The sequence below is a fragment of the Coregonus lavaretus genome (assembly GCF_964263955.1).
Source record: "Coregonus lavaretus genome assembly, chromosome: 9".
Classification (NCBI taxonomy): Eukaryota; Metazoa; Chordata; class Actinopteri; order Salmoniformes; family Salmonidae; genus Coregonus; species Coregonus lavaretus.
In genome coordinates this window covers 26,453,307-26,525,395 of record NC_139996.1, presented here as the reverse complement: position 1 = coordinate 26,525,395, position 72,089 = coordinate 26,453,307, and the positions used below count along the sequence as shown (strand labels likewise).

At 41.4% G+C, this 72,089-nt stretch overlaps 2 protein-coding genes across 5 annotated transcripts in view; both read left to right on the top strand.

Annotated features, from left to right (window-relative positions):
- LOC311135310 (uncharacterized protein) overlaps nt 1-21,393 on the top strand; it is a gene marked incomplete at both ends in the record, with an annotated part of 29,737 nt that extends 8,344 nt beyond the window's left edge. Inside the window, 14 exons of the mRNA XM_084169259.1 lie at nt 15,792-15,994; nt 16,139-16,195; nt 16,295-16,387; nt 16,577-16,663; nt 16,778-16,888; nt 17,333-17,503; nt 17,599-17,689; nt 18,269-18,375; nt 18,948-19,148; nt 19,244-19,375; nt 19,474-19,552; nt 19,735-19,928; nt 20,048-20,068; nt 20,239-21,393. Of these exons, the coding sequence (XP_084025385.1) occupies nt 15,792-15,994; nt 16,139-16,195; nt 16,295-16,387; nt 16,577-16,663; nt 16,778-16,888; nt 17,333-17,503; nt 17,599-17,689; nt 18,269-18,375; nt 18,948-19,148; nt 19,244-19,375; nt 19,474-19,552; nt 19,735-19,928; nt 20,048-20,068; nt 20,239-21,393 (2,702 nt within the window). The remainder of the gene's footprint in view (nt 1-15,791; nt 15,995-16,138; nt 16,196-16,294; nt 16,388-16,576; nt 16,664-16,777; nt 16,889-17,332; nt 17,504-17,598; nt 17,690-18,268; nt 18,376-18,947; nt 19,149-19,243; nt 19,376-19,473; nt 19,553-19,734; nt 19,929-20,047; nt 20,069-20,238) is intronic.
- A 22,218-nt stretch (nt 21,394-43,611) lies between these two features.
- LOC311134935 (CD9 antigen-like) lies at nt 43,612-66,594 on the top strand. Of its 4 annotated transcripts, none has more exons than XR_014613725.1 (9): nt 43,759-44,080; nt 63,780-63,882; nt 64,014-64,111; nt 64,517-64,591; nt 64,712-64,813; nt 64,945-65,034; nt 65,132-65,215; nt 65,364-65,589; nt 65,686-66,594. XR_014613725.1 is itself a non-coding variant. In XM_084168700.1 (8 exons), the coding sequence occupies exons 1-8, from the start codon at nt 44,012-44,014 to the stop codon at nt 65,427-65,429; spliced, it is 687 nt and encodes a 228-aa protein (XP_084024826.1). In that variant the 5' UTR covers nt 43,612-44,011; the 3' UTR covers nt 65,430-66,594. The 4 variants fall into 4 exon arrangements, 2 of the variants coding, with proteins under 2 accessions (XP_084024826.1, XP_084024827.1); XR_014613726.1 differs by lacking the exon at nt 43,759-44,080 and adding an exon at nt 44,928-45,142 and having other exon boundaries at nt 65,686-66,593; XM_084168700.1 differs by having other exon boundaries at nt 43,612-44,080; nt 65,364-66,594.
- The last annotated feature ends 5,495 nt before the right edge of the window (nt 66,595-72,089 follow it).

Below are 72,089 nucleotides of genomic sequence, written 5' to 3'. Positions count from 1 at the left end.
GGAGTCCCATAGGGAGGCGCACAATTGGCCCAGCGTCGTCCGGGTTTGGCTGGTGTAGGCCGTCATTGTAAAAAAGAATTCGTTCTTAACTGACTTGCCTAGTTAAATAAAGGTTAAATAAAAATCAGAAAATCATATTGTATGATTTTTAAGTAATTAATTTGCATTTTATTGCATGACATACGTATTTGATACATCAGAAAAGCAGAACTTAATATTTGGTACAGAAACCTTTGTTTGCAATTACAGAGATAATACGTTTCCTGTAGGTCTTGACCAGGTTTGCACACACTGCAGCAGGGATTTTGGCCCACTCCTCCATACAGACCTTCTCCAGATCCTTCAGGTTTCAGGGCTGTCGCTGGGCAATACGGACTTTCAGCTCCCTCCAAAGATTTTCTATTGGGTTCAGGTCTGGAGACTGGCTAGGCCACTCCAGGACCTTGAGATGCTTCTTACGGAGCCACTTCTGAGTTGCCCTGGCTGTGTGTTTCGGGTCATTGTCATGCTGGAAGACCCAGCCACGACTCATCTTCAATGCTCTTACTGAGGGAAGGAGGTTGTTGGTCAAGATCTCACGATACATGGCCCCATCCATCCTCCCCTCAATACGGTGCAGTCGTCCTGTCCCCTTTGCAGAAAAGCATCCCCAAAGAATGATGTTTCCACCTCCATGCTTCACGGTTGGGATGGTGTTCTTGGGGTTGTACTCATTCTTCTTCTTCCTCCAAACACAGCGAGTGGAGTTTAGACCAAAAAGCTCTATTTTTTCTCATCAGACCACATGACCTTCTCCCATTCCTCCTCTGGATCATCCAGATGGTCATTGGCAAACTTCAGACGGGCCTGGACATGCGCTGGCTTGAGCAGGGGGACCTTGCGTGCGCTGCAGGATTTTAATCCATGATGGCATAGTATGTTACTAATGGTTTTCTTTGAGACTGTGGTCCCAGCTCTCTTCAGGTCATTGACCAGGTCCTGCCGTGTAGTTCTGGGCTGATCCCTCACCTTCCTCATGATCATTGATGCCCCACGAGGTGAGATCTTGCATGGAGCCCCAGACCGAGGGTGATTGACCGTCATCTTGAACTTCTTCCATTTTCTAATAATTGCGCCAACAGTTGTTGCCTTCTCACCAAGCTGCTTGCCTATTGTCCTGTAGCCCATCCCAGCCTTGTGCAGGTCTACAATTTTATCCCTGATGTCCTTACACAGCTCTCTAGTCTTGGCCATTGTGGAGAGGTTGGAGTCTGTTTGATTGAGTGTGTGGACAGGTGTCTTTTATACAGGTAACGAGTTCAAACAGGTGCAGTTAATACAGGTAATGAGTGGAGAACAGGAGGGTTCTTAAAGAAAAACTAACAGGTCTGTGAGAGGTGGAATTCTTACTGGTTGGTAGGTGATCAAATACTTATGTCATGCAATAAAATGCAAATGAATTACTTAAAAATCATACAATGTGATTTTCTGGATTTTTGTTTTAGATTCCGTCTCTCACAGTTGAAGTGTACCTATGATAAAAATTACAGACCTCTACATGCTTTGTAAGTAGGAAAACCTGCAAAATTGGCAGTGTATCAAATACTTGTTCTCCCCACTGTATATGACTATTGCCAAATTATAAACTTCTTCATAATTATCCGTATTATAAATGACCCTCAACTCGGTATAATAAATTACCTTAAATTCCTCATCCCATGCCTCTTGGCTTTCCAGTATGGGTGATCAATTCAAACTAGAAAGTCAGGACAGAGTTCAGAGGTCATTCAAACCCTTAAAAGAAGTGTTCCATTCTATAGTATAAACTAATCATTAACAACAGTCAAAACATTTCATAAATGTTTTTTATCCCAAGTGTACAGTAAATCCTCATTACATTTCTTCTTAAAAGAAATCACGTGTTTACCCAAAACTCACACATAAAACAAAACTTCAGAAAGTTCCCTGTGTGTGTTCCTTTTAGACGTACCATATTTGACCCGTTAAAATAAAAATAAAAGCCTATATAACGATTTTAATAGGTTAGTTGTGTGTGGTTATTTGAAAAACCATATTGGGAAACATAAAACAAAAATAGCCAGGCCTTATATAATTTGGTAGCTACATGGCGGAGACTGAATCAAGCTAGTCGTCTTGACTTCTTTCTTATCTCATTCTCGTTGGCACCAAAAGTTTAAAAAAGTGTTGATAGGGGACAGAATGCGGTCAGACCATCATATAATAGGCATATACATTACTCTTACTGAATTTCCACTTGGGCGAGGATATTGGAAATGTAATCAAAGCCTATTGGATGATAATTTATTTATAATTAGAACAAAGGAATTTATAACTGACTTTTTCCAACATAACATAGGTACAGCAAATCCCCTTATTGTATGGGACACCTTTAAATGTGCCTTTAGAGGCCATGCAATTCAGTACTCATCTCGAAAACAAAAGCAATTTAGGTCAAAAGAGTTTATACTAACAAAGGAAATAGAAAGTCTAACAGAACAGATAGATGGCAATAAAAACTGTAACATAGAGGCTCAGAATAAATTAGAGAAAAAACAAAAAGAAATGGAGAAACTTATTCAAGAAAGATCAAGTGTAATATATTATAAAAATAAAGCAAACTGGATGGAATATTGGGGAAAATGCACAAAATTCTTTTTTAATCTTCAACATAGGAATGCTACCAAAAATAACTTAATGAAACTAGTTACAATTGACGGAGTCACCCATGATTCGCCAAATGATATTTTGAAGGAGGAAACAAAGTACTTTAAGCATATGTTTTCTTTTCAGTCGCCTCCATCTCCTCTAACTGAAGCTAATTGTAGAGATTTTTTTTCTATTGATAATGTCAAATTAACAGCCATACAGAAAGACTCATGTGAAGGTGAAATTACAGAGGAGGAACTTCTGGATGCAATTAAAGACTTTAATTCTGGGAAAACTCCAGGGTTGGATGGCATACCAGTCGAGGTATACCAAACCTTTTTTGATATACTAAGAGGACCGTGATTAGCATGTTTTAACCACTCCTATGTACAGTGGGGGAAAAAAGTATTTAGTCAGCCACCAATTGTGAAAGTTCTCCCACTTAAAAATATGAGAGAGGCCTGTAATTTTCATCATAGGTACACGTCAACTATGACAGACTAATTGAGAATTTTTTTCTCCAGAAAATCACATTGTAGGATTTTTTATGAATTTATTTGCAAATTATGGTGGAAAATAAGTATTTGGTCACCTACAAACAAGCAAGATTTCTGGCTCTCACAGACCTGTAACTTCTTCTTTAAGAGGCTCCTCTGTCCTCCACTCGTTACCTGTATTAATGGCACCTGTTTGAACTTGTTATCAGTATAAAAGACACCTGTCCACAACCTCAAACAGTCACACTCCAAACTCCACTATGGCCAAGACCAAAGAGCTGTCAAAGGACACCAGAAACAAAAGTGTAGACCTGCACCAGGTTGGGAAGACTGAATCTGCAATAGGTAAGCAGCTTGGTTTGATTAAATCAACTGTGGGAGCAATTATTAGGAAATGGAAGACATACAAGACCATTCGATCTGGGGCTCCACGCAAGATCTCACCCCGTGGGGTCAAAATGATCACAAGAACGGTGAGCAAAAATCCCAGAACCACACGGGGGGACCTAGTGAATGACCTGCAGAGAGCTGGGACCAAAGTAACAAAGCCTACCATCAGTAACACACTACGCCGCCAGGGACTCAAATCCTGCAGTGCCAGACGTGTGCCCCTGCTTAAGCCAGTACATGTCCAGGCCCGTCTGAAGTTTGCTAGAGTGCATTTGGATGATCCAGAAGAGGATTGGGAGAATGTCATGGAAACATCATGCTTTGGGACTGTTTTTCTGCAAAGGGACCAGGACGACTGATCCGTGTAAAGGAAAGAATGAATGGGGCCATATATCGTGAGATTTTGAGTGAAAACCTCCTTCCATCAGCAAGGGCATTGAAGATGAAACGTGGCTGGGTCTTTCAGCATGACAATGATCCCAAACACACCGCCCGGGCAACGAAGGAGTGGCTTCGTAAGAAGCATTTCAAGGTCCTGGAGTGGCCTAGCCAGTCTCCAGATCTCAACCCCATAGAAAATCTTTGGAGGGAGTTGAAAGTCCGTGTTGCCCAGTGACAGCCCCAAAACATCACTGCTCTAGAGGAGATCTGCATGGAGGAATGGGCCAAAATACCAGCAACAGTGTGTGAAAACCTTGTGAAGACTTACAGAAAACGTTTGACCTGTGTCATTGCCAACAAAGGGTATATAACAAAGTATTGAGAAACGTTTGTTATTGACCAAATACTTATTTTCCACCATAATTTGCAAATAAATTCATTAAAAATCCTACAATGTGATTTTCTGGAAAAAAAAATCTCATTTTGTCTGTCATAGTTGACGTGTACCTATGATGAAAATTACAGGCCTCTCTCATCTTTTTAAGTGGGAGAACTTGCACAATTGGTGGCTGACTAAATACTTTTTTTCCCCACTGTAAATGGTAGATTATCTGACACTCAAGAAGAAGGTCTGATCTCATTATTACTGAAACAGGATACAAGTGGAAAATATAAAGATCCAGTCCATTTACAAAATTGGAGGCCCCTTACACTTCAGTGTTGTGATGCAAAAATTCTAGCAAAATGTATAGCACATAGAATTAAAAAGGTATTGTCGGATATTATTCATTCTAATCAGACAGGTTTTTTACATGGAAGATACATTGGAGATAATATAAGGCAAGTATTGGAAACAATAGAACAGGCCTGCTATTCATAGCAGACTTCGAAAAGGCATTTGATGAAGTACGACTGGGGTTTATATATAAATGCCTGGAGCATTTCAATTTTGGAGAATCTCTTATAAAATGGGTCAAAATCATGTATAGTAACCCTAGGTGTAAAATAGTAAATAATGGCTATTTCTCAGAAAGTTTTAAACTGTCAAGAGGAGTGAAACAAGGTTGTTCACTATCGGCATATCTATTTATTGTGGCCATCGAGATGTTAGCTATTAAAATCAGATCCAATAATAATATCAGAGGATTAGAAATCCAGGGCTTAAAAACAAAGGTGTCATTGTACGCTGATGATTCATGTTTTCTTTTAAATCCACAACTAGAATCCCTCCACAGCCTCATAGAGGATCTAGATACATTTTCTAACCTCTCTGGATTACAACCAAATTATGACAAATGTACTATATTACGTATTGGATCAATAAAAAATACAATTTTTACATTACCATGTAGTTCACCAATAAAATGGTCTGATGCTGATGTGGATATACTCGGAATACATATCCCAAAGGAAATAAATGATCTCACTTCAATACATTTTAATAGAAAGTTAGCAAAAATAGATAAGATCTTACTACCATGGAAAGGAAAATACCTGTCAATTTGTGGAAAAATCACCCTGATTAACTCTTTAGTATTATCCCAGTTTACCTATTTGCTTATGGTCTTGCCTACGCCTAGTGAACAGTTTTTTAAATTATATGAGAAAAAAATATTCAATTTTATTTGGAACGGCAAGCTAGACAAAATTAAAAGGGCATATTTATATAATAAATATGAATTTGGAGGACAGAAATTATTAAATATTAAAGCATTAGACCTATCACTAAAAGCTTCAGTCATACAAAAGTTCTACTTAAATCCGAACTGGTTCTCAAGCAAATTAGTAAGATTGTCTCACCCAATGTTCAAGAAAGGCCTTTTCCCCTTTATTCAGATTACAACAACTCATTTTCAGTTATTTGAAAAGGAAATCATCTCCCAAATATCACTATTTCTAAAACAAGCCATAGAAAGTTGGTTGCAATTTCAATTTAATCCTCCAGAAACGACAGAACAAATAATGCAACAAATATTGTGGTTAAATTCAAATATACGAATTGACAAACATAATTTTTTAACAGAATGTTTAAAAAAGGTATAATCTTCGTAAATGATATCATTGGTAGGACTGGTGGAGTTATGTCGCACATGCAGCTAACAAAAACATATGGAAATGTCTGCTCTACCCAAAATTACAACCAAATAATTGCAGCCTTACCGCAAAAGTGGAAGAGGAAAGTGGAAGGGGGAGAAAGTAAGGAACTTGTCTGTCGGCCTTGCATTAAAGAACATAATTGGTTAAGGAAAACTGTGATAAATTAAAAAGTATATCAGTTTCACTTAAGGACCAAAGGATTGACAGCCGTCCCATATAGATTGCAAAATAGTTGGGAAGAGATTTTTGACGTACCGATCCCATGGCATAGTGTTTATGAACTGACACGCAAAACGACACCGGATTCAAAAATTTGAATCTTTCAATTTAAATTATTATATTAAAACAATTCTACCAATAGAATGTTATTTATATGGGGGATACAATCTTCCCAGCTCTGCAGATTTTGCTGTGAAGAGACAGAATCATTAGATCATTTGTTTTGGTTCTGTCCATTGGTAGCTTGTTTTTGGACACAGGTCCAGGAATGGCTAAAGGATTGTAATATTTACCTGGAGCTAACCTTGCAGATAGCATTACTGGGTGATCTGAAAAGTCATAGTCAATCGATCAATAATATAATAATACTGTTTATTTTTATTTTTAATTCACAATCTGTAGAAGCAATGAGAATAGAAAGGTTCAGAACTTTTGTTAAACATCACAGTACGGTTGAAATATATATGGCAAATAGATATCCTATATGGATGGTGTTAAGAGATAGATGGGAGGTATTGAATGGAGTTGAAGGATGGGACTAATAACAAATAACAACAAATAATAACAAAGATAGCTAATAATGTAAGCGTACTGTGTCCATAATAAATACAGTGGGGTAAACAAGTATTTAGTCAGCCACCAACTGTGCAAGTTCTCCCACTTAAAAATATGAGAGAGGCCTGTAATTTTCATCATAGGTACACGTCAACTATGATAGACAAAATGAGATTTTTTTTCCCAGAAAATCACAGTGTAGGATTTGTAATGAATTTATTTGCAAATTATGGTGGAAAAAAAAGTATTTGGTCAATAACAAAAGTTTCTCAATACTTTGTTATATACCCTTTGTTGGCAATGACACAGGTCAAACGTTTTCTGTAAGTCTTCACAAGGTTTTCACACACTGTTGCTGGTATTTTGGCCCATTCCTCCATGCAGATCTCCTCTAGAGCAGTGATGTTTTGGGGCTGTCGCTGGGCAACACGGACTTTCAACTCCCTCCAAAGATTTTCTATGGGGTTGAGATCTGGAGACTGGCTAGGCCACTCCAGGACCTTGAAATGCTTCTTACGAAGCCACTCCTTCGTTGCCCGGGCGGTGTGTTTGGGATCATTGTCATGCTGAAAGACCCAGCCACGTTTCATCTTCAATGCCCTTGCTGATGGAAGGAGGTTTTCACTCAAAATCTCACGATACATGGCCCCATTCATTCTTTCCTTTACACGGATCAGTCATCCTGGTCCCTTTGCAGAAAAACAGCCCCAAAGCATGATGTTTCCACCCCCATGCTTCACAGTAGGTATGGTGTTCTTTGGATGCAACTCAGCATTCTTTGTCCTCCAAACACGACGAGTTGAGTTTTTACCAAAAAGTTATATTTTGGTTTCATCTGACCATATGACATTCTCCCAATCCTCTTCTGGATCATCCAAATGCACTCTAGCAAACTTCAGACGGGCCTGGACATGTACTGGCTTAAGCAGGGGGACACGTCTGGCACTGCAGGATTTGGTTCCCTGGCGGCGTAGTGTGTTACTGATGGTAGGCTTTGTTACTTTGGTCCCAGCTCTCTGCAGGTCATTCACTAGGTCCCCCCGTGTGGTTCTGGGATTTTTGCTCACCGTTCTTGTAATCATTTTGACCCCACGGGGTGAGATCTTGCGTGGAGCCCCAGATCGAGGGAGATTATCAGTGGTCTTGTATGTCTTCCATTTCCTAATAATTGCTCCCACAGTTGATTTCTTCAAACCAAGCTGCTTACCTATTGCAGATTCAGTCTTCCCAGCCTGGTGCAGGTCTACAATTTTGTTTCTGGTGTCCTTTGACAGCTCTTTGGTCTTGGCCATAGTGGAGTTTGGAGTGTGACTGTTTGAGGTTGTGGACAGGTGTCTTTTATACTGATAACAAGTTCAAACAGGTGCCATTAATACAGGTAACGAGTGGAGGACAGAGGAGCCTCTTAAAGAAGAAGTTACAGGTCTGTGAGAGCCAGAAATCTTGCTTGTTTGTAGGTGACCAAATACTTATTTTCCACCATAATTTGCAAATAAATTCATTAAAAATCCTACAATGTGATTTTCTGGATTTTTTTCTTCTCAATTTGTCTGTCATAGTTGACGTGTACCTATGATGAAAATTACAGGCCTCTCTCATCTTTTTAAAAGGGAGAACTTGCACAATTGGTGGCTGACTAAATACTTTTTTCCCCACTGTATATAGGTTGTATGTTGGGAGCTTTTGGGAAAGAGGACAGTTAGAAAGATATGGCATATAGAAGCAAACCGGATGGACATCATGAAAATGATCGGAGAGGTTGAGAGTAGAAGAAGTTCAGGAGCAAAAACAAACAAACCAAAAAAATATAATAGAATTATTGTAAAATTGACTGTGTCCATAAGGGGTAGATAGTAAGTATAGGCCGGAAGTAGAGGCCTGGGCATTGTTGTTCACTAATTTACTCCAAGTAGGGAAAGGATGGCGGGGTTGAAAAGTAATAAAGGGGAGTATATACAGTGGGGAGAACAAGTATTTGATACACTGCCGATTTTGCATGTTTTCCTACTTACAAAGCAGGTAGAGGTCTGTAATTTTTATCATAGGTACACTTCAACTTTATCATAGGTACACTTCAAAATCCAGAAAATCACATTGTATGATTTTTAAGTAATTAATTTGCATTTTATTGCATGACATAAGTATTTGATACATCAGAAAAGCAGAACTTAATATTTGGTACAGAAACCTTTGTTTGCGATTACAGAGATCATACGTTTCCTGTAGGTCTTGACCAGGTTTGCACACACTGCAGCAGTGATTTTGGCCCACTCCTCCATACAGACCTTCTCCAGATCCTTCAGGTTTCGGGGCTGTCGCTGGGCAATTTGGACTTTCAGCTCCCTCCAAAGATTGTCTATTGGGTTCAGGTCTGGAGACTGGCTAGGCCACTCCAGGACATTGAGATGCTTCTTACGGAGCCACTCCTTAGTTGCCCTGGCTGTGTGTTTCGGGTCATTGTCATACTGGAAGACCCAGCCATGACCCATCTTTAATGCTCTTACTGAGGGAAGGAGGTTGTTGGCCAAGATCTCGCGATACATGGCCCCATCCATCCTCCCCTCAATACGGTGCAGTCGTCCTGTCCCCTTTGCAGAAAAGCATCCCCAAAGAATGATGTTTCCACCTCCATGCTTCACGGTTGGGATGGTGTTCTTGGGGTTGTACTCATCCTTCTTCTTCCTCCAAACACGGCGAGTGGAGTTTAGACCAAAAAGCTCTATTTTTGTCTCATCAGACCACATGACCTTCTCCCATTCCTCCTCTGGATCATCCAGATGGTCATTGGCAAACTTCAGACGGGCCTGGACATGCGCTGGCTTGAGCAGGGGGACCTTGTGTGCGCTGCAGGATTTTAATCCATGACGGCGTAGTGTGTTACTAATGGTTTTCTTTGAGACTGTGGTCCCAGCTCTCTTCAGGTCATTGACCAGGTCCTGCCGTGTAGTTCTGGGCTGATCCCTCACCTTCCTCGTGATCATTGATGCCCCACGAGGTGAGATCTTGCATGGAGGCCCATCCCGAGGGTGATTGACCGTCATCTTGAACTTCTTCCATTTTCTAATAATTGCACCAACAGTTGCCTTCTCACCAAGCTGCTTGCCTATTGTCCTGTAACCCATCCCAGCCTTGTGCAGGTCTACATTTGTATCCCTGATGTCCTTACACAGCTCTCTGGTCTTGGCCATTGTGGAGAGGTTGGAGTCTGTTTGATTGAGTGTGTGGACAGGTGTCTTTAATAACGAGTAACGAGTTCAAACAAGTGCAGTTAATACAGGTAATGAGTGGAGAACAGGAGGGCTTCTTAAAGAAAAACTAACAGGTATGTGAGAGCCGGAATTCTTACTGGTTGGTAGGTGATCAAATACTTATGTCATGCAATAAAATGCAAATTAATTAGTTAAAAATCATACAATGTGATTTTCTGGATTTTTGTTTTAGATTTTGTCTCTCACAGTTGAAGTGTACCTATGATAAAAATGACAGACCTCTACATGCTTTGTAAGTAGGAAAACCTGCAAAATCGGCAGTGTATCAAATACTTGTTCTCCCCACTGTATATAAAAAACATGGGGGATTGGAAGTGATGCAGACAATTACATTGATAGAAGTTACAATCTATCTGCAATATTAAGATGATCCATCCTCCCCCCCCCAAAAAAAAATAATAATAAAACATTCAATTATAATCAGAGATCCCAAAATATTAATTTCACACAATACATTTTTTAAAATGTTTGTCATTTTAGCAGACGCTCTTATCCAGAGCGACTTACAGTTAGTGAGTGCATACATTTTCATACTGGACATGATGCAGATATACCCTGTCCTACCTCACATCAATAATCGTTTGTTTCAATCTAATTCCTCATAACTACTCCAGAAGATTACATAAAATCTCTCAAAAGATGAAAACCACTCAAGGTTCTTTGAGTTTACAATGAGTATTTTTAATGATTACTCTTTATACCTCATTCCTTTTAAGTCTCACAATGATTATCACCTCCAAAATCAGCTTCATTTTATCCCATATCAAATCATCATGGTATCGTTACTGGATGATTTACCCCTTAGATTGTTCCTGTCACCCCTCTAAACGTAATATTTGAGACATTCACAAATATAATCACTTACTACGCGTAAAGAATCAATTATATTGCAAGCGTCTATTAAAGAGTTGTTTGAGACGTGATCTCCTACATCTTCCTTAACATAACACGTTTCATTGAGTTGACTACATCTTCTAATATAAACCTATAACCCCTTTTTGGTAATGTAATCATCTCCACTTGTTGCATTGATATATATTTAAAAAAAAACATTGTTTAATAACTTCAGAACTTACAAAAAATGTTTACTACTCCATCATCCTAACAGTAAAAACTACCTCCCATTGTTCAACGTACCAGAAACAGATTATCGTTTTTAGAATGAATTAACCGTCTACATAACTCACTGGTGTTTAAACATAATAATTACAAATTGTCAAAGAACGTTTCCTATTCACCTATTTAGATATCGGCTCCACATTACACTCTGCGTCCTTTACATCCCGCTATTAACCAGCAAGCATGACTCTCTTTCACCCGCTGTCTTTCCATCTAACGGTACTTTAGCAGGACACAAATTATTTTTTAGTTATAGTCAAAACACATAAAACCTCTATTCACAGAGATGCCACTTTATTTACTATGTTATCCTATCCGCCATGGTTTGGTAAGACAATCTCTTTCGTATAATCTTATCAATTCAACCAGTGATTCAGGTCAACAGCATCAATGTAACAGTTTTGCTTCCTTCCCTACATGGGCTTGAACCAGGGACCCTCTGCACACATTAACAACAGTCACCCTCGAAGCACCATTACTCGTCATTCAACAAAAGGCGTGACCTTGCAGAGCAAGTCAAACAACTTCTTCAAGGTCGCAGAGCAAGTTACGTCACCAATCTCAACGCATATATTGAATTTATATCCATATTATCAATATCCAATTTATTGCTAGACATTACGCCACCATTCTCAATCGTTTAATCTAGCAAACCCTTAGGCAATGCAAAAAATTACCTCGAAATCGTCTCGCTATTCCTGTTAAATAATGGTCATTCAATTTGAACCAAGCACGCTGATAGATCTTCCATTCGACATCACCAAAAATAAATACTTTGTAGTATCTGTCTAAGCAACACATACCAACAGTAGAATTACACTCAGAAACCCAGATTTTACTCTATGCCATTGAAATGACAAAGAAATCCCACAAATAGCCCAATTACACTGGCTTATCTTCTCACCATCCGATACAAAACGAAATTCCTTCACTACATCACCTTACCTCCACAATGATAATTAGTTTAATAGAAACCCCAAATTGGCTTTGTACTATGTTATAAGTTACGTCTATAAATTCCAGTCCTTATGGGCAGTTCATTTCTTAACCCTTATCTCTATCAAATGATCCATCACCGGAACAAACTCAGAAAACCTTTATTTATTATTTCCCACCCCTGATGTATGTCTACATTTGGGTGAGCAAGTTAATACATACATATTACTCTAATTACCTCTCTAGTAATCGATTACCCACATAAACTTCATCCTATTTTCACATCTTCACATACTCCATATAGAACTTTAGAAACACCTAGGTACTCACATCAAACAATCCCTTTGTGTTTTGTTTAACGATCCTCACTCAACACAAATCAACTTCTTCAAACATACTCCCAGCGGAACCAAAAAAACCCAGACTGTAGTTTCAAGGACACTGATCTTCCTGTCATTGGACCCTCACCAGTTCTCTAACCTTCAGGAAACCCCTTCAAAGTCAAGCCTCTCATTAAAACATATACTTCTCCACTACACTCTAACATAACCCACGTTCTCCATACCACTCCTTGATATCTTATGATGGGCATTGATGTATGGAACCACAATATAATGTTATATCAAAGCTTATTATCCAAACTTATATCAACCTATCATACACATTCATATAATTTATTATGCACCCTTTCAGATTAAAATTACTTTCTGCTCTTTGTTCATAAAATAGCCTATGTTGTTCCATATACCTCGATGCCATCTGGTTAACAAAAATGGTTGCATCGAGTTTACTTAAAAGGTCTCTTCCCATCAACGCCATAGTAGTTGCAGCGCTTACTATAAATGAATGTTGATAATTCATATCCTCCAAATCAATTTGTAATGGGAGAGATATATGATCAATTTGCGTAGTTCCATTAATTCCGATAGACTGGACTTTCTGATTACTTAAAGGACACCTTCAATCTTGTTGCCTTAAAAATTGAATTATTTCACCAGATACACATAAACTTAACTGTGGTATTTCTAATGGGCTATCCAAAATATGCAATTATGGTGCATTGATCATGTATTTAACCTCCTCCCTGCCTATCGGTGTTGTATGTCATTATCCCCATAATAGATTACCCGGCTTCTCCTCTCTAGGTTTATTCTGGGAATTAGGGTGCGGTTGGGCAGGAGTCCAATTTCCCTCTCTCTATCTCCATCGATTATTAGCGTTCCCCTGCTTCAATGAAAAATTCCAAAATTGTATTTGCTAATCTGTTGTTTAAATCTGAGTTTTGTTTGATTATTGTAAATATAATTTTCATAAGGTAGATTATGTTGCTCCATTGCCAAATTATGTAATGTCCTAACTGATTTTTCCTCCTTCCTAATTATATTTACCAGCCATTGTGCACTCATTAAATCCCATGCTTTATACACCTCTTTCATATAATCTAAATCCCATTTCGGGTTGCTTATGGCTGTATTATCACTTATATACTTTCGCTCTACTTGTAATTTATCCCTTTTAAAACTACCATCTTGAGGATAGTCATTATCTGTCCATGCTGATAAATCACTAAGATATAGTTCCACATAGAAAAATCCTAATTTACTTAACATCCATTTGCACATTGTCTGATTTTCACTACTTTTAAAAGAGACTTGTTCTAAATGCGGATTTGCCTGTAATAATTTCGTCATTTCCTTTCTCTCTCTTCGAGATTTACTCTTAATGGTGACTGTTTTTCCAGATACCGGTCTACTAAGCTGGCCATCCATTACTTTTATTAGTTCATGCAATATTAGTAATCAAATACTTGAATCAAATCCCCAACTTGATCTTTATCAAAATTTCGTTTGCCTATTTTGTCATTGGTGCCATGATTCAACATTATCGCTCTGAGCATTTCACAAAGAAGTTATTCTCTCCTTACCAAGCTATTCAAACCTAATGATGATGCAACACATCAGATAACTTATTTTATGATGATGCAACACATCAGAGATTTTATGATGATACGACACATCAGAGAACTGATTTCATAATGATACAACACATCAGAAATCCTATTTTATGATGACACAACACATCAGAGATCCTATTTTATGATGATACAACACATCAGAGATCCTATTTTATGATGATACAACACATCAGAGATCCTATTTTATGATGATACAACACATCAGAGGTCCTTAACCTATCTCTTCAAGTCCTACACCCACTCCTTTATTCTCTTTTGTATTTGTACTCTTTACTCTTAACACACCCAATTTGATCATTCTCCTTACAGCTATTTACGTACTCGAATACAACTAATCTGTTCCCTTAAAAAAATATTTGAATTTTAAACATTTGTTACAGCTCAGTTTTACCACAGATAAGCAGAATTTGACATAATCCCCCCCAAAATAAGTCTGCTTACCTGTTAGTTCGGCTGTAAACTGCATCCTGTTCGTTCAGATGCCAATCTGTTATGATGAGTTTCTGATATCGAGAAGTTCAGGATGCAAGAGAATATGGGACACAGATGGAGATTTGATTCAGTCATTATTTAATGGTTACAATAATAGATTCAATGACAGGCGGTACGGATGTAGCCTCTTGCCATATGAATGACTTCCATAGAAAATCTCTCCGTTTATATAATGCTCTCCGAGCTGCTTCTTGATATTATCTGCCAACCATCATTGAGTGTCACTCATCTACCACAATAGCATCCCCATACTTGGTATTGTATGTCACCCCAGCCAGGCCATTCCATCACGTACACCTTCTAAGATTATCACAAGTGGCCCCCAATCTATCTTGGCACGCAGACCTTCTGTCCCTCACCAGTGACCTCTATAACACATGGCGTGTCCTTGTCCTCTCTCCTACAGAGACACTTATCCCCCTCACTAACTTTAAGCATCAGTTGTCAGAGCAGCTTACCGATCACTGCACCTGTACACAGCCCATCTGTAATTAGCCCACCCAACTACCTCATCCCCATATTGTTATTTACATTGTTATTTATTTTGCTCATTTGCACCCCAGTATCTCTATTTGCACATCATCTTCTGCACATCTATCGCTCCAGTGTTAATACTAAATTGTAATTATTTTGCACTATGGCCTATTTATTGCCTTACATCCATAACTTACTACATTTGCACACACTGTATAGAGATTTTCTATTGTGTTATTGACTGTACGTTTTGTTTATTCCATATGTAACTCTGTGTTTTTATCGCACTGCTTTGCTTTATCTTGGCCAGGTCGCAGTTGTAAATGAGAACTTGTTCTCAACTGGCTTACCTGGTTAAAGAAAGGTGAAATAAAATAAAAAATACATGCAGTTTAGGAGTTTACAAACATTAAGAATATTGTCTCAAAAGTAATTATAACACCTGGTTTCAAAAAACAAATAAAGCAACACCTCACGGCACAACGCCTCTCCCTCATATGACCTACTTGTTGTGTGTATGTACTGACATGTATATGTAACTGATAGATGCGCACACACACACACACACACACACACACACACACACACACACACACACACTACATGTTAATGTTTTTAAATGTATGTAAATTGTAAAGTATTTTGTCTGTAATGTATTTTTTGTTATGTGTCGGACCACAGTAAGACTAGCTGTTTGTCTGATTGGCTAGTCTGCTAATCATAGGCTTGTCTGATTGTCAGGGAACCCATGTCTGGAGGGCCAGGATGTGTTTTCCACGGTCAAAGAGAACAGCATGACAGGAGAACTCATCGCTGAGCTCAACACAGAGCTGACAGCCAATGATGTTGTCTGGAGCCTCACTGGGGAGGACGCTGATTGGTTCTTCCTAGAAAGGCGGAGCATCAGACTCAATGCCCCATTGGACAGAGTTCTGGACCGGGAGGTAAAAACGATAGCACAACTTCGTCACAATGATTACAGGGTTCTGTCTTGGTTTAGTTGACTCAAACAACAACAAACAACACAGTCATGTGCAGATATGAAGCATTATATATATATTGTGTGTGTGTGTCTGTGTGTGTCTCAGATGCAGGGCCCAGTCCTTATGGCAGCGTTGACCTGCTATGAGGAGGACGCTGTGCAGGTAGAGACTGTACATTTCTGAAAATATATTTGTCCTTTGTACCAAAGTGATTTTACCATGGATCCAAAACTTCTAAATGTGTGTGTGTGTGTGTTTCAGAGTGAGTACAGGATCATGGTGGAGATTCTGAATGAGAATGATAACACTCCTGATTTTGTGGAGAGCACCATACAGCCTCACAGCATCAGTGAGGTAAGTAGCCTACACTACATACATACTCACACACACAGACACACACACACACACACACACACACACACACACACACACAGACACACACACACACACACACACACACACACACTGTCACACACACACACTCTCACACACACACACTCTCACACAAACTGAAGCCGATTATTGCATGATGTCCATGTCTAGCTGGCGGAGGTGAATACAGTGGTGTTTACAGTCCAGGCCACAGATGCAGATGACGACACCATAATGTACTCCATCGACCAGACCTCGGTACTGTATCAATAAAGTTTTATACATAAATAAATACCAGATTTTCTTACTGTATCAATAAAGTTCTGCATTGAAATTAGTGTGTACAGTATTTGTGTGGGGTCTCTGTTCCAGCCTGATGCTGCCTACTTCAGAGTGGATCTCCCTAACAGTGGAGAGGTGATACTGGCCAAGCCTCTGGACTACGAGACCAAAACACAACTGAAGATCACCATATATGCTTCGGTACACTAAATACACCTAGCCTACAGTTACTGAAAGAACTTGGCTGCGCCTACCATCTGCTTGATATATTTAAGCAATAAGGCCCGAGGGGGTGTGGTATATGGCCAATATACCACGGCTAAGGGCTGTTCTTATGCACGACGCAACGCGGAGTGCTAGCACACAGCCCTTAGCCGTGGTATATTGGCCATATATCACAAACCCCTGAGGTGCCTTATTGCTATTATAAACTGATTACCAACATAATTGGTATATTGTCTGATATACCACGGCTTTCAGCCAATCAGTATTCAGGTCTCGAACCACCCAGTTTATAATTTAACCAATCAGATTGCATGACTGGAACTAATATCTCAGTCTGATATACAGTCTGTGTGTGTGTGTGTGTGTGTGTGTGTGTGTGTGTGTGTGTGTGTGTGTGTGTGTGTGTGTGTGTGTGTGTAGGAGATGAACACTGTGGAGAAGTTCAACACCAGTGCCATCCTGACCGTGAATATCTTGGATGGAGATGACCAGTACCCACAATTCCTGCCGTGCACGCCCCTCTCTAGCGACCAATCGAATCGTGTCTGCACCAACCCCGTCTACACGGTTAACATCACAGAAGGCGAACAGGTTAGTGACCAGGGTTAGGGTTAGGTGTTGGTGGTAGGTGTTAGGGGTTAGTGGTTAGGGACTGACGTATTGTGTTAATGTCATCTCTGTTATAGGACGTTCTTCTGGACTTCTCTCCCGGGCCGATCAATGCTGTGGATGGAGACAGAGGCCTCAGCTCACCTCTCAGCTATAGCATCCTGTCAGGTACAACACACACACACTCACACAAACCACCATTGTTTAGCTTTACAATGAAATGCAACGTAGTATTAGGAGTTGATAATCACTGAAAGTATAGTTTACCAAGCTACCAATTACTTCACACTGGAAGAAGTTAAGCTACACTAAAGCTACTCTAAAGAAAAATATAGTTTACTTAACTAAAGTTACTTTGAAAAGTAGTTCACTACATCCAAACTACTTGATGAAAAATTATCATCTGTAATGTCACAGACTACAAATTGCAAGGACAGATCACTTTGGGGTCATATGTTAACAGAATGTGCAATTTAGCCTATTAAACACAAAAATTATGTTGGAAGTAAGAATTAGGCAGGTCTGATGCCGAAAATGAATGGAAATGATTGCCAACTTCACCCAAATGTAATTCCAGTAGTTAGTTACGCTGCTACATGGCAAAAAATGTAATTAAGTACTGAAAACACTACCTAGATTTGAATTTAGTTCAACTACCACCAAGCTACTGCAAAATGTAGTTATATTACTAGTTGAACTACATGTAGTTCACTACTCACCAACACTGTTGATAATATATGTTGTCAGGGGCTGATAATGGGCGTTTCGTGATGGATGAGCTGACAGGGGAGGTGCGTCTGATGAAAGGAGTAGAGAACAGACTACAGACACCAACACTACGCCTACGGGTCATGGTGAGACACACAGGCACACACATGTAAGGGTTGGGGTGAGGTGTGACCCAGGTGCGGTGCAGGATATACAGTAGGCAGAGATGGTGAAACAAGGATCTTTACTGGTGGTCCCGAAGCCAAAATACAAAATAACGAGCTTATCACGACAAAAGAAAGGCGGAGCAAATAAGTCTCCAAAAACCGTCTGACAGCCAAAATACGAAATACTACCTAAGACTGAAACAAATAACGAAACTGGAAGAACACTTTTCAAGTACCTGTACATAGATCTCTGATTAGACACTGAGTAGTACTGCTGGACATAGAGAAACTAGCAGAGAAAACTGAGCAAGGGAACACAGGGAAGTGAGGGCATAAATACACAGGTGAACCGATAGACACAGGTGACACCAATAGGATGATGATTAGTCCCGACTGTGAGTGAGGAGGTGCCTAAGGTTGTCAGAGGATGACACCTAGTGGGTCGCTCCGGAACTGCGACCCCCTCCTGTAACACACACACGCACACTTATGCAGACATAAACATGACTACAGAGACTCTTAATAACTGAAATCTCTCTCCCCCTCCTCAGGCGTACCAGAGGAATGACCCTAGGAAGTACTCAGTTGCCACGGTGGTGGTCCGTGTTGTGGCTGTCAACCGCTTTCCTCCCCAGTTTGGTCGGGCCGAATACCGTGGCTTTGTCACCGAAGGCAACAGCCCTGCCTCACTGGTCAACACATACGGAAACATTGTGCTGCTGCTACAGATACAGGACAGGGACTTCTCTGATGTATGCACACACACACACACATGCTCATACACACAGCTAGACTATGCATAGTGTATTATTCTGTAACTTCAACTCTCTCTTCTCTCAATTGGTAGGGGATCAATCCCAAGATGCACTACTCCCTGAGGTCCTCGTCCAATCACACACAGTTCTACCACATCACACAGGAGGGGCTTCTGATCGCCAGGACCAATCAGCTACGGCCATCACAGAAACACCGTCTGAAGGTGGGCTTTGATTGGACATAACAGTATACCAGAGAACAACGTAATGATGGACAAGCTGCATTGGTGAAGCTGATGATGATGATGATGATATCCTGCAGGTAGTGGCTGTGGATCTGGAGTCAGGTGACATGGCCACGGCTCTCATAAAGGTGGAGGTGCTGTATGAAGGACAAATAGGTAACACAGACACACACACACACACACACAAAATCAGAATCTGTGTGGTCGAACTTGCTCTACAGTTCATCATCATCAGTGTGTGTGTGTGTGTGTGTGTGTGTGTGTGTGTGTGTGTGTGTGTGTGTGTGTGTGTGTGTGTGTGTGTGTGTGTGTGTGTGTGTGTGCATATGTGTGTGCAGTCCCTCAGGGCCCATTGGGGAATGGGCGTCTCCATGGTAGCTGTGCAGTAGGCAAGGCTATGGGTGTGGTCATCCTGGGGCTGACTCTGTTAGGCTGTGCTCTGTATGCACTGCAGCATGTCCTCCGGACATACAGAGGACTGAAGGACCCAGAGGACAGGGGCTGTATAGCCCAGGGGAAACACCCCAATGTGGTGAGATACACTGACACTTCACCCTAACCCCTTTTAACTTTTAACCTCAAACATTTAGACATTCTGGTCCTGTGCTCTGACCCGTGTGTCTCTCTGTCTCCTCTCCCCTGCTGGTCTAGAGATTACAATGGTTCCAACTGGTGAGTCTCTACTCTTCTCAGTTGCGTGTGTGTGTGTGTGTGTGTGTGTGTGTGTGACCTTTCCAACTGGTGAGTTGTTAATAGATACAGGAGCAAGTAAGCTAACATCACATAGTGTAGCAGTGAGACAGTCAGTCAGCCATTTTGATGTGCGTGTCTTTTCTCCCCAGGTGAGTCACAGTAGCTCCATGCCGGTCCTGGATGAGGTGAAGTTAAAAAAGGAGGGTCTGAGCACCTCCACAAAGCTACTGGGCAGTCAGAGCATCTACACCCCTGCAGACTCTGACCCTTCTCCACTCAACGCTTTACCCATAGCTACACCCTCAACGACCTACATCCAGCCTAGACTACCCAGCTCCACTCCTACAGACCCTAATCATGGCCCTGCTTCACACAACTCCACCCATACACCTGCTACAACCATCACACCTGAACTACTCAAGACATCCACTCAACTCCTGGGCTATTCCAGCTCTAGCACCACCCCACACCCCTCACCTACACCTACCCATGATCAGATAGACTCACCTTTACCTACGCACCCCTCCCCTATTGCAGAAGCAATAGGTATACCCACTCAGGTAGAAGAGACACCTAAAGACACACCCCCTTCTACCTCACCTACCCAACAGCAGGTACACACACCTTTACCTCCTCCCACTCCGATCAACTCACCCCCTCACCCCACACCCCCTCCTACCTCACCTACCACACCTCTCCCTCGCTCACCTACTCCAGACCCGATACACAATCCTGAGTGTACAGGATATACTCACACACCTTTACTTACTCCACCCTGTCCAGAGCAGGACAGGGTAGGGACACCCCCACCTAAACCCACACCAGGGCAAACACATACCCCTGTACTGACCATCACCTGCCCAGAGCAGGTAGGACCACCAGGGTACCCTGAGGAGCGCAGACCCTCCACACACAGCCCTGAGACAGCCTCCATTGGTGATGATGACTGCTTCCTGGGGGATGAAGAGGCCATCAGGACCAGTGATGATGATGATGAAGAGCTGGTGAGACTCTATTCTCACATACAGCCCACATTCCTGATAACAGACTACGACAATGACATCACTACTGAGATCCCCGCCAGTGGTGGAGAGGAGGAGGGGACTGGAAATGGTGAAGGAGTGGAAAGAGAGAGGGAATGGATAGAGGGAAACAAGGGAGGGGCAGGGAGAGTCAGGGATTATATGGAAGGAAAGGGGGGTCATTTGGAGAGCGAAGCGGATAGTTCGAAAAAGGGGAGTCAATCATCTCAACCCTGTGATACAGAGCAGGAAATATCAGTGGGCCAATCAAAGGACAGATAAACAGTATCCCAGCAACACTCTGTTGCAACACTCTCTAACACACTCCAGTCACTGAAGCCAAACATTTTGGAACGCTCTGAAACACGTACGCACAAACACGCATACACAGACACACACACACGTACACTGATGACATTGGAACATCCTAGATTTGCCTCAACCAAGTGTACGTGAAACACAACACAACAGGCCATGTGTCTGAGATATAGGCCACACTCCACTTGTAAGGCCTATGACTTGAGTTTTTTGTGTTACAGTGCTGTTGTTGATGTTCTTATTGTGTTCTAAAATGGTTGAAGGGACTCCTGCACACTGTGTGTAGGCCTACTTATACATGAATATGTATCATGCATCTGTTTATTGTCCACCCCTTTAACCAATCTTATTTAGTTTTTACTAAAACCCCCCTGTGATAAGATGTTACCCTACTTCAGTGCTAGTCATGAACTTCATGCTCACGTAGTTCCAATAGTCATGTCCACAACATGGGATTTGTAATGATGGTCACGAGAAAATGCAATAGCAAATGTTTTTGTTGTTTTTGGATTGTGTGTTCTTCAACTGTATTTCTGTGTAGCGTGATGTACAATATGATGACCACAATTGTCATGTTACAACAAACATCTCAGTCTGTCTCTATATATCAGTAAAGCATCATGTGACTGAAGCACTGGTTCATGGGAGTTGTGGTTCTTATACCCTGGAGACTAACACACACACACACACACACACACAGAGAGATGGATAAATGTGCAGTCTGATTCATATATACAGAACAAATATATAAATGCAACAATTACAAAGATTTTACTGAGTTACAGTTCATATAAGGAAATCAGTCAATTGAAATAAATAAATTAGGCCCTAAATGGATTTCACATGACTGGGAATACAGATATGCATCTGTTGGTCAAAGATTCCTTTTAAAAAAAGGTAGGGGCATGGATCAGAAAACCAGTCAGTATCTGGTGTGACCACCATTTGCCTCATACAGCGCAACACATAGAGTTGATCAGGCTGTTGATTGTGGCCTGTGTAATGTTGTCCCACTCCTATCCAATGGGTGTGCGAAGTTGCTGGATATTGGTGGGAACTGGAACACGATGTTGTACATGTCGATCCAGAGCATCCTAAACATGCTCAATGGGTGACATGTCTGGTGAGTATGCAGGCCATGGAAGAACTGGGACATTTTCAGCTTCCGGGAATTGTGTGCAGATCCTTGCGACATGGGGCCGTGCATTATTATTCTGAAACGTGAGGTGATGGCGGCGGATGAATGGCACAACAATGGGCATCAGGATTTTGTCAAGGTATCTCTGTGCATTCAAAATGCCATCGATAAAATGCAATTGTGTTCTTTGTCCATAGCTTATGCCTGCCCATACCAAAACCCCACCGCCATCATGGGGCACTCCGTTCACAACATTGACATCAGCAAACCGCTCGCCCACACGACGGCGTACACGTGGTCTGCAGTTGTGAGGCCGGTTGGATGTACTGCCAAATTCTCTAAAACGACGTTGGAGGCGGCATATGGTAGAGAAATGAACATTACGTTATCTGGCAACAGCTCTAGTGGACATTCCTGCAGTCAGCATAGCAATTGCATGCTCCCTCAAAACTTGAGACATCTGTGGCATTGTGTTGTGTGACAAAACTGCACATTTTAGAGTGGTCTTTTATTGTCCCCAGCACAAGGTGCACCTGTGTAATGATCATGCTGTTTAATCAGCTTCTTGATATGCTACACCTGTCAGGTGGATGGATTATCTTGGCAAATGAGAAATGCTCACTAACAGGGATGTAAACAAATGTGTGCACAACATTTTAGATAAATAAGCTTTTTGTGCATATGGAACAGTTCTGGGATCTTTTATTTCAGATCATGAAACATGGGACAAACACTTTTATTTTAATTTTTTTTTGGTGCTAGATCAGCTTTAATATTGCAGATAGATTGTTGCAAATACATATATACAGTGGGGGAAAAAAGTATTTAGTCAGCCACCAATTGTGCAAGTTCTCCCACTTAAAAAGATGAGAGAGGCCTGTAATTTTCATCATAGGTACACGTCAACTATGACAGACAAATTGAAAAAAAAAATCTCAAAAAATCACATTGTAGGATTTTTTATGAATTTATTTGCAAATTATGGTGGAAAATAAGTATTTGGTCACCTACAAACAAGCAAGATTTCTGGCTCTCACAGACCTGTAACTTCTTCTTTAAGAGGCTCCTCTGTCCTCCACTCGTTACCTGTATTAATGGCACCTGTTTGAACTTGTTATCAGTATAAAAGACACATGTCTACAACCTCAAACAGTCACACTCCAAACTCCACTATGGCCAAGACCAAAGAGCTGTCAAAGGACACCAGAAACAAAATTGTAGACCTGCACCAGGCTGGGAAGACTGAATCTGCAATAGGTAAGCAGCTTGGTTTGAAGAAATCAACTGTGGGAGCAATTATTAGGAAATGGAAGACATACAAGACCACTGATAATCTCCCTCGATCTGGGGCTCCACGCAAGATCTCACCCCGTGGGGTCAAAATGATCACAAGAACGGTGAGCAAAAATCCCAGAACCACACGGGGGGACCTAGTGAATGACCTGCAGAGAGCTGGGACAAAAGTAACAAAGCCTACCATCAGTAACACACTACGCCGCCAGGGACTCAAATTTTGCAGTGCCAGACGTGTTCCCCTGCTTAAGCCAGTACATGTCCAGGCCCGTCTGAAGTTTGCTAGAGTGCATTTGGATGATCCAGAAGAGGATTGGGAGAATGTCATATGGTCAGATGAAACCAAAATATAACTTTTTGGTAAAAACTCAACTCGTCGTGTTTGGAGGACAAAGAACGCTGAGTTGCATCCGAAGAACACCATACCTACTGTGAAGCATGGGGGTGGAAACATCATGCTTTGGGGCTTTTTTTCTGCAAAGGGACCAGGACGACTGATCCGTGTAAAGGAAACAATGAATGGGGCCATGTATCGTGAGATTTTGAGTGAAAACCTCCTTCCATCAGCAAGGGCATTGAAGATGAAACGTGGCTGGGTCTTTCAGCATGACAATGATCCCAAACACACCGCCCGGGCAACGAAGGAGTGGCTTCGTAAGAAGCATTTCAAGGTCCTGGAGTGGCCTAGCCAGTCTCCAGATCTCAACCCCATAGAAAATCTTTGGAGGGAGTTGAAAGTCCGTGTTGCCCAGCGACAGCCCCAAAACATCACTGCTCTAGGGGAGATCTGCATGGAGGAATGGGCCAAAATACCAGCAACAGTGTTTGAAAACCTTGTGAAGACTTACAGAAAACGTTTGACCTGTGTCATTGCCAACAAAGGGTATATAACAAAGTATTGAGAAACTTGTTATTGACCAAATACTTATTTTCCACCATAATTTGCAAATAAATTCATTAAAAATCCTACAATGTGATTTTCTGGATTTTTTTTTCTCATTTTGTCTGTCATAGTTGATGTGTACCTATGATGAAAATTACAGGCCTCTCTCTTTTTAAGTGGAAGAACTTGCACAATTGGTGGCTGACTAAATACTTTTTTCCCCCACTGTATATACACTACCGGTCAAGAATGTTAGAACACATACTCATTCAAGGGTTTTTCTTTTTTTTGGTGCTATTTTCTACATTGTAGAATAATGGTGAAGACATCAAAACTATGAAATAACACATATGGAATCATGTAGTAACCAAAAAAGTGTTAAACAAATCAAAATATATTTTAGATTTTAGATTCTTCAAATACCCACCCTTTGCCTTGATGACAACTTTGCACACTCTTGGCATTCTCTCAACCAGCTTCACCTGGAATACTTCTCCAACACTCTTGAAGGAGTTCCCACATATGCTGAGCACTTGTTGGCTGCTTTTCCTTCACTCTGCGGTCCGACTCATCCCAAACCATCTCAATTTGGTTGAGGTCGGGGGATTGTGGAGGCCAGGTCATCTGATGCAGCACTCCATCACTCTCCTTCTTGGTCAAATAGCCCTTACACAGCCTGGAGGTGTGTTGGGTAATTGTCCTGTTGAAAAACAAATGATAGTCCCGCTAAACCCAAACCAGATGGGATGGTGTATCTCTGCAGAATGCTGTGGTAGCCATGCTGGTGAAGTGTGCCTTGAATTCTAAATAAATCACAGACGGTGTCACCAGCAAAGCACCCCACACAATAACACCTTCTATTCCATGCTTCACGGTGGGAAATACACATGCAGAGATAATCCGTTCACCAACACCGCGTCTCACAAAGACACGGCGGTTGGAACCAAAAATCTCAAATTTGGACTCCAGACCAAAGGACACATTTCCACCGGTCTAATGTCCATTGCTCGTGTTTCTTGGCACAAGCAAGTTTCTTTGCAGCAATTCGACCATGAAGGCCTAATTCACACAGTCTCCTCTGAACAGTTGATGTTGAGATGTGTCTGTTACTTGAACTCTGTGAAGCATTTATTTGGGCTGCAATTTCTGAGGCTAGTAACTCTAATGAACTGACCTTCATGTCTTAAAGTAATGATGGACTGTCGTTTCTCTTTGCTTATTTGAGCTGTTCTTGCCATAATATGGACTTGGTCTTTTACCAAATAGGGCTATCTTCTGTATACCCCGCCTACCTTGTCACAACACAACTGATTGGCTCAAACACATTAAGAAGGAAATAAATTCCACAAATTAACTTTTAAGAAGGCTCACCTGTTAATTGAAATGCATTCCAGGTGACTACCTCATGAAGCTGGTTGAGAGAATGCCAAGAATGTGCAAAGCTGTCATCAAGGCAAAGGGTGGCTATTTGAAGAATCTCAAACATAAACTATGTTTTGATTTGTTGAACACTTTTTTGGTTACTACATAATTCCATATGTATTATTTAATAGTTTTGATGTCTTCACTATTATTCTACAATGTAAAATATAGTAAAATAAAATAAAAACCCTGGAATGAGTAGGTGTGTCCAAACTTTTGGACATATATATATATACAGTGGGGAGAACAAGTATTTGATACACTGCCGATTTTGCAGGTTTTCCTACTTACAAAGCATGTAGAGGTCTGTCATTTTTATCATAGGTACATTTCAACATTGTATAATTTTTAAGTAATTAATTTGCATTTTATTGCATGACATAAGTATTTGATACATCAGAAAAGCAGAACTTAATATTTGGTACAGAAACCTTTGTAAACGCCACTCGCCGTGTTTGGAGGAAGAAGAAGGATGAGTACAACCCCAAGAACACCATCCCAACTGTAAAGCATGGAGGTGGAAACATAATTCTTTGGGGATGCTTTTCTGCAAAGGGGACAGGACGACTGCACCGTATTGAGGGGAGGATGGATGGGGCCATGTATCGCGAGATCTTGGCCAACAACCTCCTTCCCTCAGTAAGAGCATTGAAGATGGGTCGTGGCTGGGTCTTCCAGCATGACAACAACCCGAAACACACAGCCAGGGCAACTAAGGAGTGTCTCCGTAACAAGCATCTCAAGATCCTGGAGTGGCCTAGCCAGTCTCCAGACCTGAACCCAATAGAACATCTTTGGAGGGAGCTGAAAGTCCGTATTGCCCAGCGACAGCCCCGAAACCTGAAGGATCTGGAGAAGGTCTGTATGGAGGAGTGGGCCAAAATCCCTGCTGCAGTGTGTGCAAACCTGGTCAAGACCTACAGGAAATGTATGATCTCTGTAATTGCAAACAAAGGTTTCTGTACCAAATATTAAGTTCTGCTTTTCTGATGTATCAAATACTTATGTCATGCAATAAAATGCAAATTAATTACTTAAAAATCATACAATGTGATTTTCTGTATTTTTGTTTTAGATTCCGTCTCTCACAGTTGAAGTGTACCTATGATAAAAATAATTACAGACCTCTACATGCTTTGTAAGTAGGAAAACCTGCAAAATCAGCAATGTATCAAATACTTGTTCTCCCCACTGTATATACAGTGAGGGAAAAAAGTATTTGATCCCCTGCTGACTTTGTACGTTTGCCCACTGACAAAGAAATGATCAGTCTATAATTTTAATGGTAGGTTTATTTGAATAGTGAGAGACAGAATAACAACAAAAAAATCCAGAAAAACACATGTCAAAAATGTTATAAATTGATTTGCATTTTAATGAGGGAAATAAGTATTTGACCCCCTCTCAATCAGAAAGATGTCTGGCTACCAGGTGTCTTTTATACAGGTAACGAGCAGAGATTAGGAGCACACTCTTAAAGGGAGTGCTCCTAATCTCAGTTTGTTACCTGTATAAAATACACCTGTCCACAGATTCCAAACTCTCCACCATGGCCAAGACCAAAGAGCTCTCCAAGGATGTCAGGGACAAGATTGTAGACCTACACAAGGCTGGAATGGGCTACAAGACCATCACCAAGCAGCTTGGTGAGAAGGTGACAACAGTTGGTGCCATTATTCTCAAATGGAAGAAACACAAAATAACTGTCAATCTCCCTCGGCCTGGGGCTCCATGCAAGATCTCACCTCGTGGAGATCCCTTGTTGGCAATCACAGAGGTCAGACGTTTCTTGTAGTTGGCCACCAGGTTTGCACACATCTCAGGAGGGATTTTGTCCCACTCCTCTTTGCAGATCTTCTCCAAGTCATTAAGGTTTCGAGACTGACGTTTGGCAACTCGAACCTTCAGCTCCCTCCACAGATTTTCTATGGGATTAAGGTCTGGAGACTGGCTAGGCCACTCCTTAATGTGCTTCTTCTTGAGCCACTCCTTTGTTGCCTTGGCCGTGTGTTTTGGGTCATTGTCATGCTGGAATACCCATCCACGACCCATTTTCAATGCCCTGGCTGAGGGAAGGAGGTTCTCACCCAAGATTTGTACATGTACATGGCCCCGTCCATCGTCCCTTTGATGCGGTGAAGTTGTCCTGTCCCCTTAGCAGAAAAACACCCCCAAAGCATAATGATTCCACCTCCATGTTTGACGGTGGGGATGGCGTTCTTGGGGTCATAGGCAGCATTCCTCCTCCTCCAAACACGGCGAGTTGAGTTGATGCCAAAGAACTCGATTTTGGTTTCATCTGACCACAACACTTTCACCCAGTTCTCCTCTGAATCATTCAGATGTTCATTGGCAAACTTCAGACGGCCCTGTATATGTGCTTTCTTGAGCAGGGGGACCTTGCGGGCGCTGCAGGATTTCAGTCCTTCACGGCGTAGTGTGTCACCAATTGTTTTCTTGGTGACTATGGTCCCAGCTGCCTTGAGATCATTGACAAGATCCTCCCGTGTAGTTCTGGGCTGATTCCTCACCGTTCTCATGATCATTGCAACTCCACGAGGTGAGATCTTGCATGGAGCCCCAGGCAGAGGGAGATTGACAGTTCTTTTTATGTTTCTTCCATTTGCGAATAATCGCACCAACTGTTGTCACCTTCTCACCAAGCTGTTTGGCGATGGTCTTGTAGCCCATTCCAGCCTTGTGTAGGTCTACAATCTTGTCCCTGACATCCTTGGAGAGCTCTTTGGTCTTGGCCATGGTGGAGAGTTTGGAATCTGATTGATTGATTGCTTCTGTGGACAGGTGTCTTTTATACAGGTAACAAGCTGAGATTAGGAGCACTCCCTTTAAGAGTATGCTTCTAATCTCAGCTCGTTACCTGTATAAAAGACACCTGGGAGCCAGAAATCTTTCTGATTGAGAGGGGGTCAAATATTTATTTTCCTCATTAAAATGCAAATCAATTTATAACATTTTTAACATGCGTTTTTCTGGATTTTGTTGTTGTTATTCTGTCTCTCACTGTTCAAATAAACCTACCATTAAAATTATAGACTGATCATGTCTTTGTCAGTGGGCAAACATACAAAATCAGCAGGGGATCAAATACTTTTTTCCCTCACTGTATATACAGTCAGGTCCATAAATATTAGGACATTGACCAAGTTATTATTATTTTAGCTGTCTACCACAGCATATTGGAGTTAAGCTTTAATTTGAGGGTATTTACATCCAAATCGGGTGAACGGTGTAGGAATTACAGCACTTTTTATGTGTGGTCTCCCCCTTTTTAAGGGACCAAAAGTAATTGGACAATTGGCTACTCAGCTGTTCCATGGCCAGGTGTGTGTTACTCCCTCATTAGTTAATTTACAAGTAAGCAGATAAAAGGTCTAGAGTTGATTTCAAGTGTGGCATTTGCATTTGGAATCTGTTGCTGTTAACCCTCAATATGCGGTCCAAAGTGCTGTCACTGCCAGTGAAGCAAGACATCATTAGGCTGAGAAATCCAAACAAACCCATCAGAGAGATAGCAAAAACATTAGGTGTGGCCAAATCAACTATTTGGTATATTCTTAAAAAGAAAGAACGCACTGGTGAGCTCAGGAACACCAAAAGGCCCGCAAGACCACGGAAAACAACTGTGGTGGATGACAGAATAATTATTTCCCTGGTGAAGAAAAACCCCTTCACAACAGTTGGTCAGATCCAGAACACCCTCCAGGAGGTAGGCTTATCTGTGTCAAAGTCAACAATCAAGAGAAGACTTCACCAGAGTAAATACAGAGGGATTACCACAAGATGTAAACCATTGGTAAGCCTCAAAAACAGGAAGACCAAATTGCAGAGGTCTTGAAAAAGAAGGGTCAACACTGCAAATATTGACTCTTTGTATAAACTTAATGTAATTGTCAATAAAAGCATTTGACACTTATGGAATGCTTGTAATTATACTTCAGTATACCATAGTAACATCTGACAAAAATATCTCATAACACTGAAGCAGCGAACTGTGTGAAGACCAATACTTGTGTCATTCTCAAAACTTTTGACCACGACTGTAGAATAATAGTGAAGACATCAAACTATGAAATAATACATACGAAAGCATGTAGTAACCAAAAAAGTGTTAAACAAATCAAAATATATTTTATTTTTTAGATTCTTAAAAGTAGCCACCCTTTGCCTTGATGACAGCTTTGCACACTCTTGGAATTCTCTCAACTAGCTTCATGAGGTAGTCACCTGGAATGCATTTCAATTAACAGGTGTGCCTTCTTAAAAGTTAATTTGTGGAATGTTAGCCCTATTTGGTAAAAGACCAAGTCCATATTATGGCAAGAACAGGTCAAATAAGCAAAGAGAAACAACAGTGCATCATTACTTTAAGACAAGAAGGTCAGTCAATCCGGAAAATGTCAAGAACTTTGAAAGTCTCTTCAAGTGCAATTGCAAAAACCATCAAGCGCTATGATGAAACTGGCTCTCATGAGAACCGCCACAGAAAATGAAGACCCAGAGTTCCCTCTGCTGCAGAGGATACGTTCATTAGAGTTACTAGCCTCAGATTGCAGCTCAAATAAATGCTTCATAGAGTTCAAGAAACAGACACATCTCAAGATCAACTGTTCAGAGGAGACTGCATGAATCAGGCCTTCATGGTCAAATTGCTGCAAAGAAACCACTACTAAAGGACTCCAATAATAAGAAGAGACTTGCTTGGGTCAAGAAACACGAGCAATGGACATTAGACCGGTGGAAATCTGTCCTTTGGTCTGATGAGTCCAAATTTGAGATTTTTGGTTCCAACCGCCGTGTTTTTGTGAGACGCAGAGTAGGTGAACAGATGATCTCCGCATGTGTGGTTCCCATCGTGAAACATGGAGGAGGAGGTGTGATGGTGTGGGGGTGCTTTGCTGGTGACACTGTCTGTGATTTATTTAGAATCAAGGCACACTTAACCAGGATGGCTACCACAGCATTCTGCAGCGATACGCCATCCCATCTGGTTTGCGCTTAGTGGGACTATCATTTGTTATTCAACAGGGTAATGACCCAACAAACCTCCAGGCTGCGTAAGGGCTATTTGACCAAAAAGGAGAGTGATGGAGTGCTGCATCAGATGACCTGGCCTCCACAATCACCCGACCTCAACCCAATTGAGATGGTTTGGGATGAGTTGGACCGCAGAGTGGAGGAAAAGCATTCCAGGTGAAGCTGGTTGAGAGAATGCCAAGAGTGTGTAAAGGTGTCATCAAGGCAAAGGGTGGCTACTTTGAAGAATCTCAAATCTAAAATATATTTTGATTTGTTTAACACTTTTTTTGGTTACTACTTGATTCCATATGTGTTATTTCATAGTTTTGATGTTTTCACTATTATTCTACAAAGTAGAATATAGTAAAAAAATAAATAAAGACCCTTGAATGAGTAGGTGTGTCCAATCTTTTGACTGGTACTGTACATATATATATATATACTTAATAAAATATATTTTCCTTTATTACTTTCTAACGATACCACCCCTCCCCTAATTGGAGTAAACTAGTGAACAACAACGCTTAGGCCTCTACTTCCAGCGTATACAGTGGGGAAAAAAAGTATTTAGTCAGCCCCAATTGTGCAAGTTCTCCCACTTAAAAAGATGAGAGAGGCCTGTAATTTTCATCATAGGTACACGTCAACTATGACAGACAAATTTAGGAAAAAAATTCCAGAAAATCACATTGTAGGATTTTTTATGAATTTATTTGCAAATTATGGTGGAAAATAAGTATTTGGTCACCTACAAACAAGCAAGATTTCTGGCTCTCACAGACCTGTAACTTCTTCTTTAAGAGGCTCCTCTGTCCTCCACTCGTTACCTGTATTAATGGCACCTGTTTGAACTTGTTATCAGTATAAAAGACACCTGTCCACAACCTCAAACAGTCACACTCCAAACTCCACTATGGCCAAGACCAAAGAGCTGTCAAAGGACACCAGAAACAAAATTGTAGACCTGCACCAGGCTGGGAAGACTGAATCTGCAATAGGTAAGCAGCTTGGTTTGAAGAAATCAACTGTGGGAGCAATTATTAGGAAATGGAAGACATACAAGACCACTGATAATCTCCCTCGATCTGGGGCTCCACGCAAGATCTCACCCCGTGGGGTCAAAATGATCACAAGAACGGTGAGCAAAAATCCCAGAACCACATGGGGGGACCTAGTGAATGACCTGCAGAGAGCTGGGACCAAAGTAACAAAGCCTACCATCAGTAACACACTACGCTGCCAGGGACTCAAATCCTGCAGTGCCAGACGTGTCCCCCTGCTTAAGCCAGTACATGTCCAGGCCCGTCTGAAGTTTGCTAGAGTGCATTTGGATGATCCAGAAGAGGATTGGGAGAATGTCATATGGTCAGATGAAACCAAAATATAACTTTTTGGTAAAAACTCAACTCGTCGTGTTTGGAGGACAAAGAATGCTGAGTTGCATCCAAAGAACACCATACCTACTGTGAAGCATGGGGGTGGAAACATCATGCTTTGGGGCTGTTTTTCTGCAAAGGGACCAGGACGACTGATCCGTGTAAAGGAAAGAATGAATGGGGCCATGTATCATGAGATTTTGAGTGAAAACCTCTTTCCATCAGCAAGGGCATTGAAGATGAAACGTGGCTGGGTCTTTCAGCATGACAATGATCCCAAACACACCACCCGGGCAACGAAGGAGTGGCTTCGTAAGAAGCATTTCAAGGTCCTGGAGTGGCCTAGCCAGTCTCCAGATCTCAACCCCATAGAAAATCTTTGGAGGGAGTTGAAAGTCTGTGTTGCCCAGCGAAAGCCCCAAAACATCACTGCTCTAGAGGAGATCTGCATGGAGGAATGGGCCAAAATACCAGCAACAGTGTGTGAAAACCTTGTGAAGACTTACAGAAAACGTTTGACCTGTGTCATTGCCAACAAAGGGTATATAACAAAGTATTGAGAAACGTTTGTTATTGACCAAATACTTATTTTCCACCATAATTTGCAAATAAATTCATTAAAAATCCTACAATGTGATTTTCTGGATTTTATTTTCTCATTTTGTCTGTCATAGTTGACGTGTACCTATGATGAAAATTACAGGCCTCTCTCATCTTTTTAAGTGGGAGAACTTGCACAATTGGTGGCTGACTAAATACTTTTTTTCCCCACTGTACATACTATATACATTTTATGGACACAGTCTATTTTACAGTAGTTCTATTTTGTTTGTTTTTATTCCCTCTACCCTCAACCTCTCCCATCTATTTCTGATGTCCATCCGGTTTGATTTCTATTTGCCATATCTTTCAAACTGTGCTCTTTCACAAAAGTTCTTGACTTATAACCTTTATACGTTTTACAGACACAGTATGTTTTACATTAGTTATCTTCTTGTTATTAGTTGTTATTAGTCCCAACCTTCAGCTCCATTCAACCCCTCCCATCTATCTCTTAACACCATCCATATTGGATTTCTATTTGCCATATATTTTTCAACTGTGCTGTGTTGTTTCACAAACGTTCTGAACCTTTCTATTCTCATTGTTTCTACAGATTGTAAATTGAAAATATTTTTCTTTGCTAAAAGTATTATTATATTATTGATCGATTGACTATGACTTTTCAGATCCCCCAGTAGTGCTATCTGCAGGGTTAGCTCCAGGTAGATATTGCAATTATTCAGCCATTCCTGGACCTGTGACCAAAAACAAGCTTCATATGGACAGTACCAAAACAAATGATCTATTGATTTGTCTCTTCGCAGCAAAATCTGCAGAGCTGGGAAGGTTGTATCCCCCATATAAATAACATTATATTGGTTGCAATAATTTTGTATCATAATTTAAATTGAACAATTCTAAGTTTTGAATCCGGCGTCGTTTTGCATATCAGTTCATAAACCCTGTGCCATGGAATCGGTAGGTCAAATGTTTTTTGCAATCTATATGGCACGGCTGTCAATTTTTTGTACCTTAAATGAAACTGGTATACTTTTTTATTTATCACAATTTTCTTTAAACAATTATACAGACATTTTTCTTACTGTTTCCCTGTTCCACTTTCCTCTTCCATTTTTTGCGGTAATGCTGCAATTAGTTGGTTGTAATTTTGGGTAGAGCAGACATTTCCATATGTTTTTGTAAGCTGCATGTGTGACATAACTCCACCAGTTCTACCTATGATATCATTAATTAAGATTATTCATTTTTTTAACATTCTTTCAAAAAATAATGTTTTTTTTATCAATTAGTATATTTGAGTTTAACCACAATATTTGTTGCATTTTTGTTCTGTCCTTTCTGGTGGATTAAATTGAAATTGCAACCAACTTTCTTTGGCTTGTTTTAAAAATAGCGATATTTGGGAGATTATTTCCTTATCAAATAACTGAAAGTGAGATATTTTAATCTGAATATAGGGAAAAAGGCCATTCTTGAACATAGGGTGAGACGTTTTTACTAATTTGCTAGAGAACCAGTTTGGATTTAAGTATAACTTTTGTATGACTGAAGCCTTTAGTGAGAGGTCTAACGCTTTAAAATTGAATAATTTCTGCCCTCCGAATTAATATTAATTATATAAATAGGCCCGTTTAATTTTGTCTAGCTTGCCGTTCCAAATAAAATTGAATCTTTTTTTCTCATATATTTAAAAACACTGTTCGCTAGGTGTAGGCAAGACCATAAGCAAATAGGTAAACTGGATATTACTAAAGAGTTAATCAGGGTGATTTTTCCACAAATAGACAGGTACTTACCGTTCCATGGTAGCAAGATCTTTGCTAACTTTCTATTAAAATGTATTGGAGTGAGATAATTTCTTTCTTTCGGGATATGTATACCGAGTATATCCACATCACCATCAGACCATTTTATTGGTAAACTACACGGTAATGTAAAAGTTGTATTTTTTTGTGATCCAATACGTACAGTGGCTTGCGAAAGTATTCACCCCCCTTGGCATTTTTCCTATTTTCTTGCCTTACAACCTGGAATTAAAATGGATTTTTGGGGGATTTGTATCATTTGATTTACACAACATGCCTACCACTTTGAAGATGCAAAATATTTTTTTGGTGAAAAACGGAAGACTTGAGCGTGCATAACTATTCACCCCCCCAAAGTCAATACTTTGTAGAACCACCTTTTGCAACAATTACAGCTGAATGTCTCTTGGGGTATGTCTCTATAAGCTTGGCACATCTAGCCACTGGGACTTTTGCCCATTCTTCAAGGCAAAACTGCTCCAGCTCCTTCAAGTTGGATGGGTTCCGCTGGTGTACAGCAATCTTTAAGTCATACAACAGATTCTCAATTGGATTGAGGTCTGGGCTTTGACTAGACCATTCCAAGACATTTAAATGTTTCCCCTTAATCCACTCGAGTGTTGCTTTAGCAGTATGCTTAGGGTCATTGTCCTGCTGGAAGGTGAACCTCCGTCCCAGTCTCAAATCTCTGGAAGACAAAACAGGTTTCCCTCAAGAATTTCCCTGTATTTAGCACCATCCATCATTCCTTCAATTCTGACCAGTTTCCCAGTCCCTGCCGATGAAAAACATCCCCACAGCATGATGCTGCCACCACCATGCTTCACTGTGGGGATGGTGTTCTCTGGGTGATGAGAGGTGTTGGGTTTGCGCCAGACAGAGCGTTTTCCTTGATGGCCAAAAAGCTCAATTTTAGTCTCATCTGACCAGAGTACCTTCTTCCATATGTTTAGGGAGTCTCCCACATGCCTTTTGGCGAACACCAAACATGTTTGCTTATTTTTTTCTTTAAGCAATGGCTTTTTTCTGGCCACTCTTCCATAAAGCCCAGCTCTGTGGAGTGTATGGCTTAAAGTGGTCCTATGGACAGATACTCCAATCTCAGCTGTGGAGCTTTGCAGCTCCTTCAGGGTTATCTTTGGTCTCTTTGTTGCCTCTCTGATTAATGCCCTCCTTGCCTGATCCGTGAGCTTTGGTGGGCGGCCCTCTCTTGGCAGGTTTGTTGTGTTGCCATATTCTTTCAATTTTTTTATAATGGATTTAATGGTGCTCCGTGGGATGTTCAAAGTTTAGGATATTTTTTTATAACCCAACCCTGATCTGTACTTCTCCACAACTTTGTCCCTGACCTGTTTGGAGAGCTCCTTGGTCTTCATGGTGCCGCTTGCTTGGTGGTGCCCCTTGCTTAGTGGTGTTGCAGACTCTAGGGCCTTTCAGAACAGGTGTATATATACTGAGGTCATGTGACAGATCATGTGACACTTAGATTGCACACAGGTGGACTCTATTTAACTAATTATGTGACTTCTGAAGGTAATTGGTTGCACCAGATCTTATTTATGGGCTTCATAGCAAAGGGGGTGAATACATATGCACACACCACTTTTCAGTTGTTTATTTTTTTGAATTTTTTGAAACAAGTTATTTTTTTCATTTCACTTCACCAATTTGGACTATTTTGTGTATGTCCATTACATGAAATCCAAATAAAAATCAATTTAAATGACAGGTTGTAATGCAACAAAATAGGAACAACGCCAAGGGGGTTGAATACTTTTGCAAGGCACTGTAATATAGTACATTTATCATAATTTGGTTGTAATCCAGATAGGTTATAAACATTATCTAGATCATCTATGAGGCTGTGGAGGGATACAAGTTGTGGATTTAAAAGAAAACCTGAATCATCAGCGTACAATGACACCTTTGTTTTTAAGTGCTGGATTTCTAATCCCTTGATATTATTGTTGGATCTGATTTTAATAGCTAACATTTCGATGGCCATAATAAATAGATATGCCGGTACTGGACAACCTTGTTTTACTCCTCTTGACAGTTTGGAACTGAGAAGTAGCCTTTATTTACTATTTTAAACCTAGGTTTACTATACATGATTTTAACCCATTTTATAAGAGATTCTCCAAAATTGAAATGTTCCAGGCATTTATATATAAACTCCAGTCGTACTTTATCAAAAGCCTTTTCAAAGTCAGCTATTAATAGCAGGCCTGGTTTCCCAGATTTTTCATAGTGTTCTATTGTTTCCATTACTTGCCTTATATTATCTCCAATGTATCGTCCATGTAAAAAACCTGTCTGATTAGAATGAATAATGTCCGACAATACCTTTTTAATTCTATGCGCTATACATTTAGATAGAATTTTTGCATCACAACACTGAAGTGTAAGGGGCCTCCAATTTTTTTAATGGACTGGATCTTTATATTTCCCACTTGTATCCTGTTTCAGTAATAATGAAATCAGACCTTCTTGTTGAGTGTCTGATAATCTACCATTTACATAGGAGTGGTTAAAACATGCTAATAACGGCCCTCTGATTATATCAAAAAAAGGTTTGGTATACCTCAACTGGTATGCCATCCAGCCCTGGAATTTTCCCATACTTAAAGGCTTTTATCGCATCAAGAAGTTCCTCCTCTGTAATTTCTCCTTCACATGAGTCTTTCTGTCCGGCTGTTAATTTTACATAATTCATAGAAAAAAAATCCATACAATTACCTTTGGTTAGAGGAGACTGTGTGGCGCAGTGGTCTTGCTGTGCCACGAGAGATCCTGGTTCGAATCCAGGCTCTGTCATAGCCGGCCACGACCGGGAGACCCATGGGGTGGCGCACAATTGGCCCAGTGTCGTCCAGGGTAAGGGAGGGAATGGCCGGCAGGGATGTAGCTCAGTTGGTAGAGCATGGCATTTGCAACGCCAGGGTTGTGGGTTCGATTCCAGTATGAAAAAAATAAAAAAATAAATGCATGCACTCACTAACTGTAAGTCGCTCTGGTTAAGAGCGTCTGCTAAATTACTAAAAATGTAGGAGATGAAGGAGACTGAAACGAAAACATATGCTTAAAGTACTTTGCTTCCTCTTTCAAAATATAATTTGGTGAATCATGGGTGACTCCGTCATATGTAAGCAGTTTAGGTCAATTATTTTTGGTAGCATTTCTATGTTGAAGATTTAAAAAATAACTTTGTGCATTTTTTCCCCCATATTTCATCCAGTTTGCTTTATTTTTATAATATATTACACTTGATCTTTCTTGAATAAGTTCCTCCATTTATTTTTATTTTTCCTCTAACTTATTCTGTGCCTCTATGGTACCGTTTTTATTGCTATCTATCTGTTCTGTTAGACCTTCTATTTCCTTTGTTAGTATGGACTCTTTTGACCTATTTTGCTTTTGTTTTAGAGATGAGTACTGAATTTCATGGCCTCTAAAGGCACATGTAAAAGTGTCCCATACAATAAGGGGATTTGCTGTACCTATGTTATGTCGGAAAAATTCAGTTATAAATTCCTCTGTCCTAGTTAAAAACAAGTTATCATCCAATAGGCTTTGATTACATTTCCAATATCCTTCCCCACGTGGAAATTCAGTAAGAGTAATGCATATGCCAATTATCTGATGGTCCGACTGCATTCTGTCCCCTATCAACACTTTTTAAACTTTTGGTGCCAACAAGAATGACATAAGAAGAAGTAAAGATGACTAGCTTGATTGAGCCTCCGCCATGTATATCTCACTATGTTAGGATATTTAAGCCTCCATATATCCATGACATTCATGATTTCCTTAAGAGCATGAGGGTGATAGTTTGTAGTGTGATTTCCTTTACGGTCCATTGAGGTATTTATAACAGTTTTATAATCTCCCACCATAATAATAGAGTCTTGAATTGCTTGCAGGGTTGATAATTTATTAGATATTTTTTCAAAGAAGCGTGGATCATCATTATTTGGTCCGTAAAAGTTAATGAACCATATCTGTTTATGGTCCAATAACATATTTAAAATCATCCATCTACTTTGCAGATCTGTTTGGACAATTTGCACATTCGGATCAAAATGACTGTTAATTAATATCATCACCCCTTTTGAGTTTCTTTGCCCATGGGAGAAGTATATATGCCCCCCCCCCCACCCCCCCAGTCCTTTTTCCACACAACTTCATCTACAATTCTTGAGTGTGTCCTTCTCTTTGAGCCAGGTAAATATTGTTATTCTTTTCTTATTATCTGCTAAGCCATTACAATTATAACTGGCTATACTTATGTCACCATTTACCATAATGAAATACAAGTTTCAAATCTATTTATCATAATATATGTTTGTAAATTTACCATAAAAAAGTAACATAGTGATTGAGTGTCCATGTACAGTACCAGTCAAAAGTTTGGACACACCTACTCATTCAAGGGGTTTTCTTTATTTTTACTATTTTCTACATTGTAGAATAATAGTGAAGACATCAAAACTATTAAATAAACACATATGGAATCATGTAGTAACCAAAAAAGTGTTCAACAAATCAAAATATATTTGATATTTGATATTCTTCAAATAGCCACCCTTTGCCTTGATGACAGCTTTGCACACTCTTGGCATTCTCTCAACCAGCTTCATGAGGTAGTCACCTGGAATGTATTTCAATTAACAGGTGTGCCTTCTTAAAAGTTAATTTGTGAATTTCTTTCCTTCTTAATGCGTTTTAGCCAATCAGTGGTGTTGTGAAAAGGTAGGGGCGGTATACAGAAGATAGCCTTATTTGGTAAAAGACCAAGTCCATATTATGGCAAGAACAGCTCAAATAAGCAAAGAGAAACGACAGTCCATCATTACTTTAAGACACAAAGGTCAGTCAATACGGACATTTTCAAGAACTTTGAACGTTTCTTCAAGTGCAGTCGCAAAAACCATCAAGCGCTATGATGAAACTGGCTCTCATGAAGACCGCCAAAGGAATGGAAGACCCAGAGTTACCTCTGCTGCAGAGGGTAAGTTCATTAGCGTTACCAGCCTCAGAAATTGCAGCCCAAATGAATGCTTCACAGAGTTCAAGTAACAGACACATCTCAACATCAACTGTTCAGAGGGGACTGTGTGAATCAGCCCTTCATGGTCGAATTGCTGCAAAGAAACCACTACTAAAGGACACCAATAAGAAGAAGAGACCTGCTTGGGCCAAGAAACACGAGCAATGGACATTAGACCGGTGGAAATGTGTCCTGTGGTCTGGAGTCCAAATTAGAGATTTTTGGTTCCAACCGCCGTGTCTTTGTGAAACGCAGTGTGGGTGAACGGATGATCTCTGCATGTGTAGTTCCCACCGTAAAGCATGGAGGAGGAGGTGTGATGGAGTGGGGGTGCTTTGCTTGTGACACTGTCTGTGATTTATTTAGGATTCAAGGCACATTTAACCAGCATGGCTACCACAGCATTCTGCAGCAATACGCCATCACATCTAGTTTGGGCTTATTGGGACTATCATTTGTTTTTCAACAGGACAATGACCCAACACACCTCCAGGCTGTGTAAGGGCTATTTTACCAAGAAGGAGAGTGATGGAGTGCTGCATCATATGACCTGGCCTCCACAATCCCCTGACCTCAACCAAATTGAGATGGTTTGGGATGAGTCGGACTGCAGAGTGAAGGAAAAGCAGAAAACAAGTGCTCAGCATATGTGGGAACTCCTTCAAGACTGTTGGAAAAGCATTCCAGGTGAAGCTGGTTGAGAGAATGCCAAGAGTGTGCAAAGCTGTCATCAAGGCAAAGGGTGGCTATTTGAAGGATCTCAAATATAAAATATATTTTGATTTGTTTAACACTTTTTTGTTTACTACTTGATTCCATATGTGTTATTTCATAGTTTTGATGTCTTCACTATTATTCTACAATGTAAAAAGTAGTAAAAAATAAAGAAAAACCCTTGAATGAGTAGGTGTGTCCAAACTTTGGACTGGTAGTGTAGCTGTACCATGATATTTGCATTGCTACTAAGTAACCCTCCAATTGTTCTCCACTATTCCACCCGCTAAAGCCCCTCCCCATCCCAAGTTGGGTTGTCATCCCAGTGACATTACATTTACATTTACGTCATTTAGCAGACGCTCTTATCCAGAGCGACTTACAGGAGCAATTAGGGTTAAGTGCCTTGCTCAAGGGCACATTAACGTCATTTAGCAGACGCTCTTAGCCAGAGCGACTCACAAATTGGTGCGTTCACCCTATAGCCAGTGGGATAACCACTTTACAATTGGACCAGCAGACCACCGCCGTCACCCCGGATCCCTAGGCCCCTCGAGAGGCCAGGACCCATCCTTCGAAAACAGCACACTGTGCCACCCACAGAACAGAAGCATATCATCCGCTAAAAGTATTTACAATACTGTCACCTCAATTTGCTTTATATATAGCTATTAAAAATATATATATATATTCAAATATCTTGTGTATCTTAATTTCCATCATTAACAATTAATATGCGTAATAATGTCAGCAGTTCATGCAAAGGATTGTTACCTATAACCAGGATTGCCATTACATTACATTACATTTTTGTCAAGCAATTATTATTTTAGGAAACAATTATTGTGATTCATCCTATATTGTCACTAACATTCTTACCCCATGAAAGGACCTGATTTATGCGTTCATATACAGTTTCAGCTGTTTGAGAAAGCATGCAAGATTGAGCAAAAATTGTCAAAAATGTGTCATGTCCTAGGTGATGGAGATCAGATCCACCCCCTCCCCCTAAAACACACACACACTGGTCCCCCGTTGTGACCATTTCCCCAAGAATCTCTGTGCAGTCAGACCTTTGATTATTTTGGGCCACAATAATATGCCCCCTCTCTGATTGTCCGAGTGTGACCCCCTCCCCATGGGTTACTGCAGCCAGTGTTGCGAACACTGCCACTACCTGGGTGGGGGTACCCCACCGGAATCCCCACTGGCTAGGTACAAGGTCGTCAAGGTTCTCATTAGCAGCTTTGAGAATTTCCTTGTATATTATGCTCTCCCATCAGGGGGCTCTGGCTTTGTAGGACCAACCCTGCCAGGCAAGCTCAGAATCTTGAGGGGGCGGTGCTGCTCTAGTAGGTCTCTGACAGCATTTATCTTTCTGTTTTTGCTGCTTACAGCAGGCCTTAAAACAGATAGGGACTTCTCTTTGGTGTATGGGTCGCTCAGGTGGGTGTCTAGGGTATAGGGTTGGGGACCGTTCCATCATGATAGGACAATAAAATAAAAAAATAGATGTATACTTTATTTTAAAATGTATATCCCTCATCTGCACAAAATTGAAAGCTGTCTCTCACAACCCATGCTCACAGACACACATTGGTTCTGGGATATGCAACCATTTCCTTTCTCACTCACTTAACGCCACACTTTTCCAAACACAATAACACACCACACCTTCCATCACAATACATCCACACATACCCAGATACTGTGCCTTCTATGTCTTCTGTTTGCTGTGTTTTTATCTCCACCATGTTGACTGAATAAAATTAGTTATATTTGAAGGTGTATTATTTAGCTAGTTATCCTTTCTTCTAATGCCATCTTATCCATTTATAAAATACTATCAATGGAAAATGGAATACTAATTATTTTACATCATCATTCCCTATCTTGAAAGGTACAGTGTAGTTGTCCTATATTTATTTAACAATTGTTTTATTTTATTGCTTTTCTATCTATATATATATTTTATTATTCCAATCCCTACCATGGCTAGTATTTGGTGTTCCATTGTTCGACTCCTCTATGAGAACATTGTAATTTTTAGAATAGCCATGGAGTAGTCTTTGTGTCTCGGAACATTTGGTGGTCAATATACAGTTTATCGACTACGAGAGCTACACGCTTCCGTTTTAATCTATTCTCCTTGAAGATTGGGTACAGCATTTAGCGCCATTCTGCAATCTCCCTCGGGAACTGATTATTCCTTCACTACCTTTTCGGGAACTTCTCCTTCTCTTTCTTGGATACCCGTAAATACTAGATTTTCACACATAGATCCAGTCTGTATGTCTAGTAAAGCTTCTCTCAGAAAGATGTTCTCCTTTTTACGTTAATTAACGTCCGTTTCTATCTTAGTGACTGTCCCTTTTAGCTTTTTTGTTTCTTTCTCCATTATCGCAGCTTTTTCTTCACTCATTTCATGGCTCGCCTTCAACTCCTTTATATCCTTACTGACTAATTAAAGTATGCCCAGTTTGTCATTTATCGACTTTAACAGATCGCTTTCCACACTTACCAGTCCCAGTTGTGAAAAGCCAACATTTTACATGTTGCTTTATATTTTTATTCAGTGTAGTATGACTGAGGCTACAAGAGACAGACAGAAGGGGGCGCTGGCCCTTTAACAACAGCCTGGAGAATTAGGTTATAGTGTGCGTGTGTGCGCGTGTGTGATGCAGAATTATTCTCTTTTGGGACAACGTTAAACCAGCCCAGCCCACCAATATCAGTCGTGCTCGTGCGCGCTGTCCATTCATCCATTTATTCATTTATCAAACTATCTATTTTATTCCTATCACGCGGTTTGCAGTTGTCCAGAGAGATGACGTTATTTCACTGCCTATACATGACGTAATGCACCGGCGGCTGGGAATCCCAATATTCATATTAAACACAGAATATTCATACATTCAAACATACCGTTTATAACTTCTTCTGATAATAGCCTAATCTGTTCATATAGCATAGATCTGTCATAACATGTGGCTTTATATATACATTTTGTAGTGTTACGTTAAATAAAGAAGCGATAGAGTGAGAGTGAGACATTCAGAGAAAAGAGCAGGACAGGACAGACCGACAGCCGCTTGGTCTCGCTCTGGCGGTGGACCGCCACACGCGCACGAGACGCGGCAGAGCAGCGGCAGAGAAAGACTCAGCGGAGAACGGATTCCTCTTTGTGTACTGTACACCATAATAATTATTAGTAGTAAAATTGTCGTTTGGCGGGTTCGTTGTTAATAACCGTTTAGCGGGAGAGTAGAGGAGAACTGTGCCGCTGTAACTATAGTCGCTATGGCCGCTCTATCAGGGGGTGAGATGTGCGTCAAATACTTGATGTTCGCTTTCAACCTCATCTTCTGGGTGAGTCACTACTTATACTATTAAACCGTATCTGTGTGTGTGTATTAGTGTGGCTTGCAGACAACAGCAGGTTCATTCATATACATTTTACATTGTATTTCTAAGGGTTTATTCCACACAGTATGATGGCGTGTACAGTCAGAGGAGGATGCATGTGAGTGTGTGTGTGTGTGAAAGAGAGAGAGAGACAGACTGACATTTAGAGAGACATAGCATGAAAGAGTGCAGCTGAGTGCAACTGTTGCATGTACTAACCTGCTCCTGGCATAATGATAGCCTACTCTCAACAATACAACATATTGTAGCAATCAAAAGATAGAGGCTAGCTGTTTGTGTATGTGTGTGTGTTTATGTATGTAGATGTATCTGTTTTAGGGGGGTTTTGTCAGTATCTGCTTGGGGAAAGTGGAGTGATTTAGCTGGCCATGACTGGACTGAGAAGTGGCATCTTGTCTGTGACAGGTGGAATAATCTCACTCACACACACATACACACACACACCAGGCGAATAATCCCTGGTGGCTGAGTGACCCAGTTCTAGTGTGCATAGCATTTCAGTTATTCAACCTTGGTATGTGGTTGTGTCTGTTTTGTGTTTTGTCTTGGTGGGGTGTGTGACTGCGTGTGACACTTGTATGTGTGTGTGTGTCTGTGTAGGTTATTCTGTAGAGTGTGTACCCAACTATGTGCAAGCAGCATAATTAGATTAAACAGACTAACTCAATCACTCACAGAGTAGACCAACTCAATCATTCACAGAGTAGAACCCAGGTCGTCTGCAATCTTCTCCCCCTCCCTCCCCCTCTCCTCTACCGCTCTGATCAGGTGACTTCAGGGCGTGAAAGATACTCTCTACTACTTTCTCTTTCTATCGCTCGTTTGCTCTCTTTATCTCTCTTTATCTCTCCTCTCACTTTGTCTCTGTCTAGGGAAATAGGGGAGAAGTGTTAATGAGTTAGTAACTGCTCTGTTACACACAGAGATCACGTTAGAAAAATGGCAGTGTTCGGAGGGATCAGGTGTGTGAAGTACATCATGTTTATCTTCAACTTCTTCTTCTGGGTAGGTCTACTTTACTTAGCTTGAGTGTGTGTGTGCAGTGGCGTAAAGTACTTCAGTAGAAATACTTTAAAGTACTACTTAAGTCATTTTTGGGGGTATCTGTACTTTACTTTACTATTTATATTTTTGACAACTTTTACTTTTACTTCACTACATTCCTAAAGAAAATAATGTAGTTTTTACTCCCTACATTTTCCTTGACACCCAAAAGTACTTGTTACATTTTAAATGCTTAGAAGGACAGGAAAATGGTCCAATTCATTCACTTATCAAGAGAATACATGGTCATCCCTACTGCCTCTGATCTGGCGGACTCACTAAACACAAATACATCATTTGTAAATTATGTCTGAGTGTTGGAGTGTGCCCCTGGCTATCCGTAAATTAAAAAAACAAGAAAATGGTGCCGTCTGCTTTGCTTAATATAAGGAATTTGAAATGATTTATACTTTTACTTTTGATACTTAAGTATATTTTATCAATTACATTTACTTTTGATACTTAAGTATATTTAGAACCAAATACTTTTAGACTTTTATTCAAGTATTATTTTACTCGGTAACTTTCACTTTTACTTTAGTAACTTTCTATTAAGGTATCTATACTTTTACTCAAGTAAAAGAGAATGGCCCAGTTAAAGAGGAAGTGAACATTTACCTACCACACACACACACACACACACACACACACACACATAGACATACACACACAAACAGCTAGCCTCTGTCTTTCAATGCTACAGTATGTTGTACTGTTGAGAGTAGGCTATCATTACACCAGGAGCAGGTTGGTACATGCAACAGTTGCACTCAGTTGCACTCTCTCACACTATGTTTCTATCCGTCTGTCTGTATGTCTCTGACTAACGGGGAGTAAACTGTATGCTATAAAATAAATAAAGAGAGTCACACACTCAATATACAAGCTCAATAACCACCAACGTTTCGGCATCAGTGTGCCTTCACTGTGTCTTCTTCACCCTAAAGAAGGCACAGTGATTCTGAAATCAATGTTGAGAGGGGCCATTTCTATGGCAATTTAAAGGGGAAGACTTAGAAATTCACAATGAAAACTGGAAATTTTTTAGGACAGGGTAGATATAGAAATTCTGTCTGTTAGCTTTGTTCATGAATATATATATAGGCTCAATTTTGTTCCGCAGATTTCATTTAGAAAAAGCCCATGTTATCACACACAAACATGCAGCCACTAGCTAGCTTGTCAGTTGACGTTCGAAGTTAGCTCTGTTCTGCCCATGGAGCAGTGACAGAGTTCTATTGAGCAGCGACCACCTTTTGACCATGGCCGTAATAACATTCTATTCACTCTACCGTAATTTTCGGACTATAAGCCGCGCCTTTTTTCAAATTTTTCAACCCTGCAGCTTATATAACGGTAAGGCTAATCTATGGATTTTTACAGCTAACGGCCACTAGAAGACCTCCTAAATCTATGGATTTTACAGGTTACAGTCCACCAACTTTAACTCTATGGGCTCTATGACCGGTCCGCGCCCCCCACCTTTAAGCGGCGGGCTCCAGCAGGAAAAGCTGGAGGCCGGAAAAGAGTGAGACAGGTAGCGCGCAAAAGTAAAAGTGGAACCGAGAGTGGTACGAGAGACAGAACGAGAGACAGAACGAGAGCAAGACAGACAGACATTACGAGAGCGAGACAGTTTGTCTCTTTCCCGACAATCCCCTCTGTGCACGAACCCTTACATATGGTAATTAAACATTAAAACACCTGCGGCTTATAGTCCAGTGCGGCTTATATATGTACGCATCATTCAATATCATTCAATTTAGCTGCTGCGGCTTATACTCCGGTGCGCCTTATAGTGCGGAAAATACGGTAATCATTCTAAATTATCTGAGTAAATCGTCGATAACTTTTGAACTACATATGGTAGAGACATAGGGTTTGGACTATTGTTTTTCTGATGCAATTCTCTATTGAATGAACATATTTTCATAAACATTGAATGAAACAATCATTTTATGGGTGAACACTAGGTTTGTGCGGTGTACCGTATATATCGTATACCGGGGTACTTGGAAAAAGCCACAGGATATTTTTTCAATACTGTCAACACGGTTGAAACTATTTCTTTGAAGTTTTTAAATAAATTTGAATATTTGTAGCTACTTTTTAAGTAAATACCTGCAGTCAACTTGTGCAATACGTTAGGAGATAAAGAACATTGCGTTCTTCATTTCACCTGTCACATTATTATGAAGCTTATGGTAGTCCCCAGTCACATGTCACGTTGTGTTTGTTTACAAGCACACGACAAGAGACCGGAGCCTTGTGAGTTACTCACTGTTGTACAACATGTGCCAGGTGATCTAATTACAGTATGGAATTCACAACTAAATGTTTGTGAGATAGACATCTTATAACTATTAAGTTAACTGTCTAAAATGTGCTAAATGCTCTGCAGTTTTGCATTTGGTTTGCTAATTTAGTAGCTAGTTAGCTATCTAGCTAAGTGGTTATCTTCTTCCAAAATCAAGCATTCGCTTGGTAACAGTAGAGAATCCCCTCCTGGATCAAGAGCCTTGCTGGCTAATATTTGTTTTGTGCGTGCAGCAAACTGTGATTAGCATTTTTGAGTTTCTTGTATACTTGTATAGTTTAGGTCAGAAACTGTACAAAATGTTCTCAATGCGCTCGTTAGCATACTCTATGGGATTTTACATGTACTTGTTAGCATTGCTAACCTTCGGATTACAGAGTATCAGTGGGGTATGAGAACAGCGCCCCTTGTGTTCAGTACCGGTATTACTGAATATCCCGGTATGGCACAAGGTCGGTTTGAAGGTTTAACAACCTGGATACCGCCCAAGCCTAGTGAACACCCTACATTCTCTTCGAACGGAGAACAAGGCATGGGTAATCTACCCCGACTCACTGAGCTTACTTGGCCTTGTTAGGTTTGGTCTGATCAGACTTGTTATCCACACTGCAGAACAAGCACTAGTGATGCACGGGTCAGCTGTTTGTTCACCCGCACCTGCTTGCAATTGCTAACAACCCATCCGCAACCGTCCAACTATATGTGATAAAGTGAAAATCTGAGGATCGCACCCGACCCTAACCCGGAAATATAGAAAATGCGCTGTACAGTCAGAGATGGCGAAACAATTTTTTAATAGGCCTTTTTAAATAGGCCTATATTTCTGCTTATTATTTCCATCATTTTGCTAGGCTATTTGTTACTCAACGTGTCTATAATTAGATACATACAGCTTATTTTCTGTCATTACTTGTTGCCCTAGAAGACTAAATAAACTCTTGCTCACCAGAATAATGTCATAAATCGATAGAATGAATGCTTCAATCTAGTTGACATCGGTAAAGTTTGTTTTCTCTTTCCTCTTTCATCTCTACTTCTCTCACACAGCAAAGACGTTTAGGGACCGGGGATCAAATGTATTAACTAAGAAAGCGGGAAAGATTTTCTGTGCAAAATGTCCAAATGACATCAGTTTGACCGATTTTAAGGAAATTAAAAGCTGTTAAAATGACCCAACATGTTTTTGATAAGATTTCAGTTTGGCATGGATGCATATTTTATGTGGTTGAAATACTATTAGCTTTTATGATGCTGATAAAGATAGCACCACCACCTTCACAGACAGTACATAACCGCGCATTCATTCTCTTAAGATGCTGAAAGACATAAATCATATTTCTCCACTCCTGTTCCTGATTCAAAATTTACATTTGGTATATAATTTTACTGCAATAAATACTTAATTCTGCAGGATTTAATATTAGGCCTACATTGCCTTCAGAAATTATTCACACCCCTTTACTTTTTCCACATTTTGTTGTGTTACAAAATTGGATTAAAATGGATTTGATTGTAATTTTTTGTCAACACTCTACACAAAATACTCTGTAATGTCAAAGTGGCAGAAACATTTGTAAAATAAATATGAAAAATAAAATGCTAATATATCTTCATTAGTTAAGTATTCAAACCCTTGAGTCAATACATGTTAGAACCACCTTTGGCAGCGAGTCTTTCTGGGTAAGTCTTTAAGAGCTTTGCACACCTGGATTGTACAATATTTGCATATTATTCTGTTAAGTTGGTTGTTGATCATTGCTAGACTGTCACGTACGTTAAGGAACGGGACGGACCAAGGTGCAGCGTGAACGGCGAACATGTTTATTAACTAATAACACACGAAACAGTAACCAAAACAACAAACTTAACCGTGACGGTCCAAAGGCTAACACACAAGCCTAAACATGAACATAAAAAAATCCCACAACGCAGGCAGGAAAACTGGTTGCCTAAGTATGATCCCCAATCAGAGACAACGAGCGACAGCTGCCTCTGATTGGGAACCACACCCGGCCAAACATAGAAATACAAACCTAGAATATATTCACACCCTGACCAAACTAGCTAGAGTTCTATAGGCCAGGGCGTGACAGTAACCCCCCCCCCCCCCCCCAAAGGTGCGGACTCCTGCCGCACAAACCTAACTGAATCGGGGAGGGTCCGGGTGGGCTTCCAGCCTCGGTGGCGGCTCCGGCTCCGGAGTGGAGAATATATTCACACCCTGACCAAACTAGCTAGAGTTCTATAGGCCAGGGCGTGACATAGACAGCCATTTTCAAGTCTTGCCATAGATTTTCAAGCCAATTTAAGTCAAAACTGTAACTAGGCCACTCAGGAACATTCAATGTCGTCTCGGTAAGCAACTCCAGTGTATATTTGGCCTTGTGTTTTAGGTTACTGTCCTGCTGAAAGGTGAATTTGTCTCGCAGTGTCTGTTCGAAAGCAGACTGAACCAGGTTTTCTGCTAGGACTTTGCCTGTGCTTAGCTCTATTCCGTTTCTTTTTATCATAAAAATCTCCCTAGTCCTTGCCAATGACAAGCATACCCATAACATAATGCAGCCACCACCATGCTTGAAAATCTGAAGAATGGTACTCAGTGATGTGTTGTGTTGGCCCCAAATATAATGCTTTTGTATTCAGGACATAAAGTTAATTTCTTTGCCACATTTTTTGCAGTTTTACTTTAGTGTCTTATTGTAAACACAATGCATGTTTTGGAATATTTGTATTATGTACTGGCTTCCTTCTTTTCACTCTGTCAATTAGGTTAGTATTGTGGAGTAACTACAATGTTGTTGATCCATCCTCAGTTGGGGTACAGAGATGAGGTAGTCATTCAAAAATCATGTTAAACACTATTATTGCACACAGAGTGAGTCCATGCAACTTATTATGTGACTTGTTAAGCACATTTTTACTCCTGAATTTATTTAGGCTTGCCATAACAAAGGGGTTGAATACTTATTGACTCAAGACATTTCAGCTTTTCATTTTCTATTAAATTGTAAAACAAATCTTTTTTTTTGTAAAATCCATTTTAAATTCAGGTTGTAACAACAAAATGTGGAAAAAGTCAAGGGGTGAGAATACTTTCTGAAGGCACTGTATATTAGGCTATGTGAGAGGTTATAGACCTACAGTCAGTGTCTAGATTTCAGTTATGCTATATTCTATTTAACCCATCTGAATAGTACAGTTCCCTTGACGTGTCAGTTGGAAGTCCCACCTTGTGATTGTCGAATTTGTATAGCACCTCACAATCATCACACATGACATATCCGGCACTACTATGATCCTCTTTTACCACTTCACCAAAACTTTCCCAAACATTAGACTACTCATTATTTTCAACTCCATTTTGCAACTTTTCTCTTATTGAATTAAACACAGTTATCTTCCTTTTTGCCTCAGTGGATCCACGTTTGGCAATTGGTGTGTATTTGGCACGCTACAGTTACAGTGGGGAAAAAAAGTATTTAGTCAGCCACCAATTGTGCAAGTTCTCCCACTTAAAAAGATGAGAGAGGCCTGTAATTTTCATCATAGGTACACGTCAACTATGACAGACAAAATGAGAATTTTCTTTCCAGAAAATCACATTGTAGGATTTTTTATGAATTTATTTGCAAATTATGGTGGAAAATAAGTATTTGGTCAATAACAAAAGTTTCTCAATACTTTGTTATATACCCTTTCTTGGCAATGACACAGGTCAAACGTTTTCTGTAAGTCTTCACAAGGTTTTCACACACTGTTGCTGGTATTTTGGCCCATTCCTCCATGCAGATCTCCTCTAGAGCAGTGACGTTTTGGGGCTGTCGCTGGGCAACACGGACTTTCAACTCCCTCCAAAGATTTTCTATGGGGTTGAGATCTGGAGACTGGCTAGGCCACTCCAGGACCTTGAAATGCTTCTTACGAAGCCACTCCTTCGTTGCCCGGGCGGTGTGTTTGGGATCATTGTCATGCTGAAAGACCCAGCCACGTTTCATCTTCAATGCCTTTGCTGATGGAAGGAGGTTTTCACTCAAAATCTCACGATACATGGCCCCATTCATTCTTTCCTTTACACGGATCAGTCGTCCTGGTCCCTTTGCAGAAAAACAGCCCCAAAGCATGATGTTTCCACCCCCATGCTTCACAGTAGGTATGGTGTTCTTTGGATGCAACTCAGCATTCTTTGTCCTCCAAACACGACGAGTTGAGTTTTTACCAAAAAGTTATATTTTGGTTTCATCTGACCATATGACATTCTCCCAATCCTCTTCTGGATCATCCAAATGCACTTTAGCAAACTTCAGACGGGCCTGGACATGTACTGGCTTAAGCAGGGGGACACGTCTCGCACTGCAGGATTTGAGTCCCTGGCGGCAGGGACGGCTTGTTCAATAGGGCGATATGGGCGACGCACTGCCAAACGGGAAAAGGAAGGGATTTTTTTTCTAAAAAAGTATAATTTTTTAAAATAAATTTATAAAAAATTATATCACGGCAACAGCAGTTATCAGTGTTCACGTCTGATCTGCCAGCCACTAAATGTCAAATCAATTTAAAGTCGTGCTTCAAATGGCCCCGCCCGTTTTTTGGGCGATTTCAGTCAGGTTGAAAATCGCCCAGAAGTCTCTCATAGCCTGTCATGTAAAATCAATTTTTTTCACATTTCAAAGCTTTCAATACATTCTCTATGGGTGTCTGTGGGCTTGCACTTACGCGCTTTCGTCATACATAACGTAACCACGAATGAACGTAACTAAGAAAAGACCAGGTAGCAGCCTCAATCAATTCACTACTACTATCAAAATGGCTAGGCTTCAGTCCAACTCGATTGTGTCTTTGAAAGAAGTTCCTTTTTGTCGGCGAACAAATGAAGATAAATTGGCAACGAAACAATTAGGACCTCCCAGACCAAATTTAATAATTCAACAGGTGTCTACTAAAGGGGGGAAGTCCTACACCCGAGGACTTTCCAAAAATTGGTATGAACGGAAAACCTGGCTAGCAGGCTGCGATGTAGCTAATGCAGTTTTTTGCTACCCCTGCTTACTCTTCCACCCTGAAGGCGGCACAGCAGACAGCACCGCTTGGACAGCGACTGGTGTAACCGACATGCACCATCTTTCAGAAAAGATAAAGAAACATGAGCTGTCAAAGACCCACATGGATAGCTGTTTGAGATTGTCATCTTTGGGAAGAGTGAATATTGCCACTCAACTGGATGAGGGATACAGGCTAGCTGTCCGCCGCCACAACGATGAGGTTAGCAAGAACCGCCATATCCTCAGCCGGCTAATCCAGTGTGTTAAGTTTTGCGGAGTGTTTGAGTTAGCTTTGCGAGGCAAAGATGAAACTGAGGGCTCCACCAACCCTGGTATTTTTCTTGGACTTGTCAACTTTGTGGCACAATTAGATGAGGTGTTTGATGACCATCTTAAAAATGCTAAAGTTTTCAAGGGCACATCAAAGACCATTCAAAACGAGCTACTGGAGTGTATGCTAGCGGTCACGAGGGAACATATTGTGGAGGAGGTGAAGTCTGCGAACTTCGTAGCTATCCAAGCTGACGAGACCACGGATGTTTCTACGCAGACACAGTTGGTGCTTGTGCTGAGGTACATAGATAGCAAGCACAAAGTGCAGGAGCGCTTTTTTGAGTTCCTTCCCATCTCGGAATCAACCTCAGCCTCAATCGCCAGTGTACTTTTGGAGAGACTGAACGGTCTTTTTGCCGATGACGAGAAAGTCAAACTCATTGCGCAAGCTTACGATGGAGCCAGTGTGATGAGGGGAGAGAAGGCAGGTGTGCAGCAGAAGGTGCGTGAGCATTTCAAGAATGCCCATTACGTGCATTGCTATGCGCATCAGCTGAATTTGATCATGCATCAAGCTACTTCTCGCATCAAAAAAGTGAACATTTTCTTTTCCGATCTGAGCGGGATTACAACGTTTTTTTCCCGGTCACCCAAACGCACCAGCATTCTTGACCAGACTGTTGCACGAAGACTGCCCAGACCTTCATCCACACGGTGGAACTTCAACAGCAGAGTCGTGAACACTGTCTACGAGAATCGAGACGACCTCATAGAATGTTTTGAAGCCATCCGGACGGGTTCATTGGGTTCATTTGACCAGCTTACTGTGAGAGAGGCATCTGGTTACGTGAGGATGCTACATGATGAAGATTTTATTTTTTTCCTGCGGCTTTTTCACAAAATCATGCCCCACGTCGACATTCTGTACCAGAAGCTACAGAAGAAGGACATCGATGCTGTCTTTATCAAACGTGCCCTCGACAGCTTCACAAGCAGTGTGCAGGCCATAAGGTAAGATTAAACAATATCATTCGATCTTTCTCAAAGCAGAGCTTTATTTGAAAATGTATGCATGAAAGGAGACTGCATTTGTGTTTGAAATCACATTATTCTCATTATATATGGCCAGTGGTGTAATCTATCTTATTTTGTATACTATGTGTACTGTGCAGTGGTGCTCATAAGCTTATGATCCCATGCTAAAGTTGACTAAAAAGAGGAATACAAAAATAAAAAAAATCATCTTTTGGAAATTGATCTTAATGACTTAATTAAAAAAGTTGGAAAATCCAACCTTTAAGGACACCAATTTTCTTTTCTTTTTTATTCCTCTTTTTAGTCAACTTTAGCATGGGATCATAAGCTTATGAGCACCACTGTATACTGTGCTGAACATCCAGGCTATGTGAGACACAAAGGCTAACTTAAACACTAAAGACTTTATGCATCCCTGCCCATTTTAAGTGGAACTTAAGTATTTGTACTATACATGGATACATTGCATATACCTGTGCATCACATAGACAACAATACTGTACAAAGCCAACAAACACATTGGTCTGTTTGCCTTCAGGGACTCCTCTCAACAGCAGCTGCAAGAAGCAACAGGAGCCAAAAGACCCAGAACAGCTTTGAGAGAAGAGGAGAAGCAGAGGCTGTCTGAAGAAGTCTGCAACACCATCCTGGATCACACCAAAGAAAGGTTCTCTTTCTCTGGCCACCTTGTGAGTGCTACCTTACTGCAAGCAGACATGTTTGAAAGGTACTGCCATTCATTTCCTGATGAGGCTCTGAATGCCACTGTGAATGCATACCCCATGCTGAGCAAGGCAAAGCTCAAGACAGAACTATCTCTGATCTATGAGAATCCTGAATTCAAGGGAGGCTGTGGTGCACTGGCACTGTACCAGGTTCTCATGAGCTACAACCTCCAGGAGACGTTCTCTGAGACTGTGACTCTGTTGAACATCCTCATAACTACTCCCATGACAACAGCTGAAGCTGAGAGATGTTTCTCAACTTTGACACGAGTTAAGACATTCCTGCGAAATTCAATGGGCCAGGAACGTCTGAATGCACTGGCCATGCTTTCCATGGAGAGGGAACTAGTCCTCAGCATGCCTGATTTCAATGAGAAAGTCATTGAACGCTTTGCTGTATTGAAACAGAGAAGAGAACAGTTTCAGTACAAGTAATGTAGCCTCTCTCTCTCTTTGTCCCTCCCTGTCTGTCTCTTTAACACACACACGCCCAAATCAGTTCACAGTTGATGTTGTTTAAAATAGTTTTTTTTCATTTTAAAAAAAGTAATAAAAATAAAAATCTGTTCATGTTCATTTTTACAAATCTATACAATTGGCCAGAATATGGTTGTTCATATTTACAAATCTATACAATTGGCCAGAATATGGTTGTTCATTTTTACAAAGCCATACAGATAGCTGTGTTTACCTTTTCTAGAAATTACTTTCAAATTCTGTTTTCATTCTTATTTCATTTGTTTATGGAAATGCATATTGTTTATGCAGTGTTGAGGAATGTGAAAGAACACCCTTGATTATTTTTACTGTGATAACTTATTTTGATTTTGTAAGCCAACACTTTTGAGATCAGTCAATAAATGCTTCTGGTATTGACTTATATGCTGCCCCTGTCTTCATGTTGTTGCTGGACATATATTTTTTAAAATGTGTGTAGGTCACCTAAATCATCAGAAAAATTGCCCCTCCTGAGAATTTTTTCAGGAGCCGCCACTGCCTGGCGGTGTAGTGTGTTACTGATGGTAGGCTTTGTTACTTTGGTCCCAGCTCTCTGCAGGTCATTCACTAGGTCCCCCCGTGTGGTTCTGGGATTTTTGCTCACCGTTCTTGTGATCATTTTGACCCCACGGGGTGAGATCTTGCGTGGAGCCCCAGATCGAGGGAGATTATCAGTGGTCTTGTATGTCTTCCATTTCCTAATAATTGCTCCCACAGTTGATTTCTTCAAACCAAGCTGCTTACCTATTGCAGATTCAGTCTTCCCAGCCTGGTGCAGGTCTACAATTTTGTTTCTGGTGTCCTTTGACAGCTCTTTGGTCTTAGCCATAGTGGAGTTTGGAGTGTGACTGTTTGAGGTTGTGGACAGGTGTCTTTTATACTGATAACAAGTTCAAACAGGTGCCATTAATACAGGTAACGAGTGGAGGACAGAGGAGCCTCTTAAAGAAGAAGTTACAGGTCTGTGAGAGCCAGAAATCTTGCTTGTTTGTAGGTGACCAAATACTTATTTTCCACCATAATTTGCAAATAAATTCATTAAAAATCCTACAATGTGATTTTCTGGATTTCTTTTTCTCAATTTGTCTGTCGTGTCGACGTGTACCTATGATGAAAATTACAGGCCTCTCTCATCTTTTTAAGTGGGAGAACTTGCACAATTGGTGGCTGACTAAATACTTTTTTTCCCCACTGTAGGCCCTAAAGCTAAAGGCTAAAGGCTACGCACTAACACCAGATAATTTAAAGAAAAACTTCAATGTAGCCTATAGATATGAATGCACAAGAATTATACATTTATGGATTTTGAATGCATTGTTTTCTCTTTATTCAACCTGCCCGCCACCCACCTGCCATTCAGCCACACAATATTTAATGACCCTAAACTTACACGCGCATCACTATCACATGTACACTCATATACATACACGCTGGAGCAGATCACTATTCTCCATCGAGGCTAAAGTTAATAATTAGACTGAGGAGGCTTTTTGAGGAATGTGTGTGTGTATGTGTGTGTGGGACAGAGACATACAGACAGACGGATACAGATATAGTGTGAGAGAGTGCAACTCAGTGCAACTGTTGCATGTACCAACATGCTCCTGGCGTAAAGATATTCTCAACAATATATACAAAGCTAGTCAGATGATTGAAGTGCCAAAACATCTTATTTTAAAGACAAAATTGGTGAGAATAGGAATAATCCTAGGAAGTTGTGGAAGTCCCTAAATAATATAGTGATAAACTGAAAACAAATTGCAAAAGCTTGGGTATTGAGGTCAATGTGGAAATCACATTTGACAAAGAAGTAGTAGCTGACAATCTCAATACCTTTTTCACAACAGTTGCCTCAAATTTGGTTGAGAAGCTACCTGGTTGTACTGGAATTTATGGTCTTAGGCTATTATTACTCCAAGTGATGGCCTTTTCCTTTACAGCAGTGTCTCATGCTGATGTTGTCAAGAGACTGTCTGAACAAAACTGCTCTAAAGCTACAGGCCTCGACAATATCCCTGACAGGTTTTTAAGAGATGGTGCTGAACTTATTGCCCCTTGTGTCACCCATTTAATCAACATCTCTATTGAGCAGGGAAGAGTCCCCACAGATACGAAACTAGAGTGATCCCTATCCAAAAGAAGGGCAGCAAAACAGACAAGGGCAATTATAGACCTGTATCTATTTTGAGTGTGCTGTCTAAAGTGCTTGAAAAAGTAATTTATGAAAAGATTGAGGAATATACTAGCAAGAATAATCTTTAATACGAAACTACAGTCTGGTTTTAGAAAGTCCCACACCATTTTAACTGCCTTTATCAGGAAGTTGACTGGGGAAATATCTGTGGAATGGTAATGCTGGATCTGCAGGCGTTTGACATGGTTGATCATTGTATCATGCTCTACAAGTGAAAAGCCTGTGGTTTTAATAGCATGGCCATTGACTGGGTAAAGTCCTATTTAACAGGAAGAGACTAAATGGTGGATGTTAATGGAAAACATTCTAGTGCAAAGGGGATTAGCTGTGGGGTCCCGAAGGGAGCATCCTTGGCCCTCTTCTATTCCTACTGTACATTAACGATATGAAATCAGTATCAAAGTAGGCAACTCAGCGGTTACACCAAAAACCTCAGTCAGCTACCTTGGGTGTGAATTGGATAGGTACCTGACTGGTGAGACTATGGCCCTAAAGCACGTGTCAAACTCATTCCATGAAAGGGCGGATTTTCACCTACTCATTCAAGGGTTTTTCTTTATTTTTACTATTTTCTACATTGTAGAATAATAGTGAAGACATCAAAACTATGAAAAAACACATCATGTAGTAACCAAAAAAGTGTTAAACAAATCAAAATATATTTTAGATTTTAGATTCTTCAAAGTAGCCACCCTTTGCCTTGATGACAGCTTTGCACACTCTTGGCATTCTTTCAACCAGCTTCATGAGGAATGCTTTCCCAACAGTTTTGAAGGAATTCCCACATATGCTGAGCACTTGTTGGCTGCTTTTCCTTCACTCTGCGGTCCAACTCATCCCAAACCTTCTCAATTGGGTTGAAGTTGGGTGATTGTGGAGGCCAGGTCAACTGATGCAGCACTCCATCTCTCTCCTTCTTGGTCAAATAGCCCTTACACAGCCTGGAGGGGTGTTTTGTGTCATTGTCCTGTTGAAAAACAAATGATAGTCCCACTAAGCGCAAACCAGATGTGATGGCATATCGCTGCAGAATGCTGTGGTAGTCATGCTGGTTAAGTAAGCCTTGAATTCTAAATATATCACAGACAGTGTCACCAGCAAAGCACCCCCACACCATCACACCTCCTCCTCCATGCTTCACGGTGGGAACCACACATGCGGATATCATCCGTTCACCTACTCTGCGTCTCACAAAGACACAGCGGTTAGAACCAAAAATCTCACATTTGGACTCATCAGACCAAAGGACAGATTTCCACCGGTCTAATGTCCATTGCTAGGTTTTCTTAGCCCAAGCAAGTCTCTTCTTCTTATTGGTGTCCTTTAGTAGTGGTTTCTTTGCAGCAATTCGACCATAAAGGCCTGATTAACGCAGTCTCCTCTGAACAGTTGATGTTGAAATGTGTCTGTTACTTGAACTCTGTGAAGCATTTATTTGGGCTGCAATCTGAGGTGCAGTTAACTCTAATGAACTTATCCTCTGCAGCAGAGGTAACTCTGGGTCTTCCTTTCCTGTGGCGGTCCTTATGAGAGCCAGTTTCATCATAGCGCTTGATGGTTTTTGCGACTGCACTTGATGAAACTTTCAAAGTTCGGACATTTTCCAGATTGACTGACCTTCATGTCTTAAAGTAATGATGGACTGTCATTTCTCTTTGCTTATTTGAGCTGTTCTTGCCATAATATGGACTTGGTCTTTTACCAAATAGGGCTATCTTCTGTACACCACTCAAACGCATTAAGAAGGAAATAAATTCCACAAATTAACTTTTAAGAAGGCACACCTGTTAATTGAAATGCATTCCAGGTAACTACCTCATGAAGCTGGTTGAGAGAATGCCAAGAGTGTGCAAAGCCACCCTTTCCCTAATTGGAGTAAACTAGTGAACAACAATGCTTAGGCCTCTACTTCCAGCTTATACTTACTATATACATTTTATGGACACAGTCAATTTTACAATAATTATATTTTGTTAGATTTTTCTCCTGAACTTCTTCTACTCTCAACCTCTCCAATCATTTTCATGATGTCCATCCGGTTTGCTTCTATATGCCATATCTTTCTAACTGTGCTCTTTCACAAAAGCTCCCAACCTACAACCTATATACTTATTGTCACGTTCGTCGGGTACAGAGGACCAAGGCGCAGCGTGAAAGGTGAACATATTTATTAAATAATGATAACACGAACAAAAACAACAAACGATAACGTGACGTCCTCGGTCTAACACAAACCACACTGGAACAAGATCCCACAAACACTGTGGGAAAACTGGCTGCTTAAGTATGGTTCCCAATCAGAGACAACAAGCAACAGCTGATACACGCTGCCTCTGATTGAGAACCACACTGGCCAACATAGAAATACAAACTAGAACAAAAACAAATGAAAACTCACACCCTGGCTCAACATACTAGAGTCCCCAGAGCCAGGGCGTGACAGTACCCCCCCCCCAAAGGCGCGGACTCCGGCCGCGCCAACCAAACACCACAGGGGAGGGACCGGGTGGGCACTCCGCCTTGGCGGCGGATCTGGATTCAACCCCCCAAAGTACCCCTGGTCCGGTCTGACCCCGCTGGCCGGAGCTGGACTGAACACCGGTGGAGCGGACTGCTCTAGCTCCGACGTGGAGCAGCTGACCGGTGCCGGACTCGGTGGAACAGGCACGGGCTGTGCCGGACTGACGACGCACACCACTGGCTTGGTGTGGGGAGCAGGAACAGGCCGAACCGGGCTGATGACGCGCACCACAGGCTCGATGTGAGGAGCAGGAACAGGCCGGGCCGGGCTGACGATGCGCACTTTAGGCTTGGTGCGTGGAGCAGGAACAGGCCGGGCCGGGCTGACGACGTGCACCACAGGCTCGATGCGAGGAACAGGAACAGGCCGGACCGTACTGGGGACACACACCACTGGCCCTATGCAGGGATCAGGAACGGGCCGGACCGGACTGGTAACACACCCCAGTACCTCTCGCCGTGCCTCTACACTTTCCCTCTCCTCTGTGACCAGTGGCCCCCTTAACCTGGCGGCCTCCTCTGCAACCCCGCTGGACCGCTCTATCGCGGCCTCCTGCTGCCCCGTCGTCCACGGCGTGAGCCCCCCCCTAAAAATGTTCTGGGGGTCTCTCCTCCCCGTGGGCCAGGCCCAGCCGAGGTTGATGTCCTTTAGCGATACCTCTGGCGCTGGCTCCTGGACACGCTGCTTGGTCCAGTGTTGGTGGGATCTTCTGTCACGTTCGTCGGGTACAGAGGACCAAGGCGCAGCGTGAAAGGTGAACATATTTATTAAATAATGATAACACGAACAAAAACAACAAACGATAACGTGTCGTCCTCAGTCTAACACAAACCACACTGGAACAAGATCCCACAAAAACTGTGGGAAAACTGGCTGCTTAAGTATGGTACCCAATCAGAGACAACAAGCAACAGCTGATACACGCTGCCTCTGATTGAGAACCACACTGGCCAACATAGAAATACAAACTAGAACAAAAACAAATGAAAACTCACACCCTGGCTCAACATACTAGAGTCCCCAGAGCCAGGGCGTGACAATTATGGACACAGTATGCTTACATTATTAGTTATCTTGTTATTAGTTGTTGCTACTTTGAAGAATCGCAAATATAAAATACATTTTGATTTCTTGAACACTTTTTGGGTTACTACATGATTCCATATGTGTTATTTCATAGTTTTGATATCTTCACTATTATTCTACAATGTAGAAAATAGTAAAAATAAAGAAAAACCCTGCAATGAGAAGGTGTGTTCAAACGTTGATTATGCGTGCACATCATGGTTCACCAGCATCCCTAAACATCTAAAGAATAAGTTACAGACCAGCCAAAACAAGCTGCTGAGAGTTGTACTTATACTCCCCCCTCGTACTCATCTGGAGATTGAGCATTTTAATCAGCTAGGCTAGCTATCTGTAAAGGGTAATATTAATTAAACTTGGTGTGGTCCATATCATTATTACTGACTCAGCCCCCAGGCACCTATCAAATTATTTTACTTATATTAGAGATGTCCACCAATCCATTTACATTTTAGTCATTTAGCAGACGCTCTTATCCAGAGCGTCTTACAGTTAGTGAATGCATACATGTATTTTTGTATTTTTTATTTTTTTCATACTGCCCCCCCGTGGGAAAAACCCCCACATCCCTGCCGGCCAAACCCTCCCCTACCTTGGACGACGCTGGACCAATTGTGCACCGCCCATGGGTCTCCCGGTCTAGTGGCACAGCTAGCACTACGATGCAGTGCCTTAGACCACTGCGCCACTCGGGAGGTCGAAGGAATACAACAGTAGAACCAGAGACTCTGATATTGCCTGTTTTATATTTAAGAATCTATCTGGTATGAACACCTTTTTATATACCGGCACTGTTGAGTGGAACAAACTACCACAGCAACTCAAAGCCATGCCGACCATAACTTCATTTAAAAAGAATGGCTAATGACCGAGCAATATATATATTTTCCTATCTGTATGAAATGCTCTAGGCTATGACAATGTCGTCCTGTACTTTGTTTTGTAATGTGCTATGTGTGTAACCAAAGTATGCCTAGTATGCTAGTTCGACTGTGTAGCCTAGGACTACTATGTTTATGCTTGTTAATTGTTTTACCATTTATTTAAGAGGACCAAAATGGAAATACGTTTTCAAATGTTTTTGTGTCATCATCAATGATTGTAAATGCATTATCCACATGTGGTTGTATTGTGTTTTAAATTCTCAAATAAATCTATCTATCTACAGAACCCTTCCCTTTTTCACATTTTGTTACTTTACAGCCTTATTCTAAAATGGATTAAATTAGACATTATCCTCATCAATCTACACACAATACGCCAAAATGACAAAGTGAAAACAGGTTTTTAGAAATTTTTGCAAATTTATTAAAAATAACAACAGAAATACCTTATTTGCATAAGTATTCAGACCCTTTGCTATGAGACTCGAAATTGAGCTCAGGTGCAAGCTGTTTCCATTGATCATCCTTGAGATGTTTCTACAACTTGATTGGAGTCCACCTGTGGTAAATTCAATTGATTGGACATGATTTGAAAAGGCACACACCTGTCTATATAAGGTTTCACAGTTGACAGCACATGTCAGAGCAAAAACTTAGCCATGAGGTCGAAGGAATTGTCCGTAGAGCCCCGAGACAGTATTGTGTCGAGGCACAGATCTGGGAAGGGTACCAAAAAATGTATGCAGCATTGAAGGTCCCCAAGAACCCAGTGGCCTCCATCATTTTTAAAAGGAAGAAGTTTTGAACCACTTAGATTCTTCCTAGAGCTGGCCGCCCGGCCAAACTGAGCAATCGGGGGAGAGGGGCCTTGGTCAGGGAGGTGACCAAGAACCAGATGGTCACAATAATAGAGCTCCAGAGTTCCTCTGTGGAGATGGGAGAACCTTACAGAAGGACATCCATCTCTGCAGCACACCAGACAGAAGCCACTCCTCCGTAAAAGGCACATAACAGCCCGCTTGGAGTTTGCCAAAAGGCACCTAAAGGACTCTCAGACCATGAGAAACAAGATTCTCTGGTCTGATGAAACCAAGATTGAACTCTTTGGCCTGAATGCCAAGCGTCACATCTGGAGGAAACATGGCACCATCCCTACGGTGAAGCATGGTGGTGGCAGCATCATGCTGTGGGGATGTTTTTCAGCGGCAGGGACTGGGACACTAGTCAGGATCGAGGGAAAGATGAACGGAGCAAAGTACAGAGAGATCCTTGATGAAAACCTGCTCCAGGCAAAGGTTCACCTTCCAACAGGACAACGACCCTTAGCACACAGCCAAGACAATGCAGGAGTGGCTTCGGGACAAGTCTCTGAATGTCCTTGAGTGGCCCAGCCAGAGCCCGGACTTGAACCTGATCGAACATCTCTGGAGAGACCTGAAAATAGCTGTGCAGCAACGCTCCCCATCCAACTTGACAGAGCTTGAGCGGATCTGCAGAGAAGAATGGAAGAAACTCCCCAAATACAGGTGTGCCAAGCTTGTAGCGTCATACCCAAGAAGACTCAAGGCTGTAATCGCTGCCAAAGGTGCTTCAACAATGTATTGAGTAAAGGGTCTGAATACTTATGTAAATGTGATATTTCAATTTTTTTTTTTTTATACATTCGCAAAAATGTCTAAAAACCTGTTTTTGCTTTGTCATTGTGGGGTATTGTGTGTTGATTGTTGAGGGGGAAAAAAACAATTTAATCCATTTTAGAATAAGGCTGTAACGTAACAAAATGTGAAAAAAGTCAAGGGGTCTGAATTCTATCTGAATGCACTTGTATCTACTGCAATCGACGGATAGAGGCTAGGTGTGTGTGTGTGTGTGTGTGTGTGTGTGTGTGTGTGTGTGTGTGTATGTGTGTGTGTGTGTGTGTGTGTGTGTGTGTGTGTGTGTGTGTGTCTCTCACCTGGCTTTCCATACTCTGGGATAGGTGTGTGTGTATGATATCTAATATTTTGTGTCTGTGTGTCTGTGTTAGCTTGCAGGTACAGGAGTGCTGGCTATAGGGTTGTGGTTGAGGTTCGACCCAAAGACCAGAGGGCTGTTTGAAGGAGCAGAATCTCCCTATGTCTTCTTCACAGGTAATGCACGCACTCACACGTTTACCTGCACACACACAAGCATGCATACACACATACATGATCAAATATCACTGCAGGAGCTCTGATGGTGGTGTGTGTGTGTGTGTGTGTGTGTGTGTGTGTGTGTGTAGGTGTGTATATCCTTATAATAGTAGGGTCGTTGATGATGGTCGTTGGGTTCCTGGGATGCTGTGGAGCGATTCAGGAGTCACCCTGTATGCTGGGGCTGGTGAGTTAACCTCTATTCCTCCTCTCCTCTCCTCTCCTCTCCTCTCCTCTCCTCTCCTCTCCTCTCCTCTCCTCTCCTCTCCTCTCCTCTCCTCTCCTCTCCTCTCCTCTCCTCTCCTCTCCTCTCCTCTCCTCTCCTCTCCTCTCCTCTCCTCTTTATCTTTCTCTTTGTAGTCAGTTGGACTGTTATTGGGGCTGATAGTCTGATACTCTGTAACTCTTTGTTTCAGTATATCATCAGTTACAGAACAGATTAAAGGCCATAACTCGGTCTCTCTCTTTCTCTCTCTCTCTCGCTATCTCTAATAATCTTTTCCAAAATCCCTCCTGACCAGGGAGGGGTGGGGAGTGGTTTGTGTCAGGGGGCACACACAGAGAGGTTCATGTGCGTATCTCTCTCTTGCAGTTCTTCTTCTCCCTCCTCATCATATTCGCCATTGAGGTCGCCGCTGGAATCTGGGGGTTCTCCAACCAAAGCAAGGTGCCAAAACATGTTACATCCCCCGTTCTGTGTTACATTAAATCCCTTCCCCTGCTCTTCCCTTTGTTACATTAAAACCCTTTCCCTGTGTTGTGTCACATTGCATCCCTTCCTCTACAGGTGGTTGATGACATCACTCAGTTCTACTTGGAGACATATCAGAACTACCAGAACACTTCACAGGACACACTGAGAGAGACACTCCGTCTCATACAGACTGGGGTAATAATGTAGTTAATGTGTTTGCTTGTGTGTGTATTGTCTAGGGGGTTGGGAGCAGAAACAAATACCTTCCATATACAAACAGCTGGACAAAAAAGGTATCATTCTATTCTACCCTGTGTGTGTTACAGTTGGACTGCTGTGGACCGACAGGTTCCGTTGTGGACTTTGCCAAAGACACCTGTCCCCCAAGAGATGGGCTGGATAGACTCATCACCAAGGTAACACCCTGATCTGTGATTGTGTTTGTGTTCAGGTGTTCCTCCTTCCACTTTCTATAATGTCTACAGCCCCTTGATGTGTGTGTGTGTATTGCAGAGCTGTCCTGATGCTATAGATGAAGTGTTTGACTCCAAGCTGCACATCATAGCAGGAGTGGGCATCGCTATTGGAATCATCATGGTGAGACACACACACACACACAGCGCAACCGAAGACCATGTTAGCCCACTACGCCCCATTACTGATATATAGATAGACAGACTGACAGACAACTTCCCTACAATAGAGAACTCTTCATTGATTCAGCATTTCCCATTCTATTCCCCAGGTGTTTGGGATGATCTTCAGCATGCTGCTCTGCTGTGCCATCAGGAAGTCACGGGAGATCGTCTGATGATGATGACACCTGTTAATGTTGCATGATGTCATTCCTAGTCACATTACTTTTGTTTACTTGTTGAGGAAGGTCGGCCTGAGAGCTAGCAGCTGCCAACCCACTGCCAACTAGTTACTGTAGATCCCCTAACCTCTGTAACAAGGAACTGCTACACCTGGTGTTCCAGGGGATCAGCCTGAGCACGGTGCTGCGCAGAATCACCCTGTATTCTAAACATCTACTCATGAGCAAATCTGTGCAGCGTCTTTCTCAGGCTGATCCTCTCTAACACAGGGAATCTGTCCAGTGCTCAGGTCGACCCCACTGAACCATTATGGTGATGTCATTGTTCACTGATTGGCCCAGAGAGAAACTGGTTCAGGAAGTGAAATAAACATAACACATTTGTGATTTATGATGAATTAAGAGATCTATGAATAGTAGGCTAGAGGTGTCATACTTTTTTTTTGTAATATGAACAGACTCTCAATTACCACAACTGCTCAATTATTTAAAATTTAACTATTGATGAAATAATGGCATGACATTGTAAGCAACATATATTCTATTAATTATTGTAATTATATTGTATCGTGATCACATTTCTACCAAAATAACATCTGAAGGACCAGGGGCAACTCTCTATGGCAAAGCCACTCAAACTATACCATTCCTTAGCAAGAGCCAATGAAATTAGAACATTGTGACAAGTTCCCAATGATATTGCAGGCTGTGATCTGTGGTGAGCATGGTTCTCCCGTTCTTTGAAATAGAGGAGCAGCTTGGTCGCTCCAGTAGAGTACAAGAACCCCTCTCCCTCTTGATCTCTCTCCCTCTCCCTCTCCCTCTCCCTCTCCCTCTCCCTCTCCCTCTCCCTCTCCCTCTCTCTCTCTCTCTCCCTCTCTCTCTCCCTCTCTCTCTCCCTCTCCCTCTCCCTCTCTCTCTCCCTCTTTCCTTCTTACTCTCTCTCTACCCAATTTGAAAACGCCTTGAAGTCTCTGACTCTTTTTGTAAAGTTGATTCTTATTTATGACCACGTTTTTGGTGAGTTGTAGTCAGTTGTAGTCAGTTGTTGTCTCTGTTAGAATACAGTGACTTTTATAACATCCATGCCATTTCACACTGGTCTGGTTGGTTGATGCACCAAAACAAATGAGTCAAATAAACTGTAACCTCTGATCCTAATTCTGGTCTTGTTTGTGTGTGTGTGTGTGTGTGTGTGTGTGTGTGTGTGTGTGTGTGTGTGTGTGTGTGTGTGTGTGTGTGTGTGTGTGTGTGTGTGTGTGTGTGTGTGTGTGTGTGTGTGTGTGTGTGTGTGTGTGTGTGTGTGTGTGTGTGTGTGTGTGTGTGTGTGTGTGTGTGTGTGTGTGTGTGTGTGCATGTGACTGAGAGAGTAAAACATGTCTGTCAGCCTTCACAGCTTTCTGATACTGTGGAAAAGAACAACCTGATCTCATTAGCCTCTCCTTCTTTTATCCCTCTCTCTCTCTCTCTCTCTCTCTCTCTCTCTCTCTCTCTCTCTCTCTCTCTCTCTCTCTCTCTCTCTGTGTAATGAGTTACACGCACACACATATACACATCTAAGTCCTCTTTTGGAATGCTACAGAACAGCGTCACAACCTACACTTCACATACACCTTGCAATGACATTGTGTGTGTATGTAGTTAGAGTTTAACTCTAATGAGTGTTTAGTTCAGATCCATGTGGTTGGCTGTACCTCAGCCTTGGTAACAGTTGTCAGGGTTGGAAGCGGTAAGTGCGAACCATTGGACCGTAGATAGCTGGGCGTCGGCCTCCACACCCTTATAACAGACCACACAGCACAGTGTGCCCTAGAGTGGTAATACAGTGTACTTACAGCAGTAACTCTATGACTCTTACCCTAACCCTAACCATAGAGTGGTTGGGCCAGGTAGCATAGCAGTTAAGAGCGTTGGGCTAGTAACTGAAAGGTTGCTGGTTCAAACCTCCGAACCAGTAAGTAAAATAATCTGCCGTTCTGCCCTTGAGCAAGGCAGTTAACCCCCAACAACAGCTCCTCGGGCGCCTATGACCTTGATTAAGGCAGCCCCCCACACCTCTCTGATTCAGAGTGGTTAAATGTGGTAGATACATTTTGGTTTAATGCTCAACTGACTAGATATCCCCCTTTCCCTGCTACATTGTATTAACAGCAGTTACTTGAACGATGGCCCTAATCTCAGTTTTAGGCTGTTCTTAGGCTAAACTTTTGAAAACCAGTTTCACAACAGATACTGTACATAGGCCTACTGACCTCTCATGGACACTGCCTGACATTGCATGTGGTATTAGTAAAATGAATACACTCATGTTTATATCTCTGCTGTGATAGAACTGACCCATTCAAGTGTTCTGCATTTAGGAACAGAATAATCATGAGGTTTTAATTGAAGAATGCACAGTCGACTTTGACAGTAAATAGCTTTTATTGTACTAATGTCAAATCAACAATGGACCAATACATATAATTACATATTATAACTAATTTAGTAGGAACTCTTTGGAACAATAACATCTTCAGCTTTCTAATTGTGCACGTATGTTGCAATATCACACTCACAGCAACACTTAAAGACATAATCAAAATGTGTCCAGATGGCTGAGACAGATAAGTTTCATGTATGCAAGGTGTGGACAGGAGTACAGTATAGGTCTTATAGAACAGAGCTTACTATGATTTGTGAATGTCTGATTTAATTTTATTATGACAGCTAATAAGGTTTAGAGAACCTGGGCTGGCGCACAGCAGCGCGTGTGTGTGTGTGTGTGAAATGGAGCTTGCCTCTCTCTCAGAGATGTCCCCAAAAAGGGAAGACAAGATACAGAGGAGGGTATTGTTTGAGATGAATGTACATAAAATGAATCAACAATCCTATAGAGATTATTATGATCAGTCAATGAAATCACAGTTGATAATGAGAACGTATTGATGGAACTTTAATGCAAGTAAATTTGTATGGTGCCTCACTAAAATACATTGTTATTATCATCCAATTTGATCTATCAAATACTTACACTTTAAGCAATGGACCGTCTTGATCCGAGGCTGGAGGCTGCTCGGTCTGGTCACTAGTAGGTTTATAATACTGTGATATGTTTCTTTAGCTATTTGCAACATTTATTGACTCTATTTTCTTTACTTTTCCAATTGTACAAGCTACTGGACTCTTCATTACTACACAGTCTCACACAGGTGCAGTAGGGGAAGTTCGCCAGGTGGCTGTTCTGGGCTTTAATCCCACAGAAGCTCTGTCAGTCACTTCTGACCTAACCACCTGCAGATGTAGCATACTTCCAAATTAACCAAGTTGTTGTTCTTGAGGCGGGCATATTGACTTTACATCTTCCCATAAGGCTGAGCTAAGTCTTGCTAGGTTCCACTCAAGGTACAGCCACCACAGTACACTACACACTATAACCCTGCACTTGATCGTGGCATATCGTCCACTGGACAAAGGCGCTAGCTTGTCCTCCATAGGGTTCAACAGCTGACTTCAGTTTTATGGTTGAACCTTTCTCCCACAATTTCCGCGGCCCTGCTGTAATCGAATTAACATAATTAAAAAATCCCCATCAAAATCTGTCTGTTTAAGCTAGAGATAACAGTTTGCATTGGCTGCGTCTCAATCCACCACATCCGCCGATATCGCCCTTCCGCATCTGTAGTGAAAGGTGGCAGGGCTAGAGCGATGTTTGTCAGACCATAAGACATCCCGAAAAGCGGTCTTCTCACAAAAAAGTCTAAAGCGTCCGAACTGTTTGGCCTACAACTATTGTGGAACGATGAGACTCTCACGAACACGATGGTGTTCTCCGTTTTGCTCTACGACCCCCACAAGCGTCTTGGGACTCGTCTGAAGTCGGTATAGCCTCTTCTGCCAACTTCTGTCTGTCGTATCCGAACAGTTTGGGCTACACATTAATATGTTAGCTTAGTAGAACCCCCCCCTTCCCCCGGCTTAGACAGGGCTTAGACTCTAGAGGGTTAAACTGACTCTGTGAACTACCTCCGCTATGGTACATGTTGTCTACTATGTCCATGGTGCCGGTGCCACGGCTAGCCTACTCCCAGGTCAGAGAGAACCTGGTGAAGCCATCCCATCCAAGATCATCTGCCTCTTGGCCTCTGGAGGACTGGACTGCCGCTACGAAGGACCAGCCTGCTGGATGCCCAGCCAACAAACTGTACAGGGACTCTACTCACACTGGTGAGGGGGGTGGGGGTGGGGGTGAAGGAGAGAGGGAGGAAGGGAAGGAGAGAAAGAGATAGGGGAGGGAGAGAGAGAGAAAGAGAGAGGATTGGAAGTTCTATATTCACTGTGTTCTGTTTTCAGGGTGACTGATGACATTGTGGCTATGGCGAGACCCTCCTCTCACATCATCAAGAAATACAGCATCATAGAGCAGTTCCAATGGTAAATTGTCATGTATGTGTGCATGCATGCCTGCGCGTGTGCGCAAGTTTCCACCCTCTGTCTCCTCTAACTGATCCTGTTCTATCTGACCAGGCTGAACATCAAGTCCATCATCAACATGCTTTCGCCTGGGGAGCATGCTCACTGTGGCCCTCCTCTGGAGCCAGACACTGGATTCACCTACTTCCTACAAACCTTTATGGAGACTGGTAGTAAGTAAGACTATACTGTATTGATACCAATCTCTAATACACATACAATTAGGATAGTCTCTGTGGCCTTATGTAAATTAATTATGTGTTTATGTCTTTCCTTCCCTGTGTGGGTACTTGTGTTGTAGCCTTTTTTTCTATTTTGGCATGCCAGACTTTGGTGTGTCGTCTGTCGTGGGGATGATGGATGGAGTGAAGGTGATAGCCTACGGCATGAAAGAGGGGAAGGTGGCTGTGCACTGTCTCGCAGGCTTGGAGAGGACAGGTGTTGGAATTTTATGGTATGATAATATGGTTCTCAGTCCATAAATAGTCTGTTTATATTGTTTAGCTCATTTAGAATATACATTTGTATTTGTATTTATTAAGGATCCCCATTAGCTTCCTGGGGCTTCCGGGGGTCCATCAACATTAAGGCAGTTATATACAATTTAAAATATTACATGACATTACATTTCATAAAACTTTACCCAATACATTTGGTGTGTTCCTTCAGGTCACTACTCCACTATCACATATTTACAATAGAACATCCATGTGTACGTATGTGTAGACTGTGTGTCTTATCATGTGTTTATACAACGGGTGGGTCTAAACCTGAAAGCTGATTGGTTAAAACCACATTCCAGCCGGTGTCTATTCCACAAGTTACCACCGGCTAAATCTATGACATTAAAATGCATATTTACTCTGTTCCATCTGACTGTGCAATCCACTGTCTCATCAGTCCAGCCAGGGAATTTATAAACTTGATCTCCACTATAAAAAGCATCTAGACATTATCTCACATTTCTTTTAGACTAACATTTCATTTTCAACAGCGGAGATTTGGATAAACCTTGCTTTCTGTCTCTCTGACATTTGCAACATTGTTTCAATATTCAAATTCGATCTCCAGCTGTCCCATTGTAATGAACGTGTCGGGAGTCGGGACGAGACAGACAGGCAGGCAGCATTTGTCAGCCAGTAGAATTTAATGAAATGTACATTGAAAAATTGTAAAACGAGGTAAAAAATGCAGCTAGTTTGCAGTCTTTCCAGCTTCAGTTTGAAGTGAATGTGTTAGCTGTGTTGTTGGTTAGCTCCTCTGAACAACAGTGTCCTGACGATAGAGCACATTGTCTATGCCAGGCGAAATCACACCTCATTAGCTCATTGTTATGGATACATCCAAATAAATGTCACTAGAAAACAGCTTAAACAAATGCAAATGCAGCTCCTGTTGTTATTCTGGCTGCACTGTTTGACGTCACTGTAAGTTAGCCGTAGTTGTCTAGCTAGCAAGCAAGGGATAAGAATGTTGCCAGCCAGTATGGCAATGGAACATTTAGAACGAACGACTGGGTCGCGTCCATAGATACAGAACAAAAAGACTGAACGACTGGGTCACGTCTCTGGCAACCGAACCGATAGAACGAACGACCAGCCGGCTTTGGTAGCAACCCTAGATTTGTGTCGGGACTATATCTTGTGAAAGGATGAAACAGTATGAATAAATACATCAAAATAAAAACAAATATGAAAATCATTATTTGAATATGTTGGTAACCCGTTGTATAAAAGTGATAATGCCCTCGAAACCAGTGTTTGAAGAATATATTGGCACCGTTTGTCGACTTCATCACGGGCCTAACAACACCCGTGCCAACATATCCTACAAACACCGGCTTCTCTGGCATTATCACTTAAATGTGTGTCTGTGCCTGTGTGTCTCTTCACAGTCCCCGCTGTTCCAGAAGGTGTATTTTTATCTGTTTTTTAAATCTGATTCTACTGCTTGCGTCAATTACCTGATGTGGAATAGAGTTCCATTTAGCCATGGCTCTATGTATTACTGTGCGCCTCCATAGTCTGTTCTTGACTTGTGAAGAGACCTTTGGTGGCATGTCTTGTGGGGTATGCATGGGTGTCCGAGCTGTGTGCTAGTAGTTTAAAACAGACACCTCGGTGCATTCAGAATGTCAATACTTAGTGATGAAGTCAATCTCTCCTCCACTTTGAGCCATGAGATATTTACATGCATATTATT

Coding starts and splice junctions, on each gene's coding strand:
- LOC311134935 (XM_084168700.1), top strand. CDS start 44,012: ATGGCCGCTCTATCAGGGGGTGAGATGTGCGTCAAATACTTGATGTTC. Junction 44,081..63,779: donor CTTTCAACCTCATCTTCTGG/GTGAGTCACTAC, acceptor TGTCTGTGTTAG/CTTGCAGGTACAGGAGTGCT. Junction 65,216..65,363: donor TCGCTATTGGAATCATCATG/GTGAGACACACA, acceptor TCTATTCCCCAG/GTGTTTGGGATGATCTTCAG.